At 43.3% G+C, this 72,089-nt stretch overlaps 1 long non-coding RNA gene across 1 annotated transcript; it reads right to left on the bottom strand.

Moving 5' to 3' along the window:
* Positions 1–13,726: 13,726 nt before the first annotated feature.
* On the bottom strand, positions 13,727–64,861 carry LOC128350879 (uncharacterized). Its single transcript, XR_008319489.1, has 4 exons — positions 63,901–64,861; positions 59,738–59,792; positions 20,959–21,063; positions 13,727–16,140 (listed from the first exon to the last, which is right to left on the bottom strand). It is a non-coding gene; the product is annotated as an uncharacterized LOC128350879 (long non-coding RNA).
* Positions 64,862–72,089: the final 7,228 nt, after the last annotated feature.

Raw genomic sequence — 72,089 nt, 5'->3', positions numbered from 1 at the left:
TTGCTATTGCTATTGCTACAAACCGACCCAGGAGTTCAGCATCATACAATCTTCACCTATATTGGACTCATCTCCTCCTGAAACCAACTTGGAGTCTCACTCCAACATCAAATCTGTGGTGTCTCCATCTCTAATGTTAACCGCACCTGACTTCTAACCATTTCGCACCCCTGCAAGCTTATTTGGGATTCCAAACCAGCTTCACCCATGAAAGGTTTGTGCCTTATGTCCAGCAACTAACCTGCTATGACCTTGGAGTTGGAAATGCAGCAATCCTCCCCCCAGACTATTAAAGATCCCATCTTTCAGTTGGTTGAAAGACGCCCACACTCCAGTCATATTCCCAATGCTCCATGACATTCTGGGGCCAGCCAAAAGTTCATGTGATAAGCCATCTTCCATGGTTCCTACCTCTTGCTGTTTGGAGACAGCACTGGGTTAAGCCACAGAACTCCAAGTGCAACTATTTATTTCTATCCTGTCACCTCGTTCCCAACTCTGTGGTGATGGAAACATCCCAGTGTTGGAGTATGCACAAGGCACTCTTTGAGAAGACTGATGCTAGTATTCCTGATAGGTTAGCAATTACCTTACATGCTATTCATAATGCAAACCCAAAGCTTTATTTGTTGGCTCTACTGAAAGGGCCTAGTGATTGCAACAAGGCGTTTGCTAGGGGACAGCTGATGGATCTCATTGCAGACTGCATGCACTACCGTAATAGATTGTGTAAGCAATGTTCATGTATTATTTATATCCCTTTATTATGCCTTAAACTCCCATGGTGCCACCGGAGAGAAACAGGTGCAAAGTCAACTATGATACAGTGGCCAAGAATGTTCCCTCTGTTCTGAGAGCCAAGGCGAGAGCTGATCAGAGAGGTACAAATCCAGCTATCTGAAACTACAGATTAATACTGATGGGCTGTAACAATAAAGACAAAGGCTTCATAGAACTGTAGGGACAGAATAACTGGCTCGTGGCTCTGAACAGTGTATGTGGCCAGGGAAGCAGAGAGAATCAACAGGAATTCCACAGCAAGTGCATAATCTGAGTCCATTTATACAAGGGTCAACTTGCTATAGTATTGAAGGAGAACAACTGGAGCTGAACCCTTTAAATCAACATTATACATTTAATTCCTAGCACAAAGACTGGACAAGATGTAAAGACATTCTCCTGGGGTTTTGCTGTGTGCATGCACCTGTGCTGAATAGGCAGCAACACATGGTGGAATCAATCTACCTTGCACAGCTGCCACATCACTCTTCCTAAGGCATTGATATGGTAGTGCTATGCTAGAAAATTAAACTCTCTTGCCTAGTATGCTTCAAAATCACATTTGCAATATGCACGTAAAGAAGGGATTGCCCTTTTCCATTCCTTGAGCCAAAATTCTTATTCAACAGAACAACCAAGGAGAGACTCCTCTTTTTGGAACTTGAATTAACAATAGCCCTATTCAACATTCAATCTGTGTGCAGTATACACATGTACAGAATCAGATCTGTATACACAACCCATTGTACTGAGCACACATATAGCAGTACACTTGTATTTGCATCTGTACACCTGTACCCAGGTTCACTTTTTAAATGACCACAGGTACAGTCATTAACACAAAAACATGTTCATGTGTGCAGACACCTGAACGCATGTACAACTTTGTAGAGTCTTTCACACAGCTGCTCTCTGGGGGGGCTGGGGAAAGGCAAGATTGCACCTATCTTCCCTCCACACAAACCCTTCTCACCCATGGAACATGCAAGCAAAGAATGGACAGAAACATCAAGGCAGTGGCAATAATCCATTTGCTCATGGTCACACATGCCACTTGCAGGAGCAGACCAAGCCTCCCCAGAGTTTGTGCTGTCCACTGAATCCAGGGACACCTGAAGGACAGGGCTAAGGAGCATGAAAATATGGGGGGCTAGCTGGTGCACTCCCACTCCCCCTCTACCTGCATACACTGTACCCAGGTTTAGAATGTGTAAGGAATGCTGCTGTTTATCTTCATACAATACCTCTAGACTGGATTACTGCCATGTGCTCTATGTTGGGCTGCCCTTCTATGTAGTCCGGAAACTTCAGTTGGTCCAGAATGCGGCAGCCAGGCTGGTCTCTGGGTCATCTCGGAAAGACCATATTACTCCTATATTGAAGAAGTTACACTGGCTGAAGATATGTTTCCGGGCAAAATACAACGATCCATGAGACCCACTTTCTCCAAAACTGCGAGGGGAGTGGGCTAAGCCAGCTCTCCACGCAGACGACTGAGCAAGGAGCCCTGGGCGGCCAGATAGGCTGCCCACACAGTTGCCAGCTCCATGACGGAGCCAGCGGGGGCTGAGGAGGAGCGGGGGCCGAGTGGCCCCCGGAAGCCCCAGTATGCCCTACTCAAGCACGCAGGGCATACTGGGGAGACCACCAGAGCCAGGAGGAGACTTTTCACCTCCCGGTCGGGAGTCTGCTCATGAATAGCCATGGCGTGGAGCCACAGCGCGGCTACTCACAAGCAGATAGCCCGAGTTTGCTGAGCTCTCGCTCCACAAACCCGGGCTAAGGGGCGAGCTACTTGAGCGGGTTAGCCGCTCAAGAACCACCGGGCTCACTTGCGATTAACACTGGGTTAATCACCGGGCTCGCTTGCGATTAACACCGGGTTCTTATAATTAACAAAAATTGAGCTAGGCTCTCCTAGCCCGATTTTTTTAATTGTGAGAATAGCCTCAAGGTGTTAGTTATAACCTATAAAGTCCTAAACAGCTTGAGCCCTGGGTATTTAAGATAACGTCTTCTTCGTTATGAACCCCACCGCCCTTTGAGATCATCAGGAGAGGTCCGTCTGCATTTGCCACCGGCTCGTCTGGTGGCTACTCAGGGATGGGCCTTCTCCGTTGCTGCCCTGAGGCTTTGGAATGTGCTTCCTAGTGAAATAAGAGCCTCCCCATCTCTGACAATTTTTAAAAAGTCTTTAAAGATGCATGTGTTCACCCAGGCTTTTAACTGATACTGTTTTGATTGTTTTTAATGTTTTAGAATATTGTTTTAAAATTTTTAAATTGTTGTTTTAAATTTCTTGTTTTTTGTTTTTAACTAATGTTTTAACGCTGTTTTTATTTTGTTGTAAACCACCCAGAGATGTAAGTTTGGGGCAGTATAAAAATATGTAAAATAAATAACTAAATAAAATAAAATAAAATCTGAACTGCTCCCTCCCATGCGATTAGGCAAGCAGCAGGATACCCCCCAATGCACACGCAGCATGTGACTAGGATGGATTGGTGAATATAACTTCTGAATCAGCACTGTGTGAAAAGCTTCATCTATTGATTTCTGTAGATCAAGAGGCTGTTAGATACAACAGCTTATTAGGCTCATTTTACTGGTCAGTTAAGAACCCCATTTCCCTCTTTTCCCAGCATAGGGCCAAACCTTCTCCCCATGAAACATCCCAACAGCCCCAGAAGATTTATTAATGTGGAGATTATAATTGGTCACCTGGACCATACATTGATACAGCTGCAGCCACCGAGAAGTAATTCTTGTGATTGTAGTGACTGAAAATACGTTTCTATAGTCCAAGAAATCACACTGATGTGCCTATATCCAGAGTTAATGTAGGTCACTCTGTTATGATTTCATGTTAATTCATCCATCGAGGTGTATCAGGGCACATTGTATGGAAAAGATTTTGAATATCTGAAGCAAGGCAGAGACATCTGAGATAAAACTATTATTTCTTCTTTCTTGTTTTAGTGCCCCCACCTGCAAACAAAACTGCAGTTTTCATTCTCTGTAGATCCTATTGAAAGAAAAATGTCTTTCTCCCTCTCCTCTGCCATTTTGTAAACATTCATGTTTGTTTCATACCACACCGTGAACAAGGGGGACTATAAACTGAATAAATGGCAGGGCTCAAATGCCTGTAATGTTTGGGGGTGGGGAGAACATCAGGCATGCAGTTTCTCCTATGATAATACTATAGTGGCTGCAGGTGCATGTACTATGCATGTGGCAATCTCACCACAATTTCCTTCAAAAGTACATCTCCTTCAGTGTTCCCTCTAACAAGGATTCCCAGATGTTGTTGACTACAACTCCCAGAATCCCCAGCCAAAGGCCACTGTGGCCTGTTAGAGGGAACAGTGCTTCCCTTACTTGACTCCTTACCACGGCCAGCCCAGTTCCCTCAGATTAAAATACCATTTGCTTTCACATTTAATACTGCCACACTCAAAAAGAGAGAGAGGTACCCAAATTTCATTATTTTTTCCAATTAATAAATTAAGATCTTCAGTCTAATGCATTTGGGGATAAATAAAAACTAGATAACAAATGTTCTACCAAGATACCACATTAGTACAAGGTTGTATTTCTTCCACCTGTTAGCTCTCTCAAGTGAATTATATATCTGTATTAGCTTAGAGGTAGGCAAACCTTAATTTGGTATTGAAACCTTTGACTTGGTATTGAAAAGCAAAAGAAACAAATGATCATTGATCCACTAGAAATATAAGGAAAATTTCATGTATAGGCAATGAACCTCAAACATAGTGCTTTTTATTCATAGAGTTCTTTCTTTTTCTTCTCAACAATCCTGGAACAGAAGCAATTAGCATTTGGCAACATCCCCTGGAGTAGAACACCTCATAAATCTTCCCTTACTAAAGCCAAGACAACACACGCCTCTACTTTCACATAGTTCCCTGGAAAAGAAAGTGGGTATTGTTCAGTGTCTAGCCTCAGGTGTGACTCTAGCATCCCATCTGGAGCATCTGCTTTTGAATCCGAGTATGTGTACATTGGGAGAAAATGGTTTTTAAGAATTGGGGGGGATGTTTCCTTCTCACCAGACGCAAGGGTCAAGTGTATGTTCCTTGCCCTGGAGAATAATATTAGGTCTTTTTGATTTGAAAGCAAATCAAAATAACCAGCTTTTATACAGCAAAACTATTTATTTGGTTCAAAGCAGCTATTAGTGGGAAGAGATTTGGACTAGGGCCATGTTTCTGGGGGGCTGGTTTATCCCTTTCCACCTCCATAGTATTTCCCCAGCTTAGATCACCTGAAGCTACTATGAATTGTGAAGCAGGAGCGGGGGGGGGGTGGGGGGTGGGCTAGATACTATTGTTCTCATCTTTCCTCCCCTTCTCAGCTAATAGCTATCTGTTCTCTTTCTGCCAACCACACACAACAACTCCTAAGCCAAGTGAAAGCTAACCTTTCACTTCCCCCACAAAAGCTACACTATTTGTAAGTATTGCCCTGACCAGGGCAGCCCCAAGAAAGAGCCTCAACCTTTAAGAGTTGTGTAAAGGGCATGCAGTGCAATCCTATGCATGTTTACTTGGAAGTAAATCCCATTGTGTTCAATAGCATTTCCTCCCAAGTAAGAAGTACATAGAGCTGCAGCCACAATTTCCTATCAGGAAAGTAACACCTGATGTAATTTCCCCTTCTATTAAACTCTTAAAGATATAGGAGACCTCTCACGATCAAAGCCTTGTTCTGTCCATGCAAACCCTTTAACAAATGCTTGTTAAGTCCTCAACATTCCGTTGCTGCAATTCTCTAATATATGCTGTTAACAGAAGAACTAAACTGTGAAAGAAGCAAGTATGAACTCCCTCTTAAAAACGCATCATATCCTATACCATTTGTTTGAACGTTACAATAAGACTGGCTCCTTGTCGTATCCTATCTGATAATCAGTTTTGATATTTAGAAGTTTGTCCCAGTGGGGATTCTGTAGAGAAGGTGGAGGCAAAGTCAAAAGGGCAAAGAGATAGGGAAGCAGGGGAGGGAAGGAGAGGAATGAAACTGAGTTGTTTCTTAATAAAGTTCTCAATTAAACATACAAGAGATGCTGTGTTTTTACAAGGGAATTAGATATACAACTATGTTCCTGCGTATAGTTGCTTCAGTCCATTGTAGAGAATATGGCTACTTACATTGCAGGAAACAGAGCCAAGAAGAAAAGCAGAGGCTTCCAAAATGACTCCACTGAATGTAATCCTACTTAGGGGGTAGAGAGAATAGCATTATACATGTGACCAATGGGAATGCCCCCTGAAAGGTATTGAATATCCTGAGTGTAATAGATTCCACTAAGTACTGGCGGGCTGAAGGCTTCAGGGAAATGATGAACTCTTATGCTGTAATTGGCCTCTTGGCCAGGTGAGACATGCGGGAAGTGCAAGATTCCTAGACAGCTAGGACTGAGCATAGAAAGTTAAGCCATAGATCACTAGGCAACTGAAGTTTGAATGCTTACTTCTTGCACTCCTCTTGTGAGTGGATAGACGATAGGATTTAAAGTGCTAATTTTGTGAGACAATTGAATGAATACAGGGTTGTTACAAAGCCGGTTAATGGCTTAAAGGTGCATGTGTGTACTCATATCAGAAGCAAGACCCACAGTTCAATGGGACTCACTCACAAGTAAATCTGCATAAGATTGCAGCCCCCATGTGTTTCCAGGCAGGCCTGCCTTAAGATTTCAAATGGGAGGTTGTAGAGTAAAACTATGTGTCATTGCAGACATTAGGCTGCCACCGAAAAGGCACACTTGCATCATGTTCTCCCCCAAATGCTGTTTTACTTACCTCATTATATGAGAGGGTGTGTGTGTGTGTGTTCCATACTGCTGTCCCCTCCACACCCAATGGCAGCCAATGTTTTGAAGAGGGGGCAGGGAAGCACATAATGTGACATCATAGGAAAAGTCACATTATATGTTATGGGGAGAAAATGACAGTCCCATTAATGACAATACAAATTTTGAACTATACTTCTATCATATCTTCCCTTTACAAAAACGTACCAATGTTTCAACTTGTATTATTTTCATAGAAGCTTTTTGGGAAGTGTTTACTTCACAGAGAGGTAAAAAGAAGCTAAATGTACAGTTGGAGGAAGAAGCTAAATGTACAGTTGCCATTTTGGTGGTATTTGCGTATTTAAACTAAGATCCCATTTAGCTCTCTCACCGAACATGGAAACCTGTTTTCACTCAGCATTTCACTATGTATCCCACAATGCTTAGATAACTTTAAAGTTATCTCTGTAGTAATGTGTTCATAAAAGACACAACGTTATTTATCTAAGCATTGTGGGATACGTAGTGAAATGCTGAGTGAAAACATGTTTCCATGTTCGGTGAGAGAGCTAAACGGGATCTTTGTCTAAATATGCAAATACCACCAAAATGGCAATTGTACATTTAGCTTCTTCCTCCATACTGTGTAGTAGTAGTTCTCATGTCATGCCATCATGATATTCTGTGTTTAGGGTGAAGTCTAGCTGATTCCTTAGCAGTTTGTGAACATACAGCAGAGATTAGCTTTTGTTTGTTTGTTCACTTGCTGTGTTTGCTTTTGTTGGAGCTAGGACCCTGGCAGCATCAGCTCTCAGCTGCAATGTCTCATAGTGACCACTTGGGGGGGGGGGTGTTAGGGTCCTGGATAAAAGTGCTGGTCTCCTCCCCTCTTTGTTCTTCCAGTGTTAGTCTCCATTTTGTCTCTCCAGAGATGGCTGTTTGGTTTGGTCTCTTTCTTCAGCAATGAGCTACAGCTGAAATAAGTTGCAGGCTTTTTCACATTTGTTTGTAGCCTTTTCTTTAAATAAATCCTTGTAGTTCTTCAGTACTAAAGAACTGTCTCAAGACCTCTTGCCTGGCTGCTTTCTCACCAAACTAGTTTTGCTCTGCTATTTGGAGACTGAACTGCCATTCTTCCCCTACAGCTTTTGGGCATCAGTTTATTGGAAAGGAAGGGGGGGGGAATAGATCTCTGATAATATTTCCTTTGAAGCTGGCCCTCAAAATTGAAATGGATGGAATAAGTGTATATTCACTCCACCTTTGCTCCATCTGCTTCCCTTACTAATCCTCTTGTCTTCCAGTTCCTCTCCTTCCCCATGTCTGCCAGACCCTACTGTTCCTTGCCCTCTCAAAGCCCACTAGGCCTTTTTCCTCTCTCATTGCTCCTGCTGAATTCTGAGTGGTTCTGGGGCAAGTATAGCAAGAAGGCTGTGCCCTGTGGAAATGGTTTCGCTTGCTTGACCATACCAACATATCAAGCCATTTTTGTTAGCTTGATGCTAGAGCTGTTTGAACATAGATAGATAGATAGATAGATAGATAGATAGATAGATAGATAGATAGATAGATTAAAAAATGCTTTGTCACTGTAGCTTCCTTGTTTTTAATATACACATGCAATGTCCAGCTAACTGTTTGAAATGTTTAAGCAACTTGAGTCCAATTATGTAACTCCCTCTTTTGATAAGATAAGATATTGTATCAATAAAGCAATTACTTGGATTATAATAAACACAGCATGAAGACCACGTTCTCTTCCACAGCCCTAATGGTCTGTCTTGGAAAGGAAAATAAGCTGAAGTAGGGAGGTGCCATAATGGGGGAAGAGAAGAGGATATGAGAAAAGGAGGAAGATTGGGATGGGGTGAAGAGGATCTCGCCACTCAAAAAAGACCCCACAAAGCAGCAGGGTGGTGGGGAACAAAGGCATGTTGTATTCTATCTAGTAGTCCAAGAAAAAGTGAGGGAAAAGAGAAGGGAAAAATTGAGTCAGAGGCGTTCTTACCCCTGGACCTTGTCAGAGGCCACCAAGGTCGGAGGGCTTACAAAGGCCTGGGGGGCCTCTGCTGCTGCCTCGAGGCTGAACTGTCAATCTTGCCAGTAATTCCAGCCACCATGTTAGCAGCCGGGGTAGGGGTTAGTCGAGCAGGCATTTCCCCCCATGGCAGTGGAGGGTGGAGTGGGAGCGGCCACTGGGCCTGGCTGTTCGGCCCAGCGGCCCTTGAGAACTGCAAGGTGCTCCAGTGTGCCTGAGCAGTGTGAAAAGAGTCTCACTGAGCAGGCGCAATGCAGCTTCCTCCTCGCAGTTCTCAAGGGCCTCTGGGCTGAAAGGTTGAGCCCAGTGGCCACTCCCGCTCTGCCCGCCGACAATGCTGCCGCCACCACGGGGATGGGGGAGGCCTGCTCGGCTCACCCTCACACACCCCACACTCCGGCCATGCACTTGGCGTGGCTAGAATGCTTGAAGTTTTTGGCACTGCAGTTCGGTGCCATATGGCAGCAGCAGGGTGAGGTGGCGGCAAGAGACACCCCCCCCCCGATCTTTGGAGGCAGGTACAGGTTTAACTCTTTTTAAAAACCCCGAAGCCCTTCAGGGCCAGGCACCAAAATTACCTGGATGCACCCCTGCTCTCTTGAGAACCTATGCACAGTGCTCCTTTTCTTTCTCCCACCAGAGCAAGTGAATTCACTTCAATGAGGGGGAAATGGGCACATTTGGTAACAGCAACCATTGGGGTGGGCACCTCCCACTCTCCTCCTGCACTCCACAACTGTAGCCCCATTGCTTTTGCTTCTATTCAAGGAAGAAAACACATCTTTCCATGCTGACAGTATTAGTACATACCACTATTAGAACAAAGCATGTATCCTCTGGAAGAGAATTAGGAGAAGACCTTCTCTACAAGGGATTTGGTCTTTTCCCTGGCAAAGCAACTCTGTGCTCTGTACGAGATGTCACAAGTTTTGACATTGAAAATCCAGAACCTATTTCCACTCCATTTTCAATGCTCATTTGATAAAGAAAGGGACTTTGGCAATTATGCTCAAGAAAAAGAAACTTTATTTGCGATCAGTGATCAGATACACAAAAGCCAAAACACCTCCTGGTAGCATTATACAATACAATGAATATAATAGATCAAATTAGATATGATGATATCTTTCACATACAAGGATTCAATCTCATCAGAGGTCCTTTGGTGCCAAGTTTTAATGACTGCCAAGCAAGAATTAACCTTTTGAGTGGTGTCTACACAATTATCAGAGAGCAGAAGCAGTGTATAATAAGATTCACCTGGTCTATTCAATAATAGTGGTATAATCAACCTGGCACGTAAATCTTTATAAAAGGAGAACTACATAGGAATGTGCTGTATTGTCTTGGGTGATTCTTCACCACAGGGACAAGACCTGTTTGCTTGCAGCATTTTATTATACCTGCCATCAAGTACTGCTGAGGGGAGCACATCATATCTGGCTCTAAAGAATGTTTTATGTAACTTAGAAAAAGTGCCGATATATTTGGATGGGGAACGGCTAATACTTACATAATACTGTCGCTTGAAATCAGAGATCGTACTGAGATCATTTGGGTGTTCCACATCCTCTGTTCTCTGCACAAGTACCTTCTTAGTCTGATATAGGCCTAAAGACTACAGGTACCCCGGGGACAGTCCATAGGACAACGGTTTCTCCCTGAGTACCGTCTCCCACCCCAATCTATAATTATCAGCCAGGATCAGAAGGGCCAATGCAATTATGCACAGTTATAGGACTTTAAATCTCAAATGGTAGCTCTTTGTACCTGTCCTCTGCAGCATGGGTGTATGTCTCCAAAGACATTCTGTAGGCTAATAAAAAATTTTGTACACCACATTTGGAATTATATATTCTGGAAATTATAAAAATACGTGTTTCCACACATAGAAATTTCAAAGGATGGAATACACTACTTGTTCTGAGAATGTGAAGAGAGATTTAATTAGGGAAATGTCTTATCAGTGGATGATGCAGTTATAGTATTGATGATACCTGTGGGAGAAAACTGCAGGCCTTCTCTCTTTCCCCAAAAAAGAATGATTTCAGGAACAACTTGGCAGGCGGTGGGTGAGAGTGACACCTACAGGAAATATGCCCTCATTAGCCATTAGGATCATCTTTCTCATTATTCAAAGGCTGAGAACTATTAAATACCTGTAGATCTGCATATGAAATATGAATAGTTGTCTCCAAACTATTCTGTCACAGCGCCACAGACACTTACTAAGGCAATTTTTTTTTTCTTTTGCCTGAAGGCCAGCAATACAGGCAGTTCTATCCAGAGTGCCTTTTAGCAGTTTGATCAGACTATACATACTTTCAGCCCAGAAATAGCATTTGTAATAGATGATGGGTGATTGTGAAAAAGACAGCACAGGCAAATAGGGAAGTGCCTTCTAAGTGTACCTTCACTAGTGTGGAGCAACCTTCCCCTGGGGACCCAGCTACGACAGCAGCAGAGCATTTATTGGGAGTATCACAAGCTCCTTTTTAGGAATGCTTTCCAGTGGCCAAACTAGATGTGACACTGTTACAGTATTGTTTAATTTCTCTTTTGCTGCATAGTAGAAAAATCACCCATTACACACCTTCCCATTACTGTAGTTCTCATTTCCTGAGCATCTCAAGCCCTATTTGGACACTACAATGTACAGGTGTCTGAACACATGTACATGTGTTTGTGTGAGTGACTATACATGCATGCATCTTAAAAGTGAACTTGACTACAAGTTTCTTCAAATGCAGTGTACTGATAGGAAGCATACTACTGTATGTTTATTGAACATAATGCATGAATAACTGCATATGTACAGATCTACACATGCATACATTGCACACAGATTGTACATGCATTGAATGTAATGTATGAATAGGGCTTCTGTTATATATTATTCCAATGTTTTTCCTGCTCTGAACCCTAAACTTGAACCCAGAGCCTAACCCATCTTTAATCTGCCCCTTCAGTTGTGTCCCTCAAATGCCTCCATAGAGTGCAAAAATTCTTTTCCACCCTGAACGAGAGGTCCTTTTCCATCCAAAGTCATAAATCCTAAATACCTGTGAAACTTTAGACTCCTGAATCAAGTACCCTTAAGTTACTGCCCTTGGCTTTTCTCTCTGAAGCTTGAAATTGTGTTTCGTCCCTATCTTGTCATGAACACTCTAACTAGAATATCCTCTTCTCTAGTCGAAGGATTTGGGCAACTTTTACAGCTGACAGCCTGGCCCTGGGTTATCTATATAACATCTGCTTTGACAAGGAGACACCTCCGTCCTGTGTGTCACCACAGCAGGAAAAATGCTTCTTTTCTCTCAGTATGACTCCCTGGAGGCCTGGAGGTCAGAAGGCTGGATGGAGATTTATGAGCTTTTCCCAGCAAAAGACTTCCCCAGATGAACTTTTTGTGCTGTGCTTTTTTCAGGTGAATGGGAGGATTTGGAACAAGGGAAGATGGGTGAGGCTGAGACTGAAGGGCCCGCTTTGATGAATATGTTAAGCTGAACCATTGGCAGGTGGCTCTGCTCTTGTTGACAAGTGACAGGTTCCTTATATAGCCTTGGCCAATCACACAGCAGGATCTTTTTCCTTGTTCATAGGGGGACTTTTTGAGCCAGAGGAAATCCCTCTGTGAAGGAAGCCTGTCCAGGAGTCACGTTTATTTAAACTTGGCTCTGACCTTGCCTAGATAAGGTCAAAAATTACCTAGGTAATTTTAGTGCCCAGATCTCCCCCATCATGACCACCCCCCCGCCATGAGGCCCCCTGCATTGGGAGTGCAGGCTCCTGCTGCCATTAGACAGGTAGACGTGTTCATTATTTTTTTTAATCCCTCCCATTAAGGCTTCAGCTCAGATTGCTTTTGCAAATTTTTGCATTACTCATCTATCTATCTATCTATCTATCTATCTATTATATGTATATACCACCTGGTATATGTATCTTTATGCGGTGTACATAATCCAAAATGCAATATTAAAACATAATTAAAAAATAATTGAAACACTTCCACAGAATAAAAACAGTTACAGTAAAACAATCTCACAGAATACAATTTATTGTTGGTTGGTTGGATTTTTATACCATGTTTCATTAGAACAATCCCAAGGCAGTTTACAAAACATGTAAAATAATATAAGTCTATAAAAATTACACAATAAAAATATTAACATGGAATATAAAAATACAAATCTAATGAAAAGTTTAAAAACATAAACATTATGATCATAAAATACAAAGCAGCAGCAACAAAAAACACCACTTCACAGAATTTCAAAAAAGCAATTTCACAGAATACAACAATTAAATGGTTTTAAATTAGTTTTAATTAAAAAGCCTGAGAAAACAGTCTTAAGGGTCTTTTTAAAAGCAGAGATGGAGAAAATTCTATTTTGACAGGGAGTGCATTCCAAAACCCTGAGGCAGCCACAGAGAAGGCCTGGACTTTAAAGGTCTTTTTAAAAGTATCATCTGTACCTAGCCTGTGTGTGAGAGGGAAAAACCTAGTTTTAACCAAGGCTGTAAATCTGTGGGCTGAACCATTTTGGACTGCAAGAGGGGAAATCATGCGATTGGATTCTAGCCTACCATTCTCTCTTGTGCCCTTATTCTCAAGGAGGCTATTCCCACGATCCAAGGAAAGTGGGCTAAGCTTCCTTAGCCCACTTTCAGTGGATCGTGGGAACCACCAGGCTCGCAGGCAAGCCTGGTGATCCCAAGGCGGCTAACCCGCTTAAAACACCCTCCCCTTAAATTAGGTTAACAGAGCGAGCACTCCGTTAACCTCATTTCATTGCTCATGTAAGGAAGTAAATTTATTATGTTCCTTAGACAAGCTTAACATTTAAAATAATACATTTATAGTTTACAATTCAATTCATTGCTCATGTGTCACCATGGCATGCGGCGACACATGAGTAGACCCCCGGCCGAGAGGCTGCAAGCAGCCTCCTGAGCTTGGAGGTCTCTCCAGGATGCCCCATGTGCTCGCACATGGCATCCTGGGACTTCCAGGGGCCTCACAGCCCCTGATCCCCACAGCCCCTGCTGGCTCTATGACAGAGCCAGCAGTTGTGGGGGCAGCTGATTCGGCTGCCCAAATCTTCGCTGCCGATCATCTGCGGGGAGAGTGGGTTAAGCTCGCTCTCCCAGCAGACGACATTGAGGCACTTCACAGCAATCGTGTGAAGCGCCTCTGTGTGTACTGATTTTTATTTGTGGAGCAGCATTCAATCATGTGAGCCCTCACCTTACACTCCAAAGTGGTACAGTCCATAAAGAGGTTTACCAGTTCAGTAAGAAGCAGGCCAGAGAACGAACAATTAAACAGGAGCCTACACCTGTATCATGTGCTACCTGATGGAGCAAATTACTCCTCTAAGTTAGGATGTTACATACACGCACGCAGCATATCAACTGGCAGGAAGTGGAAATGCCATACATTTCTTGGCCATTTGTACCTGAGCCAAGTCTAAATGCCAGCCCTAAAAATACAGCCTGGAAGCTGCAGTATGCTAACAACCTTCCCCACTCCTGCCTCCCACCCACACACTCTGCCAGAGCTGTTCAGATTATTTTTGAATGAGGGCACTTCTTGAAAGTAACTTGAGGCTACAGAAGTCCTTTCCTTTTCTTTCATGTCTCCCCCGCCCCACCTTCAAGCTGCCCAACATTAAGAACTTGGAAGGAGGAGAAGGGAGACACCGTCTGTGTCTAGGCTTGCACTGCTGTGTTTTTGGGTTGGATCGGGTTGGGCAGTTTAGTTTTGTATTGCTCACATTTGCCTTTTGGTTGACCTCTGCTTCTTGTCTATATGGGGACTTTTCCTTTTTTATATGTGTCTGTTAAGCTGGATAACAGGGTCACTGTCCTCTGGATGCATGCTCTGTGTGTGTGTGTGTGTGTGTGTGTGTACGTCTCTTTTGTTCAAGTAGAGTTGCACAACTGTGCATTTGCAAGAAACCTAGACTGCAGGTGATTAGGGATGTGCAAAACATTTCGACATCAAAACATTTCAACTCAAAATTGGCTGTTTTGAGTGCCCTGAACTCGAAACAGAACACCCTTTAAATAGAGGACCTGTTTTGAGCTCAGAACAAAACAATCCTGTTTTGACTGAAACATTTTGACATCTCGAGCACCATTTTGGAGGCCTTTTTCCTCCTTGCTGGTTGCTTTTCTGGCTCTGGCTTCTGATTGGCTTGCAATCTCCTTGTTCTTGGTTGGCTTTTTATCACACAAATCAAGTGTTGCCATGGGCAACTGTGCCCCCATTGGCTGTGGGGGGTGGGAGGGGGAGCTGAAAGGAGGGAGTTTCAAAATGTAGGGATCCTATCCTATGATAGGATTGTTCACCATGGCCAAAACACTCAAAATGTTTTGAGGTTTGTTCTGTCAAAACAACTGCATCAACTGCTGTTTTGACAAAATGTTTCAGCCGTCTGCATTTTGTTTCAAGCTTGAAACAAAATGCAAAATCAATTTCGTGTACAGGTGACCATACTGTTTTCAACCATTTCAGAGTATTGTGTAGTGGAATGCATATAATTTTTTCTGACGTGAAGTACTCTTATGTGTGAGGAGAAGAGCATGGAGGTCTTCTGAATTATTAAGTCTGGGGAGAGGCAGAAAGAATAACTGAATCACAAACTGAGAGACCCTGTCAGAAGCTAGTAGGAATCTCTGAGCAGTGGTGTTTTTGCATGAGCCTGAGGTCTTAGACAGAAGACAGATGTGATATGCATGGGGCAGTGTAGGGCTGATCTGGAAATGCCATCATCACATGTATACAGTCCAAATGTACATATTCCTCTCCAGAGTTGAGCTTGAAAAAACATGACTGAACATACAGTATGATGTTGCCTTTCCCAGAGGTTAAGTATTATGTTGCTTTTCCATTCTGCAAGGCAGCTGTATATTTACATTATATATTTACGTTTATGTATATTTACGTTAGGTCCTGGATAAACACATAAGCATGAATGCAACACTTTTTAAAATAACAAGAGAGAGTAAGACATTTTACCTGAAGTATGTAAGGGGCAAGATCGATAGCTGAGCCAATGCCTTGAGTCAGAAATAAGTATGTCTGTCATTTCAGTTTCAAAAAGAGCTCACCCCCATGACTGAGTGTACCCAGTGAGTTCTCTTTTTCTATTATGCCTGACTTCACTTGTAATACTTTGGGGGGGGGGGATGGTCCACCACAGGATTATGCGCTCCTTCCCCCCATCCCTTCCCTTCTCATACATGAATTTGCCCTGCATGTCCTTCCAGTCCTAAGCAAACTTACTTGGGAACAAGCCCAATTAAACACAAAAAAAGTTACATATAATAAATATCCATAGGTTCACACTACATAGATTACATCTGCACCTACCTTGAACATGGTTAATGCTTGCCCAGGGTCCCCATTCTAACCCGGATATCAAACTGATCTGCAAATCCCAGTTAAGAGGGATCCTAATTAGTGTTAGCATCTGTCAACAGCAAGGTTGGACTGTTGGAGAAAAGCAAAAGAACAGGCTTAGAGCTCACTCTCAGTCTGCCAACCATGACTATAGATTGGGGGCATTATGTGCGCACCGTATCTCATTGTTCACAACAAGAACAACAACAGAGAACTCAAAGGATGTAATCCTAAGTATCTTTCAGATTCCCATGTTACATTCGGGAACGCAGTTCTTCCCGGCCTGTTAAAGCAGGGAGAGCCACTCCCGCCCTCACTGCAAACATGGCGCTGGCCGGAATATGCTTGAAAACGGGGCTTGCAGCTCTGCTTGCGTGTGTGCCACACCGCCCTGTGTCTGACATCAGACACATGGGCGTGGTTGGTGGGGCCAGCGGTGGCAAGCTGAACCAGGGCCACTGTGGCCTCCCTACACTCCTGCACATGCCTAATTCTTGGTTACCTTTAAATGGTTTATCGTTGAAGAAGTGCATTGGTGGAAGAGTGGGGGTTATTCAACATCCTTCTTTCTCCTCCTTACACTCCACCACTTTTTTGTGGTTTTTTTAAAAAGAAGAATAGCTGACACATCAGCTACCAGCCAGGGAGAGTAAGAACATAACCTTCCCCCCCCCACCCCGCACTTCCCTTTCCCTTCCAGCAGTTTGCCTGATGGGCTGCAATCTTTCAAAAATGGACCCATGGCAGTTTAAATGGGAGAAGTTTGACTTTTTAAATGCTTGTGTTTCTGTATGGTCACTTGACAGGTTAATTGAGAGGTTGGGGAGGCCTTTCAAGGCCCCCTTCTTTCTGCACTGCCCAGCAGGCAGCAGTGTGAAAATAAGAAATTTTTGCTCTTTGGTGCAAGAAAAAATCCTTTGTTTGGTGCAAATATTCCAGACTTGTTACAATGCCGGTGTGAGCATATTTAAATTTAAATCTCTCTGTCCTCCAGATGATGGGGAATGGGAAGGACACTTCTTTCTCTTTGAGCATTTAAAAGATATCCCCAACACCACCAGTCACCTGCACAGGGGTCTATTCCCCCTCCTTAGGACTTCATCACATCATACCACTAGAGGGCACCCTGTACCTCCAAACATAGGCATCTAGCCAGGCTGATTATGTGCCTGCAACCTCCTGCATATTCCTACACCTTCGAGGCATGTAGAAAGCTGCCCTAAATCTGATTACAGCTGGGGATTGAGGAGGAGCTATAAGCCAAAGATGTCCCTTGTTCTCCAGTTATTAATTTACGGGGGAGTGTTAGGCAAGCCACTCTCTCTCAGTGCCTCCCCAATCTTTGATATAAGGATCATAGCACTGGGCTACCTGCCAGGGTTTTTTAAAAAAGATTTTTGAAATAACGGATGTGCAAAGCACTTGGGAAAAGTACAACACAAGTGCTAAGTAGCATTGATTTCAGCGGGAGGGTTTTTGCTTTGGTTTTTTTTTTTTTTTTTTTAAGTAAGTGTGACCATGGTGCTGAGCATGGCTTTCTTCTCAGAGACACAATAGTAGCAGGTGGATCTCTAGGCAGCTGTCATGAACAGCAGCTGAGTGAGATTCCTGAGGACGGGAGGGTGGCGAACTTGCTGTGCCTTCCAGCTTCCGACTTCATTCATCAGTGCTACTTCACTGCAGGACATCTCAGACAACCACCTTGGGGATTTGCCTTAAAGATCTTTCTGATCCCACCGTCCCTGTCATAGACAGACTGCTTCTCAGATTCCTGGAGGCTTTACACACAGGGCTTCTACCCTGGATCTACTTCAGAGGAGAGTGTGTGCGTTCACACACCAGACAAACTTACCCCAAAGTCCCTTCGAGATCCTTGGACCCACTCCACACACAAATCAGGCTTTGTGATGCAGATTCTAGCTTATCTTGAACCTATGTCCAGGTTTTTAAAATGCTGGTTTTAAGCAACTTTTTCTGAAAACGGCAGAGCAAATAGGAAGAGGCACTGACATAGAATCATCAGCATGATAAGAGGGATGTTCTCTTTAGAAATGCAGATATCACTCTTTAGGAAGCTCCCCACCACCACCGCCCGCCATTGGCTAGAAGGAAAACACAGAGCATGCCACGTGAACTTGTTTCAAAAGAAAATCCAGGAGCAGAGGGGAGGGGCTGCTTCCCTCAATGCCACGAGTGTAGTTCGAAGTGGCTTCACTCAACATTTACCCTGAAGCATGACGCCATGAGCAAATAACTCCCAGGCAATGTTTCTCATGTGCAAATGGGCAGGGTGAGGTTAACCCGTCATTTGTTGGACACGCAGGTTGATGCTGAAAGCCATTGATTTTGCATCAATGTATTGTTGGCAAGTATGTGTCCCAAATTCCCCGTTCCCTTAAGAATAAAGGGGCATTTTAATCAGGGCTGATCTTGACGCCTACTAAGTGGTCAAAAAGGCAACTTTTAAAGTGCTGGCTCTCCGGTATTCAGCAGAAAGAGAGCAACTGATCCTATTCAACCCGGCATACTGTCTCTAAGTGGTTTTTGTTTGTTTTGTTTTGAACATTGTGAGCCCTTTGGGACATTTTGTTATTCCATTGCTAGATACACCACTTTGAGAACTTTTTTGTTGAATGGTAGTATATTTATTATTGTTGTTGGTGGATTATCGGACTACCCTAGGAAAATGCCCACACAGGTTGTCATTTTACGATGCTGTGGTATCCCTCTGCCTTCCTCCCTAGCTTCACATCACAGGAACATACCCCTGTGAAACCCCTCTTGTTCCTTGAATTCTACGTCCCAGTCTAAACCCCTAGCAATGAGGCCATTAGCCATCTTCATTCCTCTGTGGTACATTATAAGGCCCTCAACTCACCTAACAACTGTGTATGTAAATAAACAATTCATTGTTTATAACCAAATGCCATTATGATCAAAAACACAATTAAGGATAAAATACATAAATCAACAGAGATGGGGGGGGAGCTGCCCAAAAGAATTTCAAAAATCCTTCAAGCATGCCAATTCAATTATTAAATATCATTTTGGTATCATAATGTATAAAATGTTTGAGAATAATTATTGTACTGAATCATTTTTGAATTTTTAAGAAACTTCTGACAAAAGTATGTATATCTTATGCTTTCTGCAGTTAGTACTCTAATTGGGACTGTGGGGTTTGTGTGGCATCAGCATTGCCTCCTTGTTTTTGAGTGAGCTATAATTACTTTAAGTGGTGCAGCAGGGAAATGCTCGACTAACAAGCAGAAGGTTGCCGGTTCGAATCCCCGCTGGTATGTTTCCCAGACACCTATATCGGGCAGCAGCGATATAGGGAGATTCTGAAAGGCATCATTGCATACTGTGTGGGAGATGGCAATGGTAAACCCCTCTTGTATTCTGCCAAAGAAAACCACAGGGCTCTGTGGGCGCCAGGAGTCGAAATCGATTTGATGGCACACTTTACCTTTATAATTACTTGCATTATTTTATATTTTGTAATAAAACATTCCATATGTAGGGTGCCATCGTTTTTTTTCTAGCAAGGCTCACATATCTTTTATTGGCTGACAGGCAGAAATTCAAAAGATGGTGATTCCCCCATCTGCTCTATTGTATATGCACCCTCTAAAATTCTTCCTGTCACAAAGATCGATCTCAGGCAAGGAAGGTGGGATGGCAATTCTATTTATATGCACAAGGCCTACTTCTGCAGGTCTTCCCATTAGTAGTAATTGTTCAGATTTACATGTTTAGTAACACTTAGGGGTTACAGATATATCCAATAACAGCATTTTAAATTCAAATGTTAAACAAGGCTGCAATCTTAGCTATGTTTACTTGGACTCACTTTCAAGTATCATATAAACATATATCTTTTTTTTTTTTAAAGATCTTTCTGAGAAAATTCTTACATGTGATGCAGAGCTCCAAGATCCTCTTCTAGATATGTTTCTAACATCATGGTTAGAAACATCTGTAAAAATCTTCCCAGGAAGATTTTCATGTAAGGGACTGGAAGATGGGCCGGTTAAAACCATACTAGGACACATGTCTGTGGTGCTTTCATAGCTCGTCGTCATAGGTTCTTTTGAGTCAGATGAGGCAGAATAGGTGCTGGTGGTCACACACACACACACACACACACACACACACGTCACCAGTGGAGCGGGGGGAGGGAGATATTATAAACCGTGGGGCCAAAGCTATTAAATGCAAGAGTACAATATATAATCTACCAGCTGGGGATAACGCTTCATGCTTCTGATAAAGTGGGCTCTAATCCATGAAAGTGTATGCCACAATAAATCTATTAGTCTTTAAAATGCCACAGGACTCTTTATTGTTCGTGTTTTAGGAGATTTCAACCATATTTTAGCCCAATCTGAGCCTTTTGTAAGAGCGGGTGAACACAGGGGTAGATAAAAAGGGATAGATAATTCTGGCAATCGTGGTGTGTTTTTGAATTAAGGCCTGTGTAATGGTGCTTACTTAGCACAAAACAACTCTTTTCGGGAACATATTTGGTAATGTTCATTTAAAGTCTTGGCCAAGAGCTATTTGTATGTCTGGCAGGCCAGCCTGAAGGCCCTTCTGATGCCTTAGAGAATGAAACAATAGGCCTCTGTGAATACGAGTTTAACGTATGGTATTGGGGCTCAGGAGGCCACCAGAAGAACACGTACGGCTGCTGTGGAGCCAGAGGAAGAGCCAGAAGCTGAAGGAAAATTAATGATGATGAGGGAAGTCCATCACTCCACACACTGACCCAACAGATTAATGCCTCCTAGATGAGAAGGCGCATAATGCAAAAGTTCAAGACGAGACAGTAAGGAGCTGAAAGGGAAGAGCCATAAATAAGACGAGGAAAATAAAACAGAAAGAAAGCTGGCAAAAAGTAAATACCTGCATTTTGACAGTGAAATATGGAGGCAGGCCTGTGGGAGAAGAAGGAGTGGGAGCATTATGTTTCCTGAAACTCATATCGGAAGTCCAGGAGTCCTGCCAGCCCTGTGAACATACAACAGAAGGGACAGTAAGACACAGAACTTCTACCCTGTCCGTAGGCCTCACCGTTGAGTTGCAAGGCACTCACACATGCAGACATCAGGTCTCACTCACAGATATCAGGGAGCCAAACAAGAAGCGCTCTGCCCTTGCTTCCGAGCCCTGCAATGCCGCCATGTATGGAAAGTGAATTATAGGGCAGCTATAGTACATTACATTATAGTAATACATGCATGTACTGTACACCACTTGAAGATTCACAGCTGAATATGTGAACTGACTCCCTTGAACAGCATTGTGTCTAGGATGATATATGTATGGTGATGCCAGTTCTGTCTGTGGTTTTAGATCTGTGGTGGCTCGACATCAGACCTTGGTGTTTCAGCCTACAGTTATTCCCTTGTAGGAAAGGAGTTGGTAGATTCTGGGGGTGGAGCTATTTTTTTCTAAAGGAACACACAAACAGCATGCACTTGACAATCTAACATCCAAAGAAGGTTGTGTTGTTTTTGAATCGAGGAAGCATGAATAACCATGGAATGTTATCATTCAGTCACCCATCAGCTTGTTCCCCAGTGTTAGGATAACTAGCTGCTCTCTCATCTGTTGTACTATTAATGACTAAGAGTTACTTCATATATTAGATTTTTAAAGAGTGCACTTCAGATGTTTCCAAGGAACCAATAAACATGTAAAGTGTGAATGCATCAAACTTAAGAACAGAACATAAGCACATAAGAAAAGTCCTGCTGGATCAGGCCCATGGCCTTTCTAGTCCAGCATTCTGTTTCACACAGTGGCCCACCATAAACCTCTGGGAACCCACAGGCAAGAGCTGCAGGCATGCCATCTCTCCTGCTGTTGCTCTCCTGCAACTGGTATTTAGAGATCTTGCCTCTGAGGCTGGAGATGGCCGATAACCCCCAGACTAGTAGCCATTGATAGACCTGTCCTCCATGGGGGTGGGGCTCTTATAGCCATTCATGCTGTTCGCTGTTACTACATCTGGTGTCAGAGAATTCCAGACGTTGATTATACATTGTGTTTGCAAAACATGTACACACATACAGGTACACATATCGAGGAGTATATACTTGGTGGTAAACTCAAGCTTAGCTCTGCATAAGTGGAAGGCCAGTCCATAGCACTTGAGGTTTTGCTGGAAGAAAGGCACCCACCTACATGGTGCTTTGCCAGCCCAAATGGGCCTTTCTGTCTAGCAGCATCTACATGCTGCCCCTCTTACCTACCAGTGCCACTCTCACAACTACTACTCCCTGCCCTTACCTGGCAACTGCCTTAGAGAGTTAAAAATAATCTTGTGATATCTTGCAATCTCTCACAGCAGTAACTTGTGCAACCTGAGAAAAAGCCATACATCAGAGTCAGAAGCCAGTTCCACCTTTTGTAAAACATTGGTGATTTTTCCCTTTCCTTTTGGCTTGATTCTAACTGCCAAGACATATCTCTGTTATAAGAACAGCTAACTCTGGTAATTGATGGATAGTTCACTGAAGGTTTGGAGATGCGATTTGCATAAGCACCCCAACAATTTTCTGAACTTCATCCAAACTGTCTGAAATTGCAGAAATAAGCAAAGAACATTTAAAGATTTCCCTCTGGGATTCTGATTCTTCCTGCTCCTCTTGGAAATATTACAAAAACAGAAGCAATTTCCTCTAGTGAATGAGATCTAGAGTTGCTCTTCATCTCCCCTTAAAGATGGTTTCTTAACTTGTGTTCCTTCTCTATTTGAAGTATTTCTTTCCAACAACTTAACAGAACAAATGATCAAACAAAGGATGTTTTTAAAGGGAAAAGTTCCTTCTTCTGTTCTCTTGTATTATGTTTCCTTCAGATGATATCAAATCTACCAAAGTTAGCCACCCTGGAAGTAAGCATGGGGCAGCTGTGGCTGATTTTGCACTGTCCAAAAATACATCCATAGCAGCTGCCTCACAGGCCTATTGTGGTTGCTCCACATTTTCTCTGAAGCAAATATCTAAGCTCAGGACCAAACTTGTTTATAACAGCTTTTGTGACTTTCAGTCCTTTGACAGCTTTACCTTTTCCTTCTCTCTCTTTCCTTTTCTTTGCTCAGACTCTGCTGTTCTCCTCTTCAGTTCTGCTCTCTATCCTTCCATTTATTCCTGTGTCCACTTTTTCCTTATTTCATCCACCCTATCAATCTTTGGTCCTGGTTCATTCCATCTGTTCTTCCTCCACTCCTATTCTTGTTCAGCTATTGCATGTCTTTTCAGGAATATACAGGTTACAACCAATTAGGGATGGGTCCGGACCGGTCTGGAGGCCATTCTAAAGGCCTCCAGACTGTCCGGACCGGTTCAGACCTGGCCGGTCCGGCACTGTGGGGTGGGTTCCTTTAAGGGCAGGGGAGGGTTTACTTACCCCTCCCGCCACTTTCCCCCCTCCAGCGCGCATATTCTTTGTAGTAATTGGGGCGGCAGGATACCTCCCTGCCGCCCCTTCTCCTGCTTAAGTGCAAAAGGCTTGCCGGAGCCTTTTGCGCACGCACACGTTGCGCGCGAGCTTCACGTCTCTCTGATTGAAAATAGTATTGGTTTGAAAGCACATTCACTGCCCTAAAAATAGTGGCTGATATTTCAGTGGTTTCTACTTGGAATAATTTTCCTCATCATGTCAGCCAGTCATTTTTTCTGTTCTGGAGTGAGCTCTTGAGGGGAAAAAGAGTTCTGCAAATTTCCAATGCATTGAAAAAAGGCTAGCTGTGGTGAATGTATGTTGGGGTGTGTGTTCAATTTTGCATGACTTGCACCCCTTTCATTCAATTTGACACTCGTTATTAAATGAACATTATAAGAACAAATGAATCTCAAATGATCAGCAATTCACTTGTACATGTCTCCTTCATATCTTTAGGTTTCATTTCTCCCAAACCACAGCAGCTAGGAAGGTAGAAACCAGGGGCGTAGCAAGGTTGGAGTGGGCCCAGAGACAGAGTGCTGACTAGACACTCCGTTTGTGCTTTTGTCTTAGCATGGAGGGAATTAGCTTGGCTTGAGGGAGCAGTTCTGTCACAGTATCAATTGAGCACGTTTTGTGTTTTGGAAAACAATGAGGAGGCAGAAATGCAAAACAACAGATTTATTTATGGATAAATGGGGGTACAGGAAAGCAAAGGTTAGTTAGGCAAGGAAATAAAACTTAACTGATAGTCTCAACAGGAATCTTATTGAAGGTACTCTAGCTTAGGGTCCAAATTGAAAGTTAAGGCTTGCTGTAGAAAGTGCTTGGAGGCAGGAATAGAGAGAAGAGAAAGTGGGCAAGGAGACTCAGAGGCAAAAGTTTAGTTTTACCTATCCTTATTCCGGTGGTGCGTTTGGTGCACTTGCAGGTTGGTGCACTGGCAGGTCTTCTCGCAGGAAAAGGTGGAGAGTCAGGAAGAAGAAAGGGTGAGGTGTGGAGGGCTACCACTCACACACTTGAGAACCAGCAGGGTAAAGGTCCATACAGATTCCCATATTCCGAGGCCATTTGGCTTGGCCAGGAGTACTTTTACTCCAAAACATGGCTGGAGGCAATTCATAAGTCATGCTCCCTCCCTGGAGGGACTGAAACTTGGGTAGAACAATGAAGTTCATAGTTGCATGAACTGGTCAGTCTTGGGTGTAACTTGCTAAACAAAAGGCAAGAATGGCTTGTGAAAGTGTGTGTGTAGATATGAATAGCTAGTGGACCTTAGGCTTATCTGGAGATGGAGATGCTACTCCAGTTGCAAAGATAGATGTTTTTAGATTTTAATGAACTGCCTCCACTCTGGACATTGTCAACTAACTGAACTGTTAATGGTGAGTTGGGAAATGTTGCTTCTTATCTGAATTGCGGCAGAGAGTGCTTGCAAGGCTATTTCTCTTGTGAAAGGGAAGCAGTTTCTTCCTTTGAGGAATGCCTTTGAATTAGGTCTACTTGCTGGCTGATTGCCTTCAATTGAGATAACGAGAGAGAGGTTGGGGATAACTCATTGCAGTTTTAGCTGTTATGACCTCGGGATGCATTGCCCCATGCTTTGTTCAAGCCAAACGACCAGCTGCGAGTTTTTGCCAGATAAGGGCAGGTGAAGAGTTCATGATCCCATGAACTGAGGTATCCAAAATGGAGACTGTGTGCCCACAGTTCCAACTGCATAGAGTGGTGTGCTCTGTGCTCCTCAAAACTAGGCTTTCTGGCAACAAAACTCTCCCAGCATAAATTCATTCTAGCCAAAATATCCATGCATCTAATATGGCTTCTTGACATACAGGAAACCTCAAATCATCAAATGGCAAGGAGAGGGACATGCAGGACTATAAAGAGAGAGGCAACTGGTGGTTGCTTCATGCTGTGTGTGGTGTGTGTAATATTGTCCACGTGTCCACGTGCAAGAAAGCTGCCTCTGCTTCTGGCCAGCATCATGGTTTACCTGAGACCCAGTCCTTTGCTCTGGCTGACATTTGCCAAACAACATGTGGGCCACTCCAGCTTCAGGAGGGAAGCAGGAGGAGAAGGGTTGCAGATTTGTGCTTTGTGCTAAGAATAATGCATTTCACCTCAATATTGTTCCAGTTTCATTTGCTGCTTATATGCATTGGGACTCAATTAAGACTTCTTGTCCTTACCATTAAACCCCTAAATGACTTGAGATCTGTGTACTTCAAGGACTGCCCCCCCCCCGTATGTACCTCATTGAATGCTCTGATATCTGAGGCTTTGCTCCATGTTCCACCACTGCCTGACACTCAGGCCACATTTGCACATAATGAATGGACCTGCAGTTCCACCCCACCTCCACCCCCATTCTCCTGTCCAAATTTGGACATAATGGAGACCAAGCTCTCTGCAGTCAGGGAGACTGCAGAGAGGAGGGGGAACTGGCTGTGCAGGCTTCCTTCTTGAAAGATAGCCCGCACAGCCAATCACAGCTAGAGAGAGGGAGGAGCTTCCTCCCTCAACTCAGGTTCCAGACAGCTGAGCCTGCAGTTCCGCATTTTCACATAATGCAGGCTCAGGGGCGTAGCAAGGTTGGAGGGGGGTCCAGAGACCAGATTTTAAAATGGGGCCCTTGCTGATATACACACACAAACACACTTCACAATATATAGTGCACTCACACTCACATCCCCATTATGAATACAGTGAAAATCTAGTTCACATTGAATCTAGTTTTTTTACTCTCTGCTCCTGCCGATCTCCAAGGGACTCAACATAATTCATAGGGGGTGCAACATGGGCAGGTGGGGAGTCATGTAATGTGCCTCTGGGGGGCCCCTCGAGGCAGTGGGGCCCCAAAACGACTGCCTCCCCTTGCCTAATGGTAGTTACGCCCCTGTGCAGGCTGTGGCTAACCTCTGGTTGGAGTGGCGAATCTCACTACAGCCTGAGGGTTTAGATTGGAGTTTGGAGAGCAAAACCTTGGGTCGCTCTCTGTGTGGAACCAGAATTTCTGTGGGGTGTCCTGCATTTGGATGTATAGGTTTGGCAAACCCTGGTACCTTCAACTCTTGTTTTGCATTACATATAAATAGGGCATCAATAGGGTTTCTGTTAGGAGCAGAGCTTTTTTCTGTGATGAGACAGACCTTGTGAAATGCCCTTGCCAGGGAACCCAATATGGCCACCTCATCATCCACCTTCAGGTATTTGTCCAAGATCTGGCTTTTTACATGGGTATTTGGACAAGACTGATTGGATTCCCAGGTGGATTGTAGGGATATATGTGCATATATCATGATTCTTGCACTGATTCAAAGGGCAGTTGGGGAACCATTAAGAGCAAGGCGAGTAGCTCCATACCTGCTCCTCCGCCACTCACCACAGTTTCCTGCTACATCGTTGCACTCCCTTGCATCCCTCCCATGCTCCCCAGCACCCTTCACACAGCAGTGACATGGTTTCAAATTCCCTCCCTGGCTTCTTCAAGATAGGGCTGAGAGAGATTCCTGCCTGAAACATTGGAGAAACCGCTGCCAGTCTATGTAGACAATAGGGATGTTCACGGAACTGTGGCGGGGAGGCTCGAAGGTGGCCGGGGTGCTGCTTTAAGAGCGGGGGAGGCTGCTCTTATGGTTTTTTAAAAAGCCCATCAGAGCAGCAGCATACCTCCCTGCCGCCCATTGCCCCCATCTTCCAGATATGACCGGAAGTCTCCAACAGCCTGCGCACGCTGGCTCCCATAAAGGGCCTCCAAATCAGTTCCATGCACATCCCTAGTAGACAATACTGAGCTAGACTGACCAATGGTCTGACTCAGTATATGGCAGCTTCCTATGTTCCGGTGGCATGCACAACCATGCTGACAATGCAAATGGCCACTGCGCAGGCGTGGAAGTGTTGCACATGCTGCCACCACACAAGGGGAGTGCGACACTGCAGCAAGCGGTGGAGAAGCAGGTACGGATCTGCTCTCCTCACTCTTAAAGGTCCCCAACTGCCCTTTGAATCAGTGCACAGATTGTGATTTGTGCACATCCTTAGTGGATTGTGTTTTTATTGGCTCTGTGTGTGTTTGTGTGTGTGTGTTTTCCGAATATTTGGGTTTTTTAATTTTTGCTTGTTTTCAATTTTAATGAGTTGTAAACTTTAAGTTACTTGTAAGAAAGATGAGCTATACATTTTTAAATATGTGCTGGCTTATTTTGAAATAAAGAAATAACACTGGACAGCATCCTTCTGGATACATTTCTGCATGTGAAATGAGATTTTTTCCCCTGCTGTCCGATTCAAGATTACTATTATTCTCTTGTACATGATCTTTAAAAACAATTTTTAACCCTATTGCACCAAACAGGTAGTCAATTGTTTTGTGAAATAAAACCTAAATAAAACTACTTTAGGGCCACATGCAGATGAATAGGAATATAGGGACATGTTGGCAGGTATGGTATTAGTGCCACTTTAGAGTGAAGAGAAATGTCACATTTCAGGAGTAGCAGGACCATTTTTGAAGTGCCATTGAGACATTGAATCCCAATTTACTTTTCTTCCCAAGGGTTCAGCTCTTGTGGGGGTGGGAGTGAGAGTATGCAGCAAAAGCTGGTAACGTAGAGCACCAACATCAGTCTGAGGGATATTCTAGGAGAAAGTCAGTAGCTGGATTTTCCCCCACCCCCAGAGTTTCTCAGGCTTGCCAAGCAATGGCCATAACTGGTCTCTATTTTTACCACTTGAGAATATGTTGGTGAAAATGGGAGGGTTATTTTGAATCAGTACTATAACATTTTTGCAGGCTATTTAGCAGCCTGTGATATTTTCTTATGCTGCCTTGATATCTGCTGGTTTTTTTATTCTTAAGCTCATGTAGTTGTAGTTTTAATTCTTTTATTTTATTATTCTATTATGATTTCTTTGTTAGCTGCCCTGAAAATATTTGTATTGATAGACGGAATAAAAATTTCTAAAATAAATGAATAAAACAAATATATACGTGCTGCTTAGCACAGCCTGGGGCTAGCATAAGGACAAAATATTGGCAAAAGGAAAAGAGTCCTGGCTCATAAGCCAACTTCAGTGTGTGGGTGGGTGGGTGGTATTCAATAACATCAGCGTTTAGGTCCTCCCCACACATTTATATTTTTCCCTTCTGAAATCTGGTGGAGAGCTACTGCTACTGTTAGTCCAGCAGATTAAATGGACCACATCACTTCTCTTCCCCTGATGCCTTAGAGGGTGTGGGAGAGATTCTAAAGAGTTCAGGTTACAAAATTCCAGCAGCTTCACCACAGTCTGATAGCGTTTTCCCAGCCCTTTCCATTTGACTGGGCCAGCCTAAAACAATTCCAAAGCCTTTTGCATGCCTCATCTTAAAGGCATCATTTCCCCCTAAAAGAAATACAAATCTGGGACATTTCAGAGTTGCTTTTGGCCACCAAACCTCAGTGATAATAAATTGTTTTGCAGTTCTTTCACTCCTCATTGTCTCCCATCTGGTTCTTCTTCTTTCACCCCAATTATTTCTCTTTGAATTGAGTATTTAAATTTAAAAATATATAAAAGAAGAAAAGCTGTTTGTACTTCTGCTGTGCCTCTATCTGCTTCTATGTTTCTGTGAAAAACCTAACTCAAAAAGTTGCTGTGATTTACTGCAGTGTTAACAAAAACGTCAGAGCCTGGGAGTGTGGTAGGAATGGTGTGCTGGCAGCTTGCCTGGACAAACACACTAAAAGTCAATCCCGGATTGGATACTTGAGGAATTAGTGTCCATACAAAGATGCTTTAAATACAGAGAGAAAGATGTGGATTTTTACAAGGGAGGCTTGAAAGGTTCCTCAGAGCAGTTTAACAGATGTTGCTCAATCAAAGCTGCACCTGCCTTTCCTGCTGATTAGAAGCCAGACTCCTGTTCCTGGTTAAAGAGTTTCCCTTCTCCATCTTGTCCATTTCTCATTTTGAGAGATAACACAATCCTTTACAGAGTTGTCCCCCACCCACCCGCCGCCACCGTGAACATACTTTAAACCTAGAGAACTTTCTGCACTATATGTTCAGGGCCAATTTCAGGCATCCATGACAGTTCTCCAACCTACTTTGTCTAGGCAAAATGGTCAGGGACTTCCAACAGTGTTTACAGCTGGATGAAATTTCCCTTGGTGTAGGGAAATTTTGATAGAGGCAGGGGGGGATTTTCTTTTCAAAAGACTAGAGAATGATCATTCAAGGAACAGCAAGCAGCCAAGCTTTCTTGTTTCACGCTAGTGGCTAACGTCCTGACTAAATTATCAGTCGTACTACTCAGGGAGTAGTCTAAAAGACTACTACATTTCAGTAGGACTTCCTCTAGTAAATTTAGTCAGCATGTCAGCCACGAAACATTCTGTTCCTTAATGTACAGAGAACCTCCAAATGGTATTCTGAGATAGTCTATTTTCCAACTAAAATATACTTTTCTATACTTCTATACTGCTATACTTCTCTTCTTCTCTTCTCTATAATACTTCTCTTCTCTTAAAAAGACCATGTCTAAGTGCTGCTCACCTCAGGGTTTTTGTTGAGCTTCAAAACCCTGAAAAACCTATTTAATGAGAGATGACAGTGGAATAAAAGAAATGAGTATGTACCTTATGGGAAACTATGCCTTTATCATACCACCTTCAACTCTGTTCAGAATTATCATGTGTCTCAGATCTGTAATTTACAGCAATCCTTTTATGATCCCACAGTGGTTTTCAGACTTTTTTATTTTCAAGGAACACTTTCTACTGAGCTCTCTACTGAGGTACCCATACACATTTACCACAGAAGCTCTGCCTATTGCCCTGGATGAACTGAGGGCCCTAGAAACCCCTGTCACTTCATGTGTGGTGGACAAGATTGGATGTGGTGAGTGATCTGCCCTTTAGGGCAGTTTGTCTGCTGGTACTGACCCTCTAATTGGGAAACCGCTAATAAACTTCCAGGGAACTCCAGGATTCCTTGGAACAATCTGAAAACCACTGTTGTGATGAAACTGCTCCATACACCAGAGGTATACAGTATGTGCATTGCCATTTCAAAAATGGCCTCTTCCAACTAAATAAAAAAGGGTTCTTAATGTAGATTTCAAGGGACTTTTGAGAACCAAAGAGACAATGGGCTGGTTTAGACTACACAGCCCCAGCACACATGCTTAGGAATGGGACTCACTAAGACTGTACCCATCAGGACTGTTCATCTGAATGTTTAGACAAGTACTTGGAGCACACGTAAAAGGTCCATTTATCCCCCATGCAATAAAGGGATGTACCAGCAGAAGGACATCGGGGGCGGGGGGAGGCATCCATAGAGAATGTCCCAACAGACAGTCTCTCGGTGCATCCCCTTCCTAATTCCTTGTTCCGGGAGCTGTATATCATCCCATTGAACAAATTGGAAAGAATTTATGTCTTTACCTGCATAGCTGGAAACCTTCACCCACACTGTAGCTAATCAATACCCAGAAGAACAGTAACCACTGAATGCATTTTGACTCTCAATTTTCATTAGCAGTTTAAATATAATTGAAATTGTTCGATTAACCAGAGCTTGATTGTCAATCTTCCTTAACAATTACTATTTTCTTCAGTTTCTACAAAAGATTCAAGATCATAATGACATCCTTATTCTGCTGTATAGTTTTAAGACTTGTTTTTGTTTTTGTTTTTTAACAGATGAGCAATACTAATTTCTCTGGGTTAAGGTAAACATAGGCAGACCTGGAGAACATATGGCTCTGCCCTCACATAAATTGAGGCAGAATGCATGCATTTCCAGATTGGCCTATTACTTGCCAAAACAAAGCTGTTTATCAAATAAAAATAATTCTTTTCTAGAATTATTTCAGCTAGTAGGGCTAAGACAAAATGACTGGGTGAGTTTCTAATATCTTTTCTCAAGTTAAGAATCTCTTCTATTTCTCCCAGTTGAGCAATATATTTTACAACAATACCATACCTAATATTAACTAGTATATCTTCATTTTCAGCATTTTAGGTTCATTTATTAATAAAATCAGTGTTTATGAGACATAAATTTGTAATTCAATACCTAATTATTACAGTTGCCTTCAATTCATACCATAAATTGTATTAACTGGTGGCCACTGTAAGGTGGAAACATATAGATGATGTCTTTTTACTCTTGTAAGGCAATATAGAATCATTGCCAGAGGCATATCTAGGGCAAATAGCGCCTAGGGCAAGCACTGAAATTGCACCCCCTGTCCAAACATCTGACACCCATCTTTCAGATAACTTTACCATAATATCAGCTGAAAAATATAAGTCAAGCTCATTAATCTTTTAAAATTTCAAAAACTATTTAGCAGTGGACGTAGCCAGACCAAAAAATGCTGGAAAACTACAAATTTCAGTATGCTGGGGCTCATGAAATACCCAAATACTATGTGGAGGTGTACTTGGAAAACTAAACAGAAGTGCCTATCTAATTCTCTACTATGCATTGTAGCATCACATAAGTTTTAAAAATAAATGGAGAATTTGGCTTTTCCCAGAAACTCTGCAAATAATTAAAGGATGTTCAGAGTAAACTGTGTCACTGCTTGGAATATATTCTAGTATTTAAGAAAGACAGTTAAAATGAGAGAAAGAGAGCAAGAAACTCCCAGTGGGCCTTAATACTAAGGATTTCACACTGATTCAAAGACAAACTCACCATTAATAACCATATTATTAAGACATCACATTTAACTCACTTATCATAAGAAGCAAAGTAAGAGCAAATGAATACAATCCTAGCTCATAAGCTTCAGCTCAGTATTCACAAGCCTTGATTCTCTGTACATAGTGCCAAACTGAATATGTGTACAGTGACTTATATTAAATTAATTTTTTTTACCTGTAGCCCCTTTGGGGTGCTTCCTATAGGTTGTGGGAGGGGGGTCTGCAAAGGTTACCTCTCCCACCGCTGGCCTCTAGGGCCTCACATGCGCAAATGGCCTCTGTGAGGCCTGGCATGGCCTAGGGCCTCACAGAGGCCACTTGAGCATGTGCAGTGGCCATTTTGTTTTTAGTGGCCTTTAAAAAATAATAATAATAATTTTAAGAATTTGCGCCCCCTTCAAGTGGCGCCCAGGGCACGTGCCCTGCCTGCCCTACCCTAGATATACCCCTGATCATTGCAGAACTTTCATGCAGGGATCAGAGCAGAGATTAGACTATTACACTTGAAACACATGAGCACTGTCACTCTAGTCACTGAAGTTCTAAAAAGAGACACTATTCCATTTACCAACATTGCTTTTAAAAAGACAGACTGCAAAATATTACCGATAATTTCCATCCTAAACATATTAAAACTAATGTGCCATATGGACAATACACATAGATTTGATGGAAATAATATCGGTACAGATAGTAAAGACTGTAATAATCTAAATTATTACACTGAGCTTTGAAAGAAAGAGGATATCCTTGCAACTTATTGATAATAGAAGAAAAGAGAGCAAGCATGCCAGAAAGAGAAAACGTGTTAGAAGTCAAATAAAAGCCCAGATCAGACAAGATAGTGTGATTTCTGTACTATCAACATATCTTTTAAAATATCCATTTTGATATCATAGAACAAATGATATTCTGGGTTATTTTTTAAGAAGCCTATTACAGCATTCAAATGCACTAAAACACTAGTGCATTAAAATAACTGAGTCTGTACATCTGATTGCTAACAGAAAATACAGTTTGTGAGAATTTCTCATGTATTGCACAACTTTTGTTAAGTGTTCCATAAAATGTAATAAATGTCACATAGGAAAAATAATCAGGTGAACAAAGAAAAGACTGGGAAAATGTAATGGGGACATTGTGCACAATAGGGTAGAAGCCCCTTTTATTTGATGTCTTAAATTCTACTGCTGTAAAGATATGTCCTTTTGAGCAGTTGGGGGGAAAACATCTTGGGACTATAGACTTCTGTTAGAGCTAGAAGCTAGATAAAGCTAAACACTGATTAACCCTCAAGGGTTAAATGAAACTTTGGATTTTTAGCTTCTGTACAAATGTCTGAAAATGGTAGCCATTTACTGTAAGATGTAACACCTTATATATCTGATACCTTCTCTTTAAAGTAAAGCCTTGAAAGCCTCCCCCCAACCCCCGCCGCCCATTCTAATCATTTGGAATCAGACATACACCTGATAATAATCCCTGCCATATACAATCCATTATACAAAGGTGGTGAGTTTTTATAAAAAGCTTGTTCAAGTCTGATACCAATCATCTGCTCAAGAAAAAATAATGGGGAAAGTGCTCAAATCACTCCCATGCAGCAGGAAAGACCCATGCATTTATATAAGCACTAAGCAGACTTCTGCAATCTGCACACATTGGAAATTGATGGGGAAAATGCATGTCCCCAGCTGCATCATGCTGCTCTTCTGAGGACTATTAAACTAAATAGGTTAATCTTTTGCTGTGCATAGGGTAGTGCATCCCTATCCAGAGCTTGCTGCCTATCACTGAGCTGGAATGGGATCAATTTAGCCAAAGGAGAAGAGTTAAGATTAGTAGCCCCTTTGTGATTATGCAAATATTGCCATTTATTATGCAACTCAAAACACTAAATAGAATATAAAAAATACATCCAGCCATTCAAATACACCACTTTTCAATAGCCATTACCAGCACAAAGTGAAGGAAGTAAAAAGTCAGAGCAAATGGAAACCATTGCTTGCCTGGTGAATTGAACACGTCTAATATAACAATTGTGGATGTAACACAGATGCACATATTCCAAGAAGATTTGCAGTTGCCTTATACCAAGTCATATCATTGGTCCATCTAGCTCAGTGCTGTCTACTCTGACTGGCAGCAGCTCCCCAGAGGTTCTGGCAGGTATTTCTTCCCCAGCCCTACCTGGAGATTCCAGGGATTGAACCCAGAACCTTCTAAATGGAAAGCTGGTGCTTTGCCATTGAGTTATGGCCCTTCCCCACACAGATAAGTGCAAAAGCACTCAAAAAACTGAGTGGTGATGAGACTAGTAAATGTAATCATTATATCCCAGTGAGGGACAGGGATACTATGTCCTGATTCCATGTATTTATTACTATTATTATTTCTTGTTTGCACAGTCAAACAGGTGTTACTGACTGGTTTGTTTTATCCAGACATCAAGTCCTTCCCAAGGAGCTGGGATGCAAGAATTTTGTTATCAATACTGTTGTTGTTATAAGCATCGCCGCAAAATGTAGGCTGTTCCTAAAGTTGTTTATTGTAGTTGGCTGGTGGTGATTTCTGTGGCCCCAATGGTGTTGAGGTGCTCTTCAAGGTGTTTTGGAATTGCACCTAGGGTGCCAATTACTTATATTTTGGTGGTCTTCTGCCATAGCTTTTCAATTTCCTCCACACCCTCAATCTCCTGACCATCTTGTGCTTCCCTGCACTTGTGGTGCTGGCTTTCACCTCCATCAGACCAGTTGGGGCTGTGTTTGATTTGGCCGTGCATACCATTGTCTTCCTCAGTACCATCCTCATACCATCCTCTTCCTCAATAATGATTATTATTATTATTATTAACAGCATTTATATCCTACTCTTCCTCCAAGGAGCTCAGAGTCGTATACATGGTTATTTAGTAGTAGTTCACTCAGGGTAACTCTGTTGGTGGTACATTCTGTAAGCAACACAATGTTTAAGGCGATTCAGAAACTCGCTGAGAAATTTCACTTGCCTTTTAGAAACCTGTTTGGCTTTCCTGGAAAATTCTCAGATGTTTCTCTGCAGGAGGAATCCTAAAATTTGTTTTGAACTTCACTTTTTTGAAATGTCTGTGTTGCCAGCCCCAGCTCAAAAAAACTTCCCCTGAGAGATGGAATGATGAAAGAAGGAAGTGTTGTCGGTCAAGACTGGGTTGTGCTGGCAGAGTTGTGCACTAAGATCTTTGGAGTAGAAAAAAGGATGTGAACCTACACAGCGCTTGTCTACGCGGAGACAGAGAAAACAAATTCATGAAATATTGGCCTGCCTAATAAATTAGAAAAATGCCTAGTATTTCCTGCTCTGCAGCTATCCTCTCCCAAGCCTTTTATTATCTGGAACATTTCTTCCACACAGCACTAAATGTTTGTCCATCCCACACAACTCTTACTGCTCTCTGAACATTCTGGTATTGCCATTTGCTGACAACCCAAACGCTCAGCCATGGAACCAGTATTATGTATGAGTTGGTGTATCTGGACATGTGGGTTTTTTAAAGGTTAATTTCTCCTCTGACATTTTCTGCTGTACAGATTTCTTCAGAACTGTCCATTTGCACTGAAGAAGGGTGACCTGCGCCAAACTAGGCATTTTCTGGCAGTGTCCAGGCAATGTTCCCTCTCCACTGCCAAAAAAAATGGAGAGGGAGGGAAACAAATACTGAAACCATAAAGAATACTGGGGAACATGTCAGATTCAATCTTCCTTCTCCAGCAGATGGGTTCCCATAAATGCATTTGCTGAATGTCAGAGGAGTTTGAAAAGGAAGCCACAACACAGGACTTTGAGAGAAGGAAAATGTGCTCACAGTTCCTGTGGAATCACTGCAAAATCAATGGGGAATTTATGGCTGCACATTACATTTAGTGGCCTGCATGATGAGGAAAATTACTCGGAGTAGTCCCATTGAAATTAAAAGGATGACTCAGCCATTGCATATCTTGTCCTTTCAATTTCAATGGAACTTCTTTGAGTAATTGTTCTCATCATGTCAGCCAATATTTCTTCTCAAAGCAGGTCATATACCAAAAAAAAATTACATAGCTGCTGCACACACCCATCTCTTTCTGTATGGGCCTTGCTCCCTTTAAGGCATCAAGTAACATGATGAGAAAAATTACTCAAAGTAGTCCCATTGAAATTAAAAGGACAAAATTAGGCATCGTCTAGTTTGTCCTTTTAATTTCAATGGGAGTTTTGAGTAATTTTTCTCACGTTTTAGTCATGGACAAGTGACCTCCCTCTCTCCACCCCATATATATCTATATCTATATCTATCTATCAACACACACACACACACACACACACCTATCTTCTGTGCCTTTTATGTTATGTGTGTAGCATCTGTATTCAAAGCACTTTAATTATTTCATAAGAGGACTTGAGTAGCAAATTTGAGAGTAATTTTTGCCAGGAATAATTAGGGACATTCCTCTCCCTACTCTTATATCTGCTGGAGGTAAGCTAGTGGTATGTTGCTTCATTATACCCCATTTCCCCACAATCCTCTTTGTCAAATTATCAGACTTTTTTCTTTCAGCAGCTTCCATGGCACTTTTCAGGCTCATCATCATCTCAGTAACTTTGATCCATATAAAGTAAAGTTGCACTGTTGAGTAGGTGTTGACTCCTGGCGACCACAGAGCCCTGTGGTTGTCTTTGGTAGAATACAGGAGGGGTTACCCTTTGCCATCTCCCATGCAGTATGAGATGATGCCTTTAAGCATCTCCCTATATCACTGCTGCTCAATATAGGTGTTTCCCATAGTCTGGGAAATATACCAGCAGGGATTCGAACCGACAACTTCTTGCTCACTAAGCAAGTTATTTCCCCACTGTGCCATTAGGTGCCTTTTTAAAGAATCCATATTTTGGCCCGTAATACTCTGTAATTTGCCTTAACATCCTTCTCTTGGTATATTAGAATTCACATTAATGGCACTTTATATTGGAAAGCACTACTGATGAAAGGATATTATATACTGGAAAGAGTTTAACATTTATTTGACCTGGTTCAGAACTTCAAAGGGCAGGATGTGAGGGATATTTTACATAACAGTAGCAGAACAGGCTTCTTTAGCAATGTTTTCTCAGATTGTGATGTATGTTCAAGGAGAGCAAACCAAACTTTGCAAGGGGAAAGATGCTTCTTTAACCCCAACTCTCTTCTAGCAGCAATTGACACTGAAGAAATCTTTTTCCCCAGTTATCCTGTCTTTGACTTTCTTTGGTAGTAGCTGACTTGGATTCCAGATCCTCTGGACCTCCTAGGGATTTTCAGTTGTGTGGGAGTACTCATTCTCAGGTGTTAGCAGAAAATGAAAACATGGACTGTTTACATTTGGCTAGACAGTCTATCCACCTGCCTAGACGTAACAAGAGAACAGCTTCTCGTGACCACAGGTTCTCTTATGCCCAGCAGGAATCATCTGTCTGTTTAATGGATTATCCACACAGACAGGCAGGGGGCGGGGGGTCAAAACCTGTGAAAGTACTGAGTTTGAGTGTGTGCAAGGCCCAAAATCACAATACAGGAGAATGAGACAATATTATTTTCTAACAATATAACTGCTGTTGTTCCTCAGCAACAGCCACTGAGGATTCATTGACCTTTAAAATTGGAATGGTCTGCTCTTGCATAACAAAACTACCAAATAATTACTCCCCTGTTTCTGTATTCCTACAAAGTAATTGATTCAGAAAGTCCATTGGAGATCTTAGTATACACCTCTTCGGCCATGTTAATGCAACTAGTTAACAAACACCTCGTGGGCTTTAAACTCTTTTTCCATGGTAATTGAGAAAGAGGAGCTGAAGTGATCAGAATTATATATGCTCTTCTTCAAAAAAGGTCTGCCTCCTCTGGCTCTGCTCTCCCTGGGCCTCTGCTTTGGTGGAGGTTCAGGGTCTCTATCCAGAAGCAAGTGGCCAGCTACTTAGGCCTGCCTCCTCTTCCTCTGTGCCCCTATAACTTCTAGTTGTTCTCCTGCTAGAAAAGGTTTCTTCAACTACTTTTGATCACTACAATGTCCCTCCCAGGGCTTCTGCCCTACATTCCCAGGAATGGGATATGACCTTGCCTCCACAGGTCTGCTTAAGGATGGAGGCTGAAAATACGGGGATGGAACCATAGCTCAGTAGTAGAGCTCTACTTTGCATGCAGAAGGTCCCAGGTTCAATCCCTGGCCTCTCCAGCTGAGAAAGTCTCCTGTCAGAAACCTTGGTGAAACCAATGCCAGTCAATGTGGACAATACTGAGCTTGATGGCTCAAGGGCCTGACTCCTCCTTATACGGTCACTTCCTATGTAACCATAATCTTCCTGGGTGGTGGAGGCCAGACACAGAGGCTGACCCCCACCCACCCCGAAAGTCAGAGGCCAGATCCACTTTCAGGGGGACAGTCTTCTTAACCCCTGCCCCCCAGGCATCTGACCTATTACCATCCAGGAGGACTATGGGATTTCAGCCTCTAATCATACTAGCACAAACTTTATTTATGTATAACATTTTACCCTGCCCTTCTTCCAAGGAGCTCAGAGTAAGATGCTCAAAACACAAAACCAGAATAGTTCTATTCAGACATTTAGGTCACGACCAGCACCTGAGTAGTGAGACTTGTGTGGAGCCAGGGGACCCACTCCTACCTGGCTGCTCTAGAGCAGGCCTACCCAAATTTTCCACCTATGTTGTAACCAAGGTTAAAGCCATGCAGCCCCCCATGTTACATCCCAGCCCTGAATGTGTGTGTGTGATTCATTCATTCATTCATTCATTTGATTTCTATACCGCCCTTCCAAAAATGGCTCAGGGCGGTTTACATTAAAACAAAACAAAACAATTAAAAACAGAGACTGTAAAACACCATGAAACAACTAACAGTTAAAACATTCAAAACAGTTTTGAAACCCTGGAAAACCAGGTTACAGCAAGTTAAAAACATTTGCAACAAATTAAAAACCCTGGAAGGCCAGGCCTTCCTGAAGGCCAGACCTGCTGCTGTTTGCAGCAGATCCTGGAAGCCCAGATCCCTTTCAAAAAAAGAGTGCCGCCTATATAGTGGCCAAGAAGCTGGGAGGTGCTGCATTGATGTGGGCAGCCTCTCCACTGCCTGCATAATGCATTGTGGGATACTGGAGGACTTCCTCTTCCAGATCCCCTTCAGAACATCACCGCTGTGCCAATAGTGTGGGCACATGGTGGGGGGAGTCCAGGTGAGCCCTAGCTCATATGCGGGAAGGCGGGTTGTATCCTGCCTTCCCCTGCAGCCCTCCCCAGCAGTGTTCCCTCTAATAGGAATTCCCAGATGTTGTTGACTACAACTCCCATAATTCCCAAGCAAAAGCCATTGCATCTGGGGATTCTGGGAGTTGTAGTCAACAACATCTGGGAATCCCTGTTAGAGGGAACACTGCTCCTCAGCCTCAGCCTCGTGAGTCATTTGAACAACCCTATTGTCTTGTACGTGTGTTCAGGTGTCTGTTTACATAGATATGGTTTTGTGTGAAAGCCTGTAATGCATCCATTCTAAAACTGAATCTGTGTATAGGCTCCTCAAATGCAAGGTACAGATAGGAAGTGTACTTCTGTACATGCATTGAACATAATGTGTGAACACATATATGTGCATACAGATCTGTACATGCATACATTATACACAGATTGTGCACTGAACATAGTGTGTGAATAGGGCTAAATCTGGGGCATTTGCAGCTTTTCAGATCTGCGGGATGGACCAGTGCAGTGCACAAACAGTTAATATGTATTGTACACACATGGTGCATGAAATACAGTGCACAGAAATGTATGCCTCAAAAGCCCTGACTCCTATGGGTCTGGGGTATGAAAAAATGTCAAAGATAGTGCACCCTAGCATATAGATAGATAGATAGATAGATAGATAGATAGATAGATAGATAGATAGATAGATAGATAAGGCAAGAAATCTCTACTTTGCCAAGAACTGCCACTGACATTTCCCCCTAGATGCAAATGAAGCCTCTGTGGCATGCTTCTGTTTTTTTTCACAAACAGAACTCAGCATGAGTTTTTAGAGGAATCGCTGAGATGATAGAGGGCTTCTTTTTACCCATTTGGAATCCTCCCTGTTGCAGTTTGCAGACCACTTATTATAAGAGCACACTTCTGACCTCAGACTTGCAGTTCTATCCCCTGGGACAGCAAGGCTGCACTCCTTAATGGGAATAACAAATTGCCAAAGGCAGTGTGGACATATGGAATCTTGTGACTGAGTCACAAAACGGTAGTCACCCCTCCAGCATGTCTGTGGCTTTGCTGGGAAGCTGATATGTTATTAGAAATTCCCTGGGCATTGCTACTGGTGCTTCACTAACAGGGAGGGGCAATTAATCATTATCTCCTGTGTCATCTTCAAGCTCAATGTCAAAACCATACTCACCGTTCTTGACTACAATAAGTTAAAACGACCCCATTAAATGATAGGTTCAAAAGATGTTAAAGTATCCTCTCTTTGTTGTACAAATATGGAGGACAACTTGTTTTTCCCCCCAAAGTATGTTCTTATTTGGCCTTTAATTGAAAAGCCTCTTGTTTTATATCAGCCAGCATCCAGCAAGGGAAGTTCCTGACAGCTGGCAGGAGGTGGGGAGAACCTCTCTTGTGATTGCCTTATCAGTGCTATTATGGGGAGAGAGAGAGAGAGAGACAGACAGACAGACTAATATATATATGGTCTTAATTAATGGGGGATAGGGCAGTAGTGGTAGAGCCCCTGCTTTGTATGCAAAAGGTTCCAAATTCAGTCCCTGGCATCTCCAGATAGAGGGAGAGGTCCCTTTCTGAATCCAAACTGACAGAATGGTCTGACTCAGGATAAGACAGCTTCACTTGTCCAGTGCCCGGCTACTGGGCTGCTGCTCCCTGCCAGGAGAGGAGAGCTAGTCTTGTGGTAGCAAGCATGACTTTTCCCCTTAGCTAAGCAGGGTTCACACTGGTTGCATATGAATGGGAGACTTGACGTGTGAGCACTGCAAGATGTTCCCCTGAAGGGGTGGATCCGCTCTGGGAAGAGCAGAAGGTTCTAAGTTTCCTCCCTGGCATCTGCAAGATATGACTGAGAGAGCCTGCCTGCAACCTTGGAGAAGCCATTGCCAGTCTGTGTAAACAATACTGAGCTAGATGGACCAGTGTGGTCTGAATCAGTATATGGCAGCTTCCTATGTTCCTATGTATGGTAAAGGCTGTATAGTAATACAGAGCATGGGATATTGCCTTCTCCCTGGATTAGGGGACAAGCCATTCATGTTAACTCAATAGGCAAGTCTCTTTGAACAAGGAATGTTTTGACCTCCTTTATTGTCTAGATTATGTAATGAAAAGAACCACAGAGGACTGCATGTGAGCAGCTGAAAAATTGCTTCTTTGTTATTTGACACTCTGCAGTGGTAGCAGACCTATTAGGTTGGTCCGCCCAAGAAGGTTATTGGATCCAATAGGATTCCAAGGAGCCTTGGAATGGTTTAGAGTTGGCTCTGCTAGTGATACTGTCAATGCTCTGGTGAAAACATGAAATAATGAACTCCTTAGAGCAGTAGACACAATTGCTCCTAAGTGTCCTCTCCAACCCACCTCAAAATTACTGAATCTGGATAAGACAGAGGTACTTATTGTGCAGGGTTGGAACTCAGGAAATGATTTTGATCTGCCAGTTCTGCATGAGGGGTTACACTTCCCCAGAAGGAACAAGTCTGCACTCTGGGGGTTCTCCTGGATCCCAACTTCTCCCTGGTGTCCCAGGTTGAGGCGGCGGCCAGAGGTGCTTTCTATCAGCTTTGGCTGATTTGCCAGCTGGGTCCGTTTCTTGAGATAAATGACCTCAGAACTAGTATATATGTCCTGTCTCTTTGAGATTAGGTGTGTGTTTGGTTGATCGTGGCTTAGCTTTCTGTTTTCTAAGTGCAAGCTGCCCAGAATTTGGTGCAGTCTTGTCTGTCCTGGGAATTAAGTTGTTTTTTAAAAAAGTTAAATTATCTATCTATCTATTTATTTAAGTTGTTTGTCTGGCTGAATAAAGAAGGATTCTAAACCTACTTTGTCTCCTGCTCCTTCAGGCCCAAGGTCAGGCTAACAGCAACTGGTTGTGAGTATGCCTAACAACCTTACCTAGGGGAAGATACTACAAAAGCAGTAGTACATATGCTGGTAACTTCCAGGCTTGACTACTGCAATGTGCTCTATGTGGGGCTGCTTTTGTACGCAGTCCTGAAACTGCAGCTGGTACAGAACGTGGCGGCCAGGCAGGTTGGTCTCTGGATCATCTTGGAGAGACCATATTACTCCTATACTAAGAGAGCTACACTGGCTAAGCATAAGTTTCTGGGCAAAATAAAAGATGCTGTTTATATCCTATAAAGCCCCAAACAGCATATCCTAGAAAGCTTAAATACCCAGCTTGGGCCCTGGGTATTTAAGAGAATGTATTCTTCGCTATGAGCCCCATCTCCCATTGAGATCATCCTGAGAGGCTCATCTGCAGTTGCCACCAGCTCATCTGGTGGCTACACAGGGACAGGCCTTTTCTTTTGCCACCCCAAGACTTTGGAATGTGCTTCATGCTGAAATAAGAGCCTCCCCGTCGCTGATAACTTTTAAAAATCCCCAAAGACTCTCTTTTTTCACCCAAGCTTTTCAACTTGATTGTGGTTTTAAATTGCTTTAAGGTTTTCATTTTTAATTTGTTTTATGTTGTTATAAACTGTCCAGAGATGGAAGTTTGTGGTGGTCTACAAATTTGATACATACATACAATTAGCCCCATAGTATTTGGACAAAACTACAGGAGCTGAAGCAGTGAGGTAGGCCACTAGCGCACAAGTGGAAGAAGACTCGGAGCAAATCCGACACATCACAACACAGAGCACATTTGAAGATCTATGCTCTGGCATTGTGAGCAGCAAAGAAGCAGTTCTTTTCTGCCTGCATTGCTTCCACAAATGCACGTCCACCAGAGTTGCCTAGAGTTGTGAAGGGGCTAATATGAGCCCCCTCCCCCTTGAATTTGAACTTGGAACTATCAATCACTCATTGTTATTGATGGTTCCAAAAGTCACTTCAATGACTTTTTTGCAGACAAAAATCTCTCCTCTTGGGGTTCAGCTGGATTCCACAGTTATTGCAGAGACTATTGTAGAGATGTCCAGCAACTCCTCTTATAGGGTTAGATCGGATCACTTTCAATTTGTGATTCCCGAGGATGTGGACAAACTGCTTCAGACTGTATGCCCTACAGTCTATTCTCTTGCCTCTTGCCCCACTTGGCTTACCTCATCTGGTAATCGTATTATCAGAGAAGGTCTGGTAAATATTATAAATGCTTCTCTGAGGAAGGGCAGGATGCCTCCTTGTCTTAAGGAGGCTATTATTAGACTTAATTTGAAGAAACCTGCATTGGATCTCTCAGAGTTAGATCATTAAAGACCTGTTTCCAACCTTTCATGGTTGTCGCCTCTCAGCTACAGGCAGTTTTGGGTGATGCAGATGATCTAGACCCATTTCAAACTGGCTTTCAGGCTATGGGGTGGAGACTGCCCTGGCCGACCTGATGGATGATCTCCAATTGGCTATCGACAGAGGGAATGTGACTCTGCTGCCCCTTTTGGATCTCTTGGTGGCTTTAAAAAATATTTTATTTAGAGAAAATATACACTGAAATACATCTTAGAATTCATAAGACCCTATCGCTCCCGATACTTAACATACACATAAAATGTGAAATTTTAAAATAATGTACCAATCAAGCTTCATAAAGAAAAAGAAAGATGACATATGGGGTAGGACTATTTTGCTTACTCGGTTTTCATTTTCTCTTGGCTAGCTGAAGTGACCATCTTTAAAGTAACCGTGTAATTATTTCTTATGCAATTGACAGTATCATTTAACTCAAATTTTCTTGACTGTACCTATTATTCCAAAACCTTCTAAACTTATTCCACTCACTTTCAAATATAGTCATAGCTTTAACCATTTTTTTATTTTAATGAGTGCACTTATCTTTTCCATAAGCATAACCCACCATATCTTCCTATGCCACTCATCAGTGCTTGGCAATCTCCTGCTTCCAATATTTGGCTATCAGTAGTTTTGCTTCTGCCAAACAATTACCCACCATCCTCATATTTACTTTTTTAAACTTCTCAAATCCAAGAGTAAACATTGGGGTTTACCATCCAAACAATCTCCTGTGATTTCAACTATACTTTGCATTACACTTAGCCAAATTTTTTTGCCTGGTGTGAGATAGATAGATAGATAGATAGATAGATAGATAGATAGATAGATAGATAGATAGATACACACACACACACACACACACACACACACACACACACACACAAAGCAGTTTTATAAAAAATGTATGAATTATTAAAAGAGGGTGCTAAAGAATCTGACCTACACATATGAATATATATATATTCATATTAATATTCATATGTATAGGTCAGATTCTTTAGTACCCTCTTTTAATAATTCATACATTTTTTTATAAAACTGCTTTGCATTTGTTCCCAGATATTAATAATGATTAATGATTCTGACTTGGACTTTTTGCGACCTAAATCAGTTCTCTGTGCCACTCTTAAAAAGAGATTCTGTACTTGCAAGTACTGAAACAAAGTTACCTTTAGCTGCGGCGTGGCTACTTTCCTCAACTGAAGGAAGTCCAATAATAGGAACATAGGAAGCTGCCATATACTGAATCATCAGACCATTGGTCTATCTAGCTCAGTATTGTCTTCACAGACTGGCAGAAGCTTCTCTAAGGTTGCAGGCAGGAATCTTTCTCAGCCCTACTTTGGAGAAGCTAGGGAGGGAACTTTAAACCTTCTGCTCTTCCCAGAGTGGCTCCATCCCCTGAAGGGAATATCTTCCAGTGCTCACACTTCTAGTCTCCCTTTCATATGCATCCAGGGCAGACCCTGCTTAGCTAAGGGGACAAGTCATGCTTGCTACCCTCCTCTACACCCGAATTTTCCATATGTAACATATTCCATTTGTTCCCAATTAGAAAGGTCAGATACCTGTTTATCCACAGCAAAATCCTTGTGATACAAAAATGATGATGCAATAATGGATTGCCCTGGAATGAGATTTGCTTTGTATTTGTCCCATATATTATTATTTTACACAGTCAGACAAGTCTTATTGACTGGTTTGTTTTATCCAGACATCGAGTCCTTCCCAAGGACCCAGGATGCCAGAATTTTATTGTCAATGTTGTTGCTGTTGTTATAGGGATCGTCGCAGAATATAGGCTGTTCCCAGTAAAGCTGCTTTTTGTAATTGGCTGATGGTGATTTCTGTGGCCCCTATGGTGTTGAAGTGTTCTTCAAGGTCTTTTGGAACTGCACCCAGGGCGCCAATTACCACTGGGATTATTTGGGTCTTTTTCTGCCATAGCCTTTCAATTTCAATTTGTAAATCTTTGTATTTGGTGATTTTTTTCTATTTCTTTTTCTTCTATTCTGCTATCCCCTGGTATTCCTATGTCGATTATTTTCACTTGTTTTTCTTTCTTCTCGACTACAGTTATATCTGGTGTATTGTGTGGCAGATGTTTGTCTGTTTGTAGTCGGAAGTCCCATAATATTTTTACATCTTCATTTTCTACCACTTTTTCAATTTTATGGTCCCACCAATTTTTGGCTACAAGTGGCTTGTATTTTTTGCAGATGTTCCAGTGTATCATCCCTGCTACTTTGTCATGCCTTTGTCCCATATATTATTATTATTATTATTATTATTATTATTATTATTATTATTATTAAAACTTTTATACCGCCCTTCCAAAAGGCTCAGGGTGGTTTAAATTAAAACACCATTAAAATCAGTTAATAATTAAAACAAAAATTATAAAGCATAAAACAATGATTAACAATTAAAAACATCATAAAACAACAATTAAATAACCAGAACAATTTAAAAACAAGTTTTAAAAAGCTGAGAAAGCCTGTTTGAAGAGATGTGTTTTCAGGTGTTTTCTGAAAATTGCCAGAGATGGGGAGGATCATATCTCAGCAGGGAGCGCATTGCACAATCTCGGAGCAGCAGCCGAGAAGGCCCATCTCTGTGTAGCCACCAAACGAGTTGGTGGCAACTGGAGACGGACCTCCTCAAGTGACCTCAATGGCCGGTGGGGCTCATAGCAAAGAAGACGCTTTCTTAAATACCCAGGGCCTAAGCCGTTTAGGGCTTTATAAGTTATAACTAGCACTTTGTATCTTACCTGGAAACCTATTGGCAGCCAGTGTAACTCCATCAACAAAGGAGTAATGTGGTCTCTCCGAGATGACCCAGAGACCAACCTGGCTGCCGCATTATGAACCAACTGAAGTTTCCAGACTACGTACAAAGGCAGCCCCACGTAGAGCGCATTACAGAAGTCCAGTCTGGAGGTTACCAACAAATGTACCACTGTTTTGAGGTCATTGATCTCAAGAAACGGGCGCAGCTGGTATATCAGCTGGACCTGATAGAAGGCACCCCTGGCCACCGCCTCAACCTGAGAAACCAAGGAGAGACGTTGATCCAGAAGTACTCACAGACTGCGAACCTGTTCCTTTTGGGGAAGTGTGACCCCGTCTAGGACAGGCAGATCAAAATCATCTCTAGAGTTCTGACCCTGCACAATAAGTACCTCCGTCTTATCTGGATTCAGCTTCAGTTTATTCTCCCTCATCCAGCCCATTACTGCTTCCAGGCAGGCATTTAGGGAGGATATGCCAACTCCTGAAGAAGTTGACATGGAGAAGTATATCTGAATGTCATCAGCATACTGGTAAGACCCAGATCCAAATCCCCTGATGATCTCTCCCAGCGGCTTCATGTAGATGTTAAAAAGCATTGGAGAGAGTATAAAGCCTTGAGGGACACCATACTTAAGCTCAGATTTTGAAGAGCAACAATCTCCAATCAATACCATCTGGAATCTGTCCGAGAGGTAGGAGCAGAACCACTGTAAAACAGTGCCTCCCACCCCCAACGCCCTCAGAAGTTCCAGAAGGATACTATGGTCAATAGTATCGAAAGCCGCCGAGAGATCCAAGAGGACCAACAGAGTCATACTTCCTCTGTTAATTGCCAATTGGAGATCATCCATCAGGCTGACCAAGGCAGTCTCCACCCCATAGCCCGCCCGAAAACCAGTTTGAAATGGGTCTAGATAATCAGTTTCCTCTAAGACCGCCTGGAGCTGAGAGGCCACCACCCTCTCAATTACCTTGCCCAGCCATGGGAGATTGGAAACTGGCCTATAATTGCTCAACTCTGAGGGATCTAACACAGGCTTCTTTAGAAGAGGTCTAATAATTGCCTCCTTAAGACAAGGAGGCACCCTTCCCTCCCTCAGAGAAGCATTTATGATTTCTACCAGGCCGCCTACAACAGCCTCCCTGCTAGACAGAACAAGCCATGTTGGAAAAGGATCAAGAGGACAAGTGGTAGGCCTCACCACTCCAAGCAGCTTGTCCATATCATCAGGAGTCACAAACTGAAATTGATCCAGTCGAATCATATAAGAGGAGTTGTCGGACACCTCCAGTTCAGACATCAAATTAATTGTGAAGTCTCCATCTAGGTCGGCCCGAATCCGAGAGATTTTGTCTGCGAAAAATTCATTAAACACACCACAGTGGGTAACTGATGCCTCCAAATTCTTGTTCAAGGGAGAGGGAGCAGATACTAGTCCCCTCACAACCCTGAACAACTCCACCGGACGTGAACTCGCAGAGGCAATACGTCCAGAAAAGAACCGCTTCTTTGCTGCACGTATCGCCTGAGCATAGATCTTTAAATGTGCTCCATGTCGTAATCTGTCGGATTTGAGTCAAGTTTTTCTCCACTTGCGCTCCAGTCGCCTACCTTGCCGCTTCAGTCCCTGTAGATCTTCCGTATACCAAGGGGCCAATTTTGAAGCAGGTCAGAGGGGACGCTTAGAAGCAATTGTGTCTACTGCCCTAGTTCTCAACCAGGGCATCAGCAGGATCACCAGAAGAGCCAACATTAACTCCCTCCAAGGCTTCTTGGAATCCTACCGGATCCAGTAACCTCTTCTGGCAGACCATTCTAATAGGCCCCTCGCCCCTGCAAAGGTGGAAAGCGGTTGTAAGTCCAACCTTAACCAGATGGTGGTCCGTCCATGACAACGGGGAGATCGTAGGAGTCCCCACCCACAGAACACCACCCTGATCAGAATAAAAGACCAAATCAAGCATGTGACTTGCAATATGCGTCGATCCAGAGACCGCTTGGGATAGGCCCATAGTCGTCATGGCCGCTATGAACTCCTGAGCTAACCTGGACAAATTGGTCCCAAAATGAACATTGAAGTCCCCCAGCACCAAAAGTCTGGGAGACTCCAACGCGAGTTCCACGGCCAAGTCCGTGAGCTCAGTAAGGGATTCCGCTGGGCAGCAGGGCGATCAGTACACCAACAAAAGTCCCAATCTATTCCTGGTCCCCAAACTCAAGTACACACATTCAATATGGTCCGATACCCTAACCCTGGTAAGGGAGATGTTATCCTTATAGACCACAGCCACTCCACCTCCCCGCCCATGTCCCCTCACCTGCTCCTCTACAGAATATCCTGGCGGGAGAAGCTGGGACCAAACTGGACCACTAGCCTCCCCCAACCAAGTCTCAGTAATACACATCAGGTCAGCCCCTTCATCCATGATCAAATCATGGATGAGTTCTGGTTTATTCTGGACTGACCTGGCATTGCAGAGGAGCAAGGTAAGGTTATGTGGGATGTTGGCAGTGCTCTACGAGGTCAAAGAGCTGGCAGGACATCCGGAAAGGGGGACAGCTATTAGATTTCTGACCACCCTTCCCCTGGAACAGCCCGCTGACCTGCCAGCGTTTTTTCTTCTGTTACCCAACACCACCGGAATAGCTGCCCCACCTTCAACAAAGGCACTCCCTGGCTCCCCATCTCCAGACAAACCCACACACATTACAACTTCAACTCAACCTCAGCACAACTTAAAACTGATTAAACAGAAGTCCCACTATTGAATGCCTCCCTCTATACAAATGGTTGGACAAAATGTCCAGCCCTCGCCCTCGTTTCTCCACCGAAGTGGCTCCCCCAAAGGGGCAACCCCCTTTGGTGTTGCCCCTTCAGTGGCAACCCCACCGGTGGTGGGCCCGCCACCACTGGCAGTCTTCCTATGTAGGCTGAGCAATAAGCTCAGCAGGTGGAACCAGGAAAAACTGCCCAGGCACCCTTACAGCCCCAGTCCTGCAAAGCCTCTCCACAAGCAGTCCTGGGGGGAGGCAGATGGCAACCAGGGAGGGCAGAAGAGAAGAGGCAGGCACCCCAGTCTCACACCCTGGGGGTGATGGTATCCTCTTCTCCTCTTCTCCAGCAGGCTTCTGAGGGCTATGGCCACCGGCAGTCTTCCTAGATAGGTTGAGCAATAAGCTCAGCAGGTGGAACCAGGAAAAACTGCCCAGGCACCCTTACATGTTCTATAGAAATTCTTACTATATTTGGTTTTTTAACAGATTGAGCTCGCTCTACTTTATCCAGTAAGATCCATTCTTTTAAAGGAATATTTATACTTCCCTGCTCCAAATCCCAAGCCACTTTGATGGGTCCCACTATGCAGACATAGCTGTGAGAATAGCTGCATAATATTGCAGCTATTCTCACAGCTATGTCTCAGGGGCTTTTGATACCATCAACCATGATATCCTTCTGGATCGCCTGAGGAAGGTAGGATTGGGTGTCACTGCTTTACAGTCATTCTGTACCTACCTCTCTGGTAGATTCCAGATGGTGTCACTTGGAGACTGCAGCTCTGCAAAGCAAGAGCTATAGTATGGAGCTCCACTCTCTCCAATGGTCTTTAACATCTACATAAAACCACTGGGAGAGATCATCAGGAGGTTTGGTGCAGGGTGTAATCAATATGCTGGTGACACCCAGATCTATTTCTCCATATCATCTTCATAAGGGATGGTATAACTTCCCTAAATGCCTGCTTGGAGTGGGTAATGTGCTGGATGAGGGATAATAAACTGGAGTTGAATCCAAATAAGATGAAGGTACTGACTGTGGGGAGTCAGGACCCAAGAGATGTTTTAGATCTGCTTGTTCTGGATGGGTTTACACTCCCCTGAAAGATCTTGCTTGGGAGTGTTGCTGGATCCAAAACACTCTCTGGCTTTTCAGGTTGAGGCAGTGGCCAGGAGCGCTTTTTAGCAGCTTCGGCTGATATGTCAGCTACACCCATTTCTGGAGGTAAATTACCTTAAAACAGTGATGCATGTGCTGGTAACCTCCAGGCTTGACTACTGTAATGCACTCTATGTAGGGCTGCCTTTTTATGTAGTACGGAAACTACAATTGGTACAGAATGCGGCAGCAAAACTGGTCTCTGGGATAAACCAAAGGGACCATATAACAACTATTTCAAAATAACTGCAATGGTGCTGATATGTTTCCTAGTGAAATACAAAGTGCTGGTTATTACCTATAAAGCCCTCAATGGCTTGGGTCCAGCGTACCCAAAGAAAGTGCTTTAAAAGAGCACCTTCTTTGTCATGAACCCTGTCACTTGTTAAGATCATCTGGAGAGGTCTGGTCACAGTTGCCACCGCTCGTTTGGTGGCACCTCAGGACCGGGCCACCTTTGTGGCTACCCAGGGACTTTGGAATATATTCCTTGTCAAAATCAGAGCATCTCCAACTCTGATTGCTTTTAGGAACACCTTCAAGATGCACCTGTTTTCTCAAGCTTTAAACTGAAATTAATTTTATACTGTTTAATTATTATCCCAATGAAATTGTTAACCTTTATTCTTTGAAACTTTTATTTTTTTTTACTCTGTTTTATATTGTGTTTTAAATTGTGTACACTGCCTAGAGATACACATATCAGGCAGTATATAAATATGATAATAAATAAATTTATATCCCAGCTTTCTTCCACAGTAGAACTCAAGGTAGTATACATGGGGTTCTCAGATGATCTTCCATTTAGACCCAGACCTGCTTAGCTTCAGCAGAATGACTTCATCATGTACCCTCAAACCATGCCCTGGGTCCATCATCATCATCATCATCACCTATTTAATTTCTATACCGCCCTTCCAAAAATGGCCCAGGGCGGTCTACACAGAGAAGCAACAAAATGGCTCCCTGTCCCCAAAGGGCTCACAATCTAAAAGAAACATAAGATAAACACCAGCAACAGTCACTGGAGGGTACTGTGCTGGGGGCGAATAGGGCCAGTTATTCTCCCCCTGCTAAATAAAGAGAATCACCATGTTAAAATGTGCCTCTTTGCCAAGTTAGCAGGGGTTAACAACATGAGCCTAATTCTGATGGTTTATGCTGAAGGTAGAAACTAAGAATGAACACAAGCATAAGATTTCAAGAGCAGTCACAGAGGGTTCTTCACCTGCATTGTGATGCCATGTTTGCAACTTGCGTTACGGACATACATTCTGAAAATTTGAATACTGGATCAGCTGCATTTTTGTCCTTTGCCTTATGTTGCCCACCTTTTTTTCTTTCTTTTTAAAAATAGCACATGTATGCTTATATTTTCCTCCTTCACCTTATCAATAAAGTCCACAAACATTTTTAAACAATAGTTGAAATGCTACTTCAGAGATTTGGGGAAGGTGTCTTAGTGACATCACATGCAGTAGCCAATAGGTACTTTCTGTAACCAATTTAAGAACTTAAGAACGTAAGAAAAGCCCTGCTGGATCAGGCCCAAGGCACATCTAGTCCAGCAACCTGTTTCACACAGTGGCCCACCAGATGCCGCTGGGAGCCTACAAGCAGGAGGTGAGGGCATGCCCTCTCTCCTGCTGCTACTCCCCCAGTTCAAATACTGGAAATCTGCAGGACTAGTTTTTTCCCCAGTTTAAACACTGGAAATTTGCAGGACTGGTTTTTGAGAGATCACACTGGGACAGAAAAGGGTACATTTTGTATTAAAGGTTGTGAGGGTACTTTTCAAAGCAGCCCCTCTGCTCTCTATAATTCCTACATCTGCAAGTGTTTGCAGTCCACAACTCTATCTAGTAGCTTTGCAATCCTCAGGATACTGCCAATCATTTCACTCTGTCTTCCTCATTTCTGCCGGGGAAATGAATTTTGTGGCTACATATACCCCCTCCTCTGCTCCTGATGATTATTCCACACATGGTTCCTAAGTGCTGAAAGACAGCTCCTCCTGCAGGCTACTTACATGCAGTTTCAGAGGATGTTTCCTTAATCTTAGAAACAAACAGCCAGAAGCAGGAGGGACAGGAGAGACTCATACGTGATAAACTTTAGATGCTAGGTTATAGAATGAGTAAACTGTCTTATAAATGGGAGGGGCATGGTGGAAATAAGCTACTGATGTTCCTACCATAGGCTGCACGGTTTCCTAGTATTTACTCAAGAAAAAAATATTGGACAGCTGCTCCACATCACTTTAGAGCATACGTTTCTTCCCAAACCAGATTTCATTTGTGAATGAGACCTGGAGCTGTTCCAAATGGAGACTGAACACAGCTTCATAACACTTAGCCTGAGGAGGGGGAGTTCATATGAGGGAACCATTTACAGCATTGTCAGGATAGCGAGAGAAGTTGCTGCTCATGCAGCCAACGGCAACATTCAGCTTTGTTTCTGATGGTTCACAGTTACTGGGCATTATATGCATCCTTAAAAGGTAGCAGCCACCTTAAGTGGCTTGGCGGAGAAATGCTTAACAAGCAGAAGGTTGCCGGTTCAAATCCCTGCTGGTACTATATCGGGCAGCAGCAATATAGGATGATGCTGAAAGGCATCATCTCATACTGCACAGGAGTAGGCAATGGTTAACCCCTCTTGTATTCTGCCAAAGAAAAGCACAGGGCTTAATGGGCATCAGGAGTCCAAATCGACTTGATGGCACACTTAACCTTTTAAAAAGTAGCACTTTGGTGCAGTGCTCAGAATGGCTTAACTGTGCGCACTTTCTGCCACAGCTGCCTGTTCCCAATGGAAATGTGTTTAATTGAAGCCTGGTATATTAGGTCCATGTACATGTATGAGAATTAGGACAAGAGTCACAATTTATTCACTGTTGTAATCAGTGTCGTTTTGTGAAATTAGCTTAATGTTTTGAACTCAGCTATTCATCTGCTGATGGCTACTTTTCTTCCTTTGACTTCTAGCAACAAATTAGCATACAAAACAGATATCCCAGTGTTGCATACATCACAGACAACCTTCACAGGTGCAGCTTCACAGGTGCAGCCCAGAGAGAGTGACGTTATGATAATGATCACACAGAGGATTGGAGGCAAATTATCTCCACAGCTTTAGGGTTCCCAGAGGTGGTAAAAGGGTGTATAATGTTCATATCTATATCTCTGATGAGTGCAACATGTGACTTGCGTGTGTGAAACAGCCATTGTAGATCAAACATGAAACACTGAAATACCATTTTACCTCACATTATCCCAAACACAGTAAGTACATTTTGACAGAGGCAATCCACACAAGCACTGTTTCTGATACAGGACTTCTTTTCTGCATAACTTTACATTTCTCTTTTGGCAGTGTGTGTGCGTGTGTTTTTAATAAAGTCTGGATATAAGACCAATATTTGAATAAAGCTGATTTAGAGATCCTATTATGTAGAATAGCCCAATTCAGACATTAGGCTGTATGAGTGTACAGATGTCTGTACACTCATGCATGTGTATGTGTGAATGACTACCTGTGTTCATTTTAAAAGTGAACCTGGATACAGGCCCCTCACATGCACAATATAGATAGGAAGTGCACTTCTGTTCCTGTGTTAAACATAATACATAAATGACTGTACCTGTGTACAGATCTGTACCTGTGTACACTGTACATTGTTGTATGAGTGTTGAATGTAACATGTGAATGGGCCTAAAAAGCTGCTGCTACATATCTAAGAATCTTGCAGAATAGAATAAAGTTACTTTTATTCTTCCTTCTCCATTCATTCATGAAGATGGATGGAATCTTTCTTTTTACAAAGGAGTCAAATTGAACCCCAACCCCCCAAAAAGTTGAAAGATGGTTTTTCAGTGAACCAGAACTGAATCTGAACCTAGAATGTCTTGGTTACCCTGAACCTGAATTGAAACCAAAGCCCTAAATTCAAAAAGTCATAACTGGTTCAATAAACAGGTCCTGAGGGGATTCTTTTGAAGTGTGATAAGAATTCTTCTCTGCTTCACTAAATATGGAGAAACTCTATTTCCTAGTGAGGTGCCTAAAAAGAAAAGATTGGGGAGCAGGAGAGACTGGTAGGCACGGCCTCAGTCTGGTAGTCATCCTGGTGCTCATGTAGAAGCCCACACTCACAAGCCAATGCCATTTTTTGGAAACCATGGCCTCAATATGGAGGATTTTTAAAGGAAGGCTGGAAGCTTCTTGTGTTTCCATCTCAGCACTGCAGTTCCTCCTTGCTGCCATTCTTCCTGTTTTTTATCCTGGTTGTAGAGATCATCCTCCCCTCCCTCTAAAGATTTAACCAGAAGTGAGCCATTGTCTTGACTAACAGGCTGGTGAACTCCAATGCTTAGCCAATCAGTACACCAGGTGGGTGGGACCTAGAGAGCTGTTGCCAGGAAGAAGAGAGTTCTTTGTTGAGAGAAGCTAGTCTGGAGATGCACAGGAGGACATGTGGCCATGGAGGTTGGCTGCTGGAGGATAACTGTAAAGCCTGGGATCCTGTAATCCTGTAACAGGATTACAGGAAGCTTGAAGTCTCATCAGGAGTTTGGCAAGTTCAAGGAAAAGAGAAGTTTAGTCTAGGGAAAAGTTTGTTTAGTCAGACTTTGTGTTAGGGATGTTATATTTCTTTGATGTGTGTGCTCTGCATATTCTGGATACTGTTCTATTCTAGTTTACCTGCAACGTAATTGAAATAAGAAACACTAGCCTATACTCAATACACCTAGGGTGTTGCAAAAGCCTCTGTAAACATTTACACATGCATTAAGACAACCTATTTTTGTAATCCCACTAAATATTCTCAAGTGTATCTAAAAGCTGAGAAAGCCTCGGATGGAAGTAGTCTGTAATAATTGATTAAAGCTATTTTTAGTTCTTTTCTTTTTACAAGCCTCTCTGAGTTGGTTTTTAACTCAGGAAAGGTGGGGAGGGGGATTCCTCTGGTGCAAACATGTCCTCAAATGTTCAGCAGTTCAACATTCATTTTTCTCACCACGTGTAGGCTTGCACGTGGAAGATTTTTGTACTTGTCAAGAGCAAAATTCAGAGAATTTTCTCTGAGATTATCCAATCCCAGGACCAGAGAGTTTCTGTAGACAAAGGGGGTGGCGGCAGCATTTTGACCCTACTGATAATACAGAATAGTTTTAGGAGAAGCCTAGCCAGGCAGCTCAGCAGGGGTGATTCAGCATTCCTTTCCCTCACATGAGCTTGCTTTGAGACAAAGGCTTTAATCCACTACACTGGTTTTATCATCCTGGTTTTTATCCTGTCACATGTACTTTGTTTGAAAAACAGCATTAAAAATACTATATCACTGATTACACATGGTATTATGGACAGCACTCAGTTTTTGGTGGGTGTCTGATCTTAAAATGACAAAAGGGCTTGGGCAGAGCCATCACGACCAAGGAAAGACCATTTTGGGCTGTTTATTCATAGCCCTGTTTTTTTCTGAGAACAGCAAGATAGCAGAAGCACCTGTTGCACATGGCCTTTGCCTCCTAGTCAAAACAAGGCCAGGCTTGGAACATGACAATGAGGTCACTGGCTTCTGGTTTGTTTTGAATTGGGAGCGGGGAAGGAGCAAGCAAAATTGCTTATCTGGGGCCTGAAACAGTGTTCTCAGAGCAAGACAACATCTTGAGTGGATACTAACATAGACTGAAAACATCTAGGACAGGAGAGGTTTGGGTGTTTTCTGGCAACCAGATATTTCCTATAAGCACCACAAACTGTAATCTAACCACCCTTTGAAAGAGTGGCTTTGCCCTTTGTACATACAGTCCAGTGAGTTCCAGGACTAGTTGTGTCAAGGGAAATAGTTCTGGGAACACCGAGAAAAGAACAGAACTCTAACGCAGCAGCCATTTTATATCAACATTATGAGTCACACAGTTCACATAAAATTCCTTTGTTCATACTCCAGTCTGTATCATTTATTAAGCTTACCGCAGCAAATCTGACACCACCTATATCATGTGCCAACTGCAAAGATACATTTATACAGCTCCATTTGTGCATGGTATACAAGTAAAGCACTTTAAGACAAGTAATTGGCTCTTTGCAAGGTCAAAAAGTATTAAGCCCTTTGCAAACGTCAGAAAGTATTAAGTATCTCCTCATACCAATGCAGAGCACAGGTGACCCCTACAGGAGCCACTGACTGATTGCGCTCTTGGTGCCAGAAGTTGCTGTATGAAAAGAATGTCAAAGATGTAATAAAGAGAAGGCAAATATTTATTATTAAATCAGAGTTGTCGCTCCTGACATCAGCTTCAGGGCTTGTGTTTGAGGGTTCTGCTAAAGTTCTAAATTGCTCCACAAAAGCCTTTGCATTATCCCCCTTGGTGGCCCTCCCTTCTCCCATTCCCACCAAATCTCTCATTCCCTGAACTGAAATGGGTTAGCATTCCTACTTGCTGAGGCAGTGGATAGCTCTCAGCCATGCCAATTCCATTTTAAGTCTTTCCTGCTTACATGGTGCCCTGTAAGGGCAGGCCCTTTGGGTGCTGTGAACATGTCAGCTATTTGCCAGCGTTCTTTCAAGCTTAGTCTGCTGTGGCGCTCTCAGAATAATGCTGGAATTTCATCCATTGGTGTAGCTTTCAAATGGCGACCTCATTATTCCCTGTGACATCCCTGTGATCCTTTGCAGAGTCCTCACTCCTGCTTTATCCTGGGGCTCCAGGGGTCACTTGGTTAAACCTGATTATAGGCATGGTGAGTTGCTCCAGCTTAACCACCGAGATTCAATCCACCCTAAATAATTCAAAGACTCAATAGCTGACGCGAGGAGTGGCCGTTCCATGAGGCAAGGTGTGGCAGGCACCTCAGGCCACAGATTATTGGGACACCAGCAAGGCAGCAAGATGCCTTCCTACCTCACACTTTAAAAGAAAGGGGAAGGGGAGGGTGAAGGAAAAGCAGGGGGCGTATCTGGCACTTTGTGTCAGGCACACAGAAATCTTGAGCTGCCACAGACTGACATTACCTTCTGATTTAAAGAACAGTAGGATTCTTATATACTACGGCGGGAAATTGAACTGCCAAATGAAACTCTGCCAGAATCCTTAACCACCCCATACAGGGTTAGGGTTAGCACAGAGAATAAAGTGAGGAGAACTGCTCTTGTGGTATCAAGCATGACCTGTCCCCCTAGCTAAGCAGGGTCTGCCCTGGTTGCATTTGAATGGGAGACTTGACGTGTGAGCACTGTAAAATATTCCCCACAGGGGATGGAGCCGCTCTGGGAAGAGCAGAAGGTTCCAAGTTCCCCACATGGCATCTCCAAGAGAGGGCTGAGAGAGATTCCTGCCTCCAACCTTGGAGAAGCTGCTTCCAGTCTGTGTAGACAGTACTGAGCTAGATAAACCAATGGTCTGACTCAGTATATGGCAGCTTCCCATGTTCTTATGATAGATTTTCTCAGCAGCTAGCTTGAGAAGTCAAAGGCATTAACACAGGATGAGATAAGATTCATTAGAATCTCCCAGGTCAGGTTTATCTAATCAAGATGTTAAGGTTTCTTGACAAACACAAATAGTAGTCCAAGAAAAAAAAACCAGAGCAAAAACATCCTAACATAAGAGACAGGTAGGTTATATCTTACATGGTTACAAGGGATCTATACCAAAATACAGTAGTTTAAAACAGAAATTAAAGTCACTTTCTGCCCTCCTAGCAAAAGACATGGAATCCAGGGAGCACAGCTTCTGCAAATTCCAGACTGAAAACTCACTACAAAACACTTGGCTACATACTTAAATGAAACTTGGCTGTCCGATTGACACAGCGCCATAACCTGATTTAGGAATGGTTTCCTGGCTTAGGACACAGAGCAAAACAGGCTTGAGTTTGTTCTCTCCAGTACATATTCAAGGTCTCGGATGAAACAAATACAAACTTGCTCCTTAGATATGAAGGCAGGTTGACCCATTCTGTCAGTATTTGATAGAGCACATATATATGGAGTCAGGGATGAAGTGATGTCTATCAATACACAGCAGACTACTGGCAGATATAAGAAGATAACAGAAGGAAAAAGAAAGAAGAGCTAGTGTAGCACAGGGAATAAAGTGCTGAACTGTCAACCAAGAAATTCCCCCATTCAAATGTCACTTTTGTCTTGAAACCATTAGCCTTAAAAAAAAACTACTTGTCACGGACTTGCCTGTGGCCAATCTCCAACTACCTCCCTTCTTCTGCTCCTGTTCAAAGTCTATTGAAGTGGCCCCAGAAGTGCTGGGGGCGGGGGTGTTAATTGCCACTCTGTTCCTCCACCAGCCATCAGGGAGAGGGGTCAGACTGCTCCTCTCTAGGAGTCTCTAGGGCCAACTCACTCCCATCTCTCCTGACCTCATCCTTGGCCATCCAAACCTTAAATAAAGCCCTGCAATCAGGGCAATCCCAATCACCCTCTCCGGACTCGAGTCTAGCTGTCTGCATCCTCCCTCCTTCAGCTGTTGCCGATCTTGCCAGCTGCTGAGGCCCTGCCTTCTCCTCTTCACCACCAGGGGACAACCTGCTGGGCCATGCTGGCCCACCCACGGTCTGTCGGTTCCCTGGTCTCCTGGCAACCAGGCCCTCCTGGCCAGCTTTGACTGTACCCAGGAACAGTGCAGCCTTAGCCCTGTGACTCGGTGAGTAATCGGGCCCTCCCACAGCCGCGGGAAGCCCCAACACCACTATACTTACAACCTCAGTTACACATCTGCAATATGAGTAGTGCGAACTGGTCTACCTCACTGGGTAAGGATTACTGGGATTATGTATGTGAGCTGAAGCACTTGGAATGCTTAAAAATGGCTGTATAACTGCTAAGTATTTTTTAAAGACCAGGCTCAAACTATCATACTTCAAACACATTATGCAAAAGTCCAGCTCCCTTGAGAAATCCATAATGCTGGGGAAAGTGGAAGGAAAGAGAAGTAGAAGACGACCAGCAGCAAGGTGGATGGACTCGATTACAACAGCAATGAATGCACAACTGAGAGACCTTAAAGGCCAAGTTGAAGACAGATCGTCCTGGAGAGAATCTATCTATGTGGTTGCTAAGAGCTGACACCGACTTGATGGCACTTAATCAATCAAAATCAATCAATTTTTTAAAAAGAAGAACCCATATTTGAAGCACTTCAGGAAAGATGGATTAATGTGAAATTTATGTAGGTGAATAGAATTAGCATATGTGAGACTAAAGGACTTTTGGAAATATGGACAATTTATACAATAACAGAATTTGCTTACTAGTAGAGAAGGTCGGAGAGTTCTACTGTTTCTGTTTTTTCAGGTTAGGCATTATCTGCAAGGGAAATTACAACAATATGGTTTATGAGAGATAACAGAATTTGAAAAACAAATTTTAATGAAACCAGATAAAAGGGGTAATATATCTTATTTTTATGTATTTATTTATCATATTTTCATACTGCCTGATATGTAAATCTTTAGGCAGTGTACAAATCCAACATTAAAATCACAGGTTAAAATACATAAAACACAATAGAAACAATATAAAACAAATTATTAAAATTCTAATTAAAAGCTTGCAAGAACAGGAGTCTTGAGTATCTATCTATCTATCTATCTATCTATCTAATATTTGAGATGGGCCACAAAGATAATATTAAATTAATTCATGGCAATATTAATTTAAATATTAAATTAATCTGTGGCAAACAGGATTTTATATTTGTATTACACAAGGAATCTTATTTTAAAGTTATTTCAGGTTGGCATCTCATAGTTTGGAGGGCAAAAAATAATAGCGGGAGACATGGGTTTGAGGCAGTATATAAATATGTTAAATAAATAAATATGTAAGTAAGTAAATAAATAACTGGTTTCTGTTAGGGTCTTATTGAGGCCCAATCCTACTGCATCACAGAGATGAGGGTGTTTGTTTAATCCTTTTTCATCATGCCTTCCCCCCACTAAAAATCACCCCTCTAAGCTGCTATGAGCCCCGCAAAATGCATTACAGTAAATACAATGAATTTCTTTCTGCCACTGTTATGTTATAGGATCCATGTTCACAGCAATTTAAAACATGTTGTGGTACCAAACCGAACTGAAGTTCAATAGGACAAGATCCATGTGATTGATATCATCAGGTTTATATGTTGAACAAGAACTCTCAAGAAACAGACAAGCTTTTCCCAAATTCTTGTCAACTTTAGACTTATAAATCACATGCTGTTTCCAAATCAAGCCATGGGGTGTTTGCCCAGCACAAACAAAAACATAACTTTCTAGTACTTTCTTCATAAGGAAACCAGCTGGGTCCAGGGCATCCTATTACTGGAGGAAGTAGAACCAAGAAATAATACATTCTGAACTGAAATAGGACTCCTGGGGAAAATTTGTTCCAGGCATGCCCATGAAGCCACCAGAATTGCACCTGAGGCAGCATTGTCTATTCAAATAACTAACAGTACTGACTACATCTTATGTCAGACACATTTTTTACATCATATTAATATCTGTGTGCAATCTGCCATAGAACCAATTTATGTGGGGGCTAATCCATTTTTCATATGACACACACCCCACCCACAATTATGAATAGATTTTTGTTGTGCTGCATATTATGGAAGGAGGTTGGCTGTTCCAGACTTCATGTCACTTCATAACCTTGGTTTTATTAGACCCAGTTGCTGAAATTCCAAGAAACTTTAAAGAAAGATTTTGATTTTGGGTGCTTTCTTTCTTTTTTGAATTAAAATGCCTTTCATTGTTTTGAAAACAATCTGTCAGGATGCAATCAAAATGGAGAAGGGAGACTTGGAATAATTAGCATGACTGATTGAAATTGGGGATCCACCTGAATTTCTTTTCCAATTTATTTCCATATGGAAAAGAATCATGTACTAATATAAAATGTGATAATAAAAGCTTTGCATCCTCCTGCAAGATTAAACAGGAAAGTTTGTAGCCTCCTGAGACGTATTTGGAAAAACTGTCCAGATGGGCATGAAGTAGAAATTTCAGCGTGGGAGAGTCTTTAGATGTCTCATCCAAATGACTATGGGCTACTCAGACATGGAGTATATTGCTGCCAATAAGTCAGTTTGTCAGTCTCTTTACAAGCCTCTGTAGCATAGAACCTACCCAACTTGTTCCAGGTGGAAATATTTATTTTCTGTCTGAAAGAATAATGTTGGAGTGTTGGCCACAATTAATAAAGCAAATTAAATTAAAAATGAGCCCTTTAAATTTTTCCCCCCTTTTCATTGGACATTCAGGTCCCAAGACATCTTTCTGTAGCTACTGAACTCATGTTTGGCCATGAGCTACTACCTTTCAGCCAAAACTAGGTTTTTAAAAACCAAATTTTAAAATTTTAGAGCTTCTGGGAGGAAAGACAAGATCAAATGTGAATAAGAGGCCTGCACAACTTGGAATCCATCAAGCTGAACACAGCCCACCAGCTGATTAACACCCTGGCAGAGGAGTTCCGTGACAGTGGGAGGGAAGTCATGTGACTCTCTTCCTTCCATATTGCTTCAGCTCAAGCTGTTAAGAACATTTTCACAGTGACGTGGTGTAGACCCTCAGATACTTAAGTAAGCCCAGAATTAATCTTTGCTTTATGAATGTGCTCTGTAAGTTTTATGACTTAATTCATGAACAAGTGCAGTCAGTTCATGGGAAAGCAAAAATGTGACTTCTAACTCCCTCAGAATGGCATAAAGTAAAGGGAAGTGGTACTGGAAAATTGCACTGAGCAGTTTTGTGAACTGTGATTAGATGGTGTGTTTCTAAATGCTTCCTGCAGCTAATTATCCAACATAAGGAACTCTTTGGAGCAGCTTGAGTGAAGTTGATGAGCCTGTTGGATAAGCCAAAAGTTTATTCTAAACCTGGCTAACCTAGGAAATTATAACTTTGCATTAAAATCTATATACTTCTGCTGCTTCCTGAGCCTGAGAGTACTGGACACATTGAATCAGGGCATCTTGCACAGCTCACAGATGTTCTAACCAGCAGGATCAGCATCATGGTTGTTGCCACCATTTAACCTGGCAAATTATGGACAATCCAGCCATTTGTCATTTGGGGTAAAAGTAGTGTCACTTCAATGAACTTACTGCAGTAACATTTTCTTTTAATAATTATAGATGGGATTAGCAAACTAGTCATTAATGCTAGTGATCGTTGTAGCCCTTATTACCCTACAGAGTAATTTCAGTTTTCAGAATGGAGATGTCAAGCAACACTATGGGTTATATTTTACAAAAAACAACTCACACTTATTACTTCTTTTTTATAAATAAGTATACTAACAGCTACCCTTTGCTGCCTGCAAGAATTTTCTTCACACACACACACACACACACACACACACACACACCGCGCCACACACACAAACCAAACAAAGTTCACATATGTATGTTCATCACTTGACTTGAAGACTCCCGTGTGTGAATGGGTCATCGTGGATCTAACACCACAGACAGAACTTTCAGATCATCTCACATCATTTCAAGCAGAAAGCGTTTCAACAGAAGCAGTTCTTACACTCAACAGGAAGCTCACGACATACATTTATCAGCCATCAAGTGTGGAGTAGTGAAAAGCAGAGAAATTAAGAGAAGTATCGTTGTGTCTGAACCAACCCTATAGTAAAGGGAACGTGTGCCATCAAGTTAACTTCGACTCCTAGCACCCACAGAGCCCTGTGGTTTTTCTTTTGGTACAAAGGGATAATCCGCAAAATGTGTCACATTTTAAAAGATCTTCCTTGCACTCTGTTTCGCCTCCTGTCATGCCAGGAGTGGCTCATCCTAACACGCCAGAGGGGCAACAAACAAGGCGCAGCTGCCTCTGGTTCCTGGCAGCTCCAGTTGCATCTCTCTCTCCCACCCCACCCCAGTGTTAATAAGAGCTGTGCTAGCTGCAGGCTGGCCATTCATCAGGTAGAACTGTGCGGGCCAGTCAATGACGAATCAGCCCAGGCAGTTTTACCTGACAAATGGCCGGCCTGCAGGCAGTGCAGCTCTCATGAATACTGGGGTAGGGTGGGGGAGAGAGGTTCAACTAGAACTGCCAGGAACCAGAGGCAGCTGCACCTCGTTTGGTGCGCCCCCCCCCTACTTGTCAGGATGAGCCACTACTGCTGTTATACTTTATTCCATTTTAATTGTTATTGAATCCCTTGCTATTGCAACCCACACCCACCTTCTCCCTCCTTAGCAAGCCAGATGTTCTTGATTTTCAAAATAACACATCCCAGAAGATTGTTGCAGAGAAGAATGGTTTAAGAAATTCCCCTTACATAAATAATTCCCCCCCCCGTTAAATACAAGTTCAGACTATCAAGTAGTACGTATCCTATTAACCCCCCCCCCCCCACACACACACACGATATTGACATGCACTCTTTGAACTACAAGAGATGAGATGCTTACATGGGAAAGACCGCCGAGGGTGTAACCAAAAGAAAGACAATTTTTCCAGGTTTCCGGCCCTACTTGAAAAGAATAGATTCTTGCAGAACTGAGGGATGGGATGTCCTATATCATTCAAGGGGTTGTCTGCAGGGGTCCTGGGAAATGCAATTTCTTCTTAGCCCCCTGCTGCCTGTGGTCATCTTGCTGAAAAGTGACATCATTTGCAAAACCAGCAGCAGTAGCCATGGAGTCCCACATTCCTCTCTGAAAATCATTTTGCAGTCTGTCATGAACACAGATCAGAAATTATATTGTTGAATATCAAGAGGGACGTTGTCAAATAAAAAAGAGATTTGGATTTGGGGGGTGGGGGCTCTGACCAACATAATGTTTCACCAACTATGCTGTTCACTTTTCATGAGTCCCCAGCACAACAGAACTATCACTTTCCTTTTCTTTTTTGCTTCCGGGTCAGTACAAAGTTTGAATTTCTTACAGTAATTTGATGGTGCAGTTCTGAATCCAATATAAAGCAAGAGAAGAACTAGCAGCCCAATCCTATTTATTTTATGTATGCATCTCCCTTCTTCCCAGAACATACATAAACATAGGAACTGCCTTGGACTGAGTAAGACCATGGATCCACCTAACTCAGCATTGTCTGTACTGACTGGCAACAACTTTCCAAGGTTTCAGGCAGAAGTCTTTCCCAGCCCTAACGGAAGATGCCAAGGATTGAGCCCAGGACCTCCTGCATGCAAAGCAGATGACCTACCACTAGGGCCCCATTCCCTGCAACCTGGAAGTAGGTCCTTGAGGGCTGTGCAGCCAGCCCTGAGGTACCTATTTCCAGGTTGCACAAAGTGCTTCTTGGGGAGGGGAGACTGGCAAAAACAAAAAACAAAAAAACAGTGAGTGTGCATGCTGTGTCACTCTGGGATGCAGCTGCAGCCTCTGTAGAGCACCAGCACTTCCAACGAAGCACTGAGCCTTGTTTACACAAAAACTCATATGAGTGTACAGTGTACACGGGTTCAGGTCTATACACAGATACAGGAGAATCCCATTATCCATGGGGGGTTCCATTCCACAGGGGGGTGGATAGTAAAGCCATGGATAACAGGGCATTAGGGCAATGGTTAGGTTCTTGAGGCAGTGGGGTAAAAGGGTGGAAACGGAACAAAGGGGCTGGTGCAAACAGTACAAAAGAGATGACAATGGGGAGACATGATAGAGGTGTACAAAATTATGCACGGAGTAGAGAGAGTGGACAGAGAAAAAATAGTCAATAGTCTCACAACACGAGAAATGGGTCGTCCAATGAAACTGAAGGTTGGGAAATTTAGGACCAACAAAAGGAAGTACTTCTTCACACAGTGCACAAGTAACTTGTGGATCTCTCTGCCACAGGATGTGGTGATGGCCACCAGCTGGAATGGCTTTAAATGGGGCTTACACAAAGTCATGGAGGACAGGTCTATCTATGGCTACTAGCCTGGTGGCTGTGGGCCACCTCCAGCCTAAGAGGCAAGATGCCACTAAATATCAGTTGCAGGGGAGCAACATCAAGAAAGGGGGCAAGCCCTCACGCCCTGCCTGTGGCTTCTTGAAGGCATCTGGTGGGCCACTGTGTGAAACAGGATGCTGGACTAAGTGGGCCTTGAGCCTGAACCAGCAGGGCTGTTCTAATGTTCTTATGACTACTGGCCACAAACTGATTTCAAGTTAGCCACAAAAACACTTTGAAGCTCTTCTCACGATCAGTGAGAAGAGCTTTGGGGCTAACGGCAGGGAAGGAGAGTTATCCGCTGCTAACTGGGCAAAGAGGCACCTTTTGCCGTGGTGATTCTATTTATTTAGCAGGGGGAGAGTAACTGGCCCTATCCACCCCCAGCACAGTACATCCAGTGACTGTTGCTGGTGTCTATCTTGTGTTTTTTTAAGAATGTGAGCCCTTTGAGGACAGGGAGCCATCTTATTTATTTATTATTTCTCTGTGTAAACCATCCTGAGCCATTTTTGGAAGGGCAGTATAGAAATCAAATTAATAATAATAATAATAATAACAACAACCTTACCTTTCCCGCAGACGATCCTCTGTTGGTCTGTTTAAGCAAGATCAAGAACCTGGAAGAGAAAGAACATTACAAATACTTGGGCATTCTCCAGACTGATAACATCGCACACACTGAAGTTAAAAGAAAAACTGGAAGTGAATACATCAGGAAAGTTAGAAAAATCCTCAAGTCCAAACTCAATGGCGGGAACACCATACAAGCCATAAACACCTGGGCTATACCTGTTATCAGATACACTGCAGGAATAATAGACTGGACCCAGGCAGAGCAAGAGACACTGGATCGTAAGACCAGGAAAATCATGACCATCAATCATGCTCTGCACCCCCGCAGTGATGTCGATAGGCTATACCTCCCTCGCAGCTCAGGTGGAAAAGGAATGCTGCAAGTCCATCAAACAGTAGAGGAGGAGAAAAGAGGCCTTGAAGAATATATCAAGGACAATGAAGAAGATGCACTTCAAATGGTCAATAATGCGAAACTATTCAACACCAATGAAACAAAGCAGGCCTACAAGAAAGAACAATTCAAGAACCGAGCAGAAAAATGGAAAAAGAAGCCCCTGCATGGTCAATATTTGCACAATATAAGTGGAAAATCAGACATCACCAAGACCTGGCAATGGCTTAAGAATGGCAACTTGAAGAAAGAAACAGAGGGTTTAATACTGGCTGCACAAGAACAGGCACTAAGAACAGATGCAATAAGAGCAAAAGTAAAAAAATCCACCACAAACAGCAAGTGCCGCCTTTGTAAAGAAGCAGATGAAACAGTGGACCACCTAATCAGCTGTTGTAAAAAAATCGCACAGACTGACTACAAACAAAGGCATGACAAGGTAGCAGCAATGATACACTGGAACATCTGCAAAAAATACAAGCTACCTGTAGCCAAGAATTGGTGGGACCATAAAATTGAAAAAGTGGTAGAAAATGAAGATGCAAAAATATTATGGGACTTCCGACTACAAACAGACAAACATCTGCCACACACTACACCAGATATCACTGTAGTCGAGAAGAAAGAAAAACAAGTGAAAATAATCGACATAGCAATACCAGGGGATAGCAGAATAGAAGAAAAAGAAATAGAAAAAATCACCAAATACAAAGATCTACAAATTGAAATTGAAAGGCTGTGGCAGAAAAAGACCAGAATAATCCCAGTGGTCATTGGCGCCCTGGGTGCAGTTCCAAAAGACCTTGAAGAGCACCTCAACACCATAGGGGCCACAGAAATCACCATCAGCCAGTTACAAAAAGCAACTTTACTGGGAACAGCCTATCTTCTGCGACGATATCTATAACAACTGACAATAAAATTCTGGCATCCCAGGTCCTTGGGAAAGACTCAATGTCTGGATAAAAGAAACCAGTCAATAACACCTGTCTGACTGTGTAAACAAGAAAAAACAACAACAACCACCTTACCTTTCCCGCAGACGATCCTCTGTTGGTTGCTAGATGGGCGGATCACCCACCCAGATGAGCGGCGGCTTCCCTATGGCGCTCCAGCGTCTCACTCGGACACTCTGGGGGTTGGGCGCAGGGATGCCCCACTGTGTGGTGCAGTGTGGCACCCCCCAGAGCCCAAATAATGCACTGCACGAGTGCACAGTACATTACTGGGAGCCCCCCTCCCGCCCCCCAAGTGTGTCTGCCGCAGCTGTCAGCAGCCACGGCAGACACGTGATCACTTAGCCCAGTTTTTGGGTGCACTTGCACCCAAAAACCTGGGTTAAGTGTCAGACTACTTAAGAGGGCTCGCTACCACCGGGAGCCACGTGGCTCCCAGTAGTTCTCATGTGCAGCGAAAACCGGGCTGGACTTCCCCAGTTTTCGCTGCCCGTGAAAACAGCTTCTTTGAGTTCTTTTTGGTTTTTTTAATCTTTCCACAGCTTAATACAGGAGTTTCCACTAAATCAAATATAGTGGTGAGGAGTAAAAAATGAGGAAAACCAGATTCCTGATTAAAAGGATTGGCGATTTTTAGTTTAATTCTACAAATACCTTTTTCGAGTACAGTATTTGCCTATCAACAGTTTTTATAAATGTATTTGGAGAGGCCCTTGGAAAATACTATACTTAATTAGCTATCCCAAAATTCTTATGGAGTGGTCTTATAACAAACATATGATGTGCTGAAAGAAAAGTAGATTTTTTCTAAAGGCAAGGGAACAAAAAAACAAAAGCAAAGAACACTTTCTGCTCTTAATTATCTCCTTAAGCCTCCTCTAATAATCAGGGCCTCCAAAATCTTTCGGGCCTCAATGAAAAACTCTATTTCACCTCAGGAGGAATTCCAGATCCACAGATGACTTGCAAATTAGGAGAATGTCAGTCATGCAGCAGCCCATGCTGGAGTGTGCTGGACCAAAAGATATCCCTAAGCCTTGCAATAATCAGCTAAAGTAGAAGAGAAGATTGGTGTAATGTTATTACTTTTTAATTTAGTACACTTATAGAAAAAGAGAGCTTACAACACATCTTATAGTCAGGGACTGAGCCCAGCCTCATGATTACAATGGCAAACAGACATTCCGTGAAACAGTGCTGGGTGTGTCGGCCATCAATCCAACATCAGGGGCCTGGAGCACCTTCCTTATGAGGCAAGGCTACAGCACCTGGGACTATTTAGTTTAGAAAAAAAGATGACTGTGGGGAGACATGATAGAGGTCTATAAAATCATGCATGGAGTGGAGAAAGTGGAAAGAGAGAAATTCTTCTCTCTCTCCCATAATACTAGAACCAGGGGTCATCCCATGAAATTGACTGCCAGAAAATTTAGGACCAGCAAACGGAAGTACTTTTTCACACAACGCATAATCCACTTGTGGAATTCTCTGCCATGAGATGTGGTGACAGCCAACAACCTGGATGGTTTTAAGAAGGGTTTGGATAACTTCATGGAGGAGAGGTCTATCAAAGGCTAGTAGTCAGAGGGCTATAGGCCACCTCCAGCCTCAAAGGCAGGATGCCTCTGAGTACCAGTTGCAGGGGAGTAACAGCAGGAGAGCGGGCATGCCCTCAACTCCTGCCTGTAGGCTCCCAGTGGCATATGGTGGGCCACTGTGTGAAACAGAATGCTGGACTAGATGGGCCTTGGGCCTGATCCAGCAGGGCTGTTCTTATGTTCTTATTTCAACACCAATCCACCCAGTTCAGACAAGCTATCCCTCTTTTTTATTGTTAAAAGCTTCACATAAATATTCACGTGTTTATCCATTCATTAATTGTTTTACTAATTTAAAAAGGAACTCTTTTTTTTTTTTAAGTGCAGAGTTGTTCCAGAGGTTAGGGGGAGGGTGACATCACATGGGCCAGGCAATCAGCACTGTACATAGCTGGCTTCTACTGCAAATTTGCAGAAATGTCTTTTTCAGAGCTTGACCCTGGAAATGAATAGGTGTGTCTGGACTGAGTGTAGTGAGAGTGCTTCCAGATCAGCCCCCACCATCTGTCTCCTCCTCTAGTATCTCACAGATGTGATGGGAATGAAAGGATCTGGGCATGATTGTAGCTCTCAGGACAAAAGCGCAGGGGCGTAACGAGTGGGCCCAGAGACAAAATTTTAAAATGGGCCCCTCGCTGATACACACTCACTCACTTCACATGTGACTTGCCTCTGGGGGGCCCCTTGAGACGTGGGGGCCCCAGGCAGCCGCCTCCCCTTGCCTAATGGTAGTTACGCCCCTGCAAAAGTGTATAGATGAAACAGTGTGCTGACCTGAATTTCTCAAAACAGTTGATTCTTAATGAAGCTGTCAACTACCCCATCCACTTGTTTTAGGGTCAAAAGTCCTTTCTCCTTTATTTATTTGCTTCTATTACTTATTAAATATGGCAAATAAAAGACTTCATTGTGCCTGGTAGGGAATTTCACATCATCTTACCCTTGTCATGCCAGCAAATACAGGAGCACTAGACTGAGCCTTAAGAGCAGAAAAGGAAGTAATTTTTGCAAGCCACTCTGCAATTGCAGAGAAAAGTCCTGGATAAGGACAGGGGCTGGAGACACAGAGGCTGTTCTAGCCTGGAGCAGGATGCCCGTGTAGAGTGCCAGGATCCACATGGACCCTGGTATCCTTGCCCAGCCAAACCTTACTTTTCAGCCTGGCTCTTAGCCGAGGTTAAGGGAGTGGGGGCTCTCTTAACCTGGCTGCCGGGATCGTGTGTCTCCTTGGGCTGCATGCATCTAGAGTGCCCATCTGACAGGCATCTAGAGCGCCTGTCTGACGGAATCTCCCAATGCGGGGGAATCCTCCATTGTGGGATACTCCACTATGACTGGCACAGTGCTGCTCGTCTGAGAGTGTGGTCTGCGCTCCCAGCAAGGTTCAAAGGACCGTCTAGGGGGAAGGGGTCATGAACAACTCCATATTGTCTCCCTTATTTTTCGCTACTGTAACTTAACTGATTTCCACCATTTGTTGCTTTGATTGCAGTAGGTCCTGTTCTTTTTATTACACACATGTAGTATTAAATGTCTTGCATCTTAGCAATCCAGAATTGGCCATATTGGCTCTTCTAATGATTCAGCTCAACCCTCAACAAACAACAACTACTACTACTACTACTACTGATAGTTATATACTGCTTTTCAACAAAAGGTTATCAAAGTGGTTTACATAGAAAAAGAAATAAGATGGCTTCCTCTCTCAAAAGGGCTCACAGTCTAAAAGGAAATATAAGATAGACACCAGCAGCAGCTACTGAACAGATGCTGTGCTGGAGATAGATAGCGACAGCTGTTCTCCCCAGGGGCGGAGCCACCACTGGGTGAAAGGGTTCAAATAACCCGGGCCACCCACCAATCAGGGTGTGTGAGAGCGGCCCCAGACACGCCCCCTGTGTCTGATGTCAGACATGAGTGGTGGGGCCAGGGGCCACGGCAGCCGCCACCAGCCTCACTACACTACTGGGACCGAACGAATGTATGCATGTTAATGGCAGTTTGGTGGCATTCTAGTTGAGTCTTTGTTTGTTCTGCACACCTGGTTTGCATAATACGAGAAGCAGCCCGCCGGTGAGGAATCTTAGCCCTCCGACTTCTTTAACTCCACACCAGCAAGCAAGCAAGCAAGCCAGCAGTGCATACTACATTTCCCAGCATGCCTGGAAAGCTCCAGGCCTGCTCAGTGTTTGTCCTGTCAGCTGCAATGCATGGTGGCAGACGTAGTCTACAGAGTTCCTAGGCATCCTATAGGCTGGCTGATGGGAAGAAGGGAGAGAGAGAGAGGGAAGCGGTCCAAAAACTTGGAAAGCGCGTGCCAATTGAAACATTTTGCAAATTACCATGGCCTGCCATTGTTGGTGCTCTGCCCAAGTGGGCGGCACCAACTCTTGTTGAGCAGCTGCTGCTGCTTTTGCAAAGGTGCTGCTCCATTACCCCAAGATCTTGGGATTGGGATAGGTAAGTATCAGTGGGGGTCGCGGCCACCTCTCTGCTCTGCCCCCCTCCCAGCCCCTGCTGTTTCCATCCACTTTAGATTTCAGGAAACAAGCCCTACCAAACATTGAGATTTGGAGCCAAAAGAACAGCCTGAAATGTGTCTGAAGGAAAACGAGGTGGCTGGCAAAAGAAAGAGAAGGCGAAGCTAAACCTGCCTGCCTTTGGACCTAGGAAGTGGGGAGAGGGAAAGAGCAACCGAAGGCTTCCTGTTTGCGTAAGGAACTGAGTGGCCGACTGGATCTTCTTTGACTTTGAAAGCTCTTTGATGGGGAGAGTATGCCTCTCGGTCAGACCCAAGCGCTGCTCATTCACATGTGACGTGTCTCTCTCTGCAGTCATCCTCCCTCCTCCTCCTCTCCCACTCAGGCCAAGCGAGGCTGCTCCTGCCCCCAGAGAAGGAAAGCAGCAGAAGGGTGGTGCCAGCATCGGAGGTAAGCAAGCTTTGCTTTCTCCCAGTCCCTAAGGAAGGTGGGGCGGAGGAGAGGAGCCAGGGGAGGGTGGCTTCCCCAGCGGGTCCCACCGCAGTCCTGGCGGTGTTTCCGGGAGTGTGCATGTTCTGTGGCACACGGAAAACCAGGATGTGCATCCGGGTTGGGCCACCAGCTCTGCTTCTCCTGGCTGCCTGCCTTGGTGGAGTCACCCCTCTCTCCCCTTGCCTGACACGCGCACAGAACCCG

This window comes from Hemicordylus capensis, chromosome 3, assembly GCF_027244095.1.
Source record: "Hemicordylus capensis ecotype Gifberg chromosome 3, rHemCap1.1.pri, whole genome shotgun sequence".
Lineage (NCBI taxonomy): Eukaryota > Metazoa > Chordata > Lepidosauria > Squamata > Cordylidae > Hemicordylus > Hemicordylus capensis.
Note: the sequence above shows the minus strand (reverse complement) of the source record. Positions and strands in the feature narration are given on the sequence as shown.